The sequence below is a fragment of the Aphelocoma coerulescens genome, chromosome 4A (assembly GCF_041296385.1).
Source record: "Aphelocoma coerulescens isolate FSJ_1873_10779 chromosome 4A, UR_Acoe_1.0, whole genome shotgun sequence".
NCBI lineage: Eukaryota > Metazoa > Chordata > Aves > Passeriformes > Corvidae > Aphelocoma > Aphelocoma coerulescens.
This window is the reverse complement of record NC_091018.1, coordinates 16,145,875-16,217,963: the sequence shown is the minus strand read 5'-3', so window position 1 is coordinate 16,217,963 and position 72,089 is coordinate 16,145,875. Positions and strand designations below refer to the sequence as shown.

Sequence of the window (72,089 nt, the reverse complement as noted above, 5' to 3'; positions counted from 1 at the left end):
TGTCCAATTAGGGCACCTTCAGGCCACGAAGATGATTAAAGGGTTGGAGCAGCTCTGCCACAAGGAAAGACTGAGTGAATTTGAATTGGTCACCTTGGAGAAGAGAAGGCCTTTCAGTACCTAAAGGGAGCCTACAAGAAAGATGGAGAGAGACTTGTTACATGAGTATGTAGTGACAGGACGAGGGGAAATGGCCTCAAACTAACAGAGAGGAGTTTTAGATCAGATATTAGGAAGAAATTCTTCCCTGTGAGGGTAGTGAGGTCCTGGCTTATGTTGCCCAGAGCAGCTGTGGCTGCCCCATTCTGGAACTGTTCCAGTTCTGGTTGGATGGGGACTTGAAGTGGTTCAGGATTATTTTGCTCCAAAAACAGCATGGAAACATTCAGCAGCTTTGGAAACAGAAGATTATTTTAGGTTCCTCAAATTTATTACAGGCTTTATTTTTAAATGCTTTTATTTTACAAAGCTAATCTCTAGTTTTCTTGAATTCTTACCTTTAATGAGAGCCAGCAACCAGTGATTAATCCAAAATTACCCAGAAATTACTCTTTTCATCAAAAGAAAAATGTAAGCCATTTAAAACAGACACACAGTTTTGGCTTAAAAAAAAAAATCTGTTTACAAACCTACGTAAATACAAATCAACCAGTTTCCATTTATTTCATTAAGTCCAAATTTGAAAGAAAATACTCAGGTAACATAACAGAAAAAAAGAAGACGGAAAAAGAAAAGAAAAAAACCAACTCTTACCATGATTTTTTTTTTATTATTTTCATTTGTGAAAAACGTTGCACTTTTCTTCTAAATGTTTCAATTACAATATGACAGCAAACAACAAACCTGTACCCAAATTGTCGTGCTTTTTAGCTTGCTCTTTCTTCTATTTGATATTCAGGAAAGCTCAGCGCTTGAGAGCGAGTTGGCAGCCCTGCAGTCAGTCCGTTCTTGCTGCGCTGCTGTTCCAGCCCAGGAGCGGCTGTCCCAGGAGAGGGCAGAGCAGGAACACGCAAAAACACAGCGTGAGCCCATCACAGCCCAATCCTGCCGCCTTTGGGTCAGACTCTCCTGTAAAGAATAGAAACGTTCACTTATTTCCGAGTTTTGGAGTCGATTCTAAGTGACCGGCGTGCAGAGAGCCTCCCTGTGTTTTAGCGCGGACCTCCTGGAAAAGTTTGAGTTGCTAGTGATTCTCCGTGTTGGGTTGTTGCTAGTAAAACACTGGTTTGCTGTAGTTCCAAAGTGACTCGTTTGTGAGTAACTCGTGTTTTGGGGGCTCTTGCTAGGTTTCAGTATTTTTGTGAAATAGTGAATTCAATGAGCAAAGCAGTGAAGGAATTGCTGAAACTGAAAGCCCGTGGTTTAAAGGTGTGCTCTTCCTCTTATGTCTAAAACTGTGTCACATCACTGCTTCCTATGCTGCTCTACATAAATACCTATATATATTTATATAGATATAATCTGGACAGCTCTATAGGCTTGTCTGGGAATAATGAAGCCTCTCACTTGCAAGATTTTCTGTTTTCCAGCGTGAAACACTATGTCTTCCCCACAGAGCAGTGGTGTTTATGTTGGTCAGCATGGGCATAGATATAATGAAGGAAATTGGGACCGTGTATCCAAGCCAATGCTCACTGTGCTTCGTGGGTGGCAGAAAATGATAAACAGAAGATAAATCAGCAGATTTTGCAGAGCAAAAACAGAGTGTACAGAGTTTCTTGTATATCTGAGACCCCCTTACCTGTATATAGCACTTGGTGCAAACACACACAGACCTAGAAAGGCACTTTGGCACTCATTCAGTCAAGATACTTTAGCTTAAATTTCTCTCTCCTAATTTTTTTACAAGGAATAAAACCCTGTGAACCCAATGTATTTATTCTGTATCTACACCTGGTAGCAAAAGTAGTTGCCTGTAGCCTTTGAAATGATGCTTTACAAAGCAGCCAAGCATCAGAGATGAACAACTGAGGAGGTGGATGGGGTTAGTGCTACAATCTACCCCAAACCATGGACTTTGTTCATGTTCATTTGTCAAGGTCAATGTGCTGAGCTGGGAAAATGTGCTTTAAAAGAAATACAGCCTTTACTGATGAAACCCACATAATCAATAATGGTTCTTGGCTTATTTGTTTTGATTACTCTCTCCTTTGATGATTATCTAGTTTAAGCTTCACCAAGCCTGAGTTTCTGTGTTTAAATCTCAGACATATCTGCCCTACCCAGTGAAACACATCCCAGAATGTCCTGAGAGAGCACTGGAGGAGGAGTTCAAGTGAGAGAATGCATGTGCTCGTGGTAGAACTTGAGTGTTTCTGTGCTACTTCATTGAACCTTTCTGACATTTTTGTCTATTTCCTGTACGAACTAATGCATTAATGTATGAATTTTGTCTCATTCCTGTATTTATTCACACTTCAGCACAAATTTTTAAGTCCACTGTGCCTTTCCTAACATGCTTCTTATAAAATCTATCTGCTAGAACTGCTCTCTAATAACCTAAAGAATTTATGCATTAATTAATCAGTGTACAGTGAATAGCCCATTACTTGTTTGGCTGGTCTGAGCCCAGAGTGCTCAGTCACTTGCAGGATAAAACATTACTGATAAATGTCACCTTGTTATATATCTTGGTCTAATTTACAGGTATTTGCAGGCCATTTTTCTTACCAAGAGAGGTATTTTTCTTCTCGATACCAAACAAATAGGTTTTTAAAGCAACATCACTAAACTCTTGGGATGTTTTTAAATGAAACCTGCAGGTGATAAATAACATTAAAATATGATCTCAGAAATTAAATGATCAGAAATAACAGCTGAGAATTTTGTCTTCAGGAAAAAAAGTTAACCCCTAAAAAGCTTTAAAATGCATGATTTTAAATAAAAATTATTTAAAGATATAAAAATATTTTGTTTTTAGATGTTTGAAAAGCAAGACCCATGTTTTTTAATTTGAACTTATCTTTTATGTTGAACTGAGAAACAAGTATTGATAAGAGAAAACTGTTCATATTATAATGAAAGATTTCAGCTTTACAATATATGGCTCTTTCTAGTGTAATCTCTATATTAGGTTTCAGGGGTAGTTTTTTTTTTCATCTTTGAAAGTTTTGGAGCTTAAAAGTCCATTGTAATTTTACGGGTACTTTTACTGAAAAATAATCTCAAAAAGTTTGATCTCATAATAACACAGTTTTTGTTAAGATACATTTAAGTTCTTTTTTCCAAGAAAAGCGCTGTAGAATATAGAATATAACAGTATAGATAATGATTATGATAATTTAAAAGAATCTTTAACATTATAAAGATGGGAATAATTGTAGGATAAAATAAAGTAAATAGAAATATTTTGTAAATTGAAGCTCAAGGATTTTTAGAAAAACCTATTCCATTAATTTCATTATAATTTGCACTTTTTTCCACTAGATTTTTCTTCAAGATTTACGAATATGAAAATAATTTCAAACACATATCAACTCATCCCACAGAAGTATCAAAGTAACAGTCTTGCTTCATAGCCACAAAAATTGCCAGAGCCAAGGTTAACCCTTAAAATTGATCTTCTATAGCACAGCCCCACCATAAAGGCATCCATTAGGTAGTAAAAAGCACAATCAATAAACACATAACAAGGAAGGTCCTTCTTACTTGTCAGTATTTCTAAGTTTTATGTGCCATTCAGTGAAGAAAGTCAATTTGGGTTGTGCCTGTCCCTGATGCCTGAAGAGGCCTCCTAGAAACAGAGACTAGACAGGAGCAAGGGAATAAATGTTGGTATTTATTTGAGAGACCTTCAAAGGTACCCCTGGGAGCCAGAGGCCACTGCCAAGATGGACCCCAAGGTGGACAACAGGTCACGAGTTCTTCACACTTTTATAGGTTTGGTTTATTTGCATATCAGGGTTAATTCTCCAATTAAAACTTCAGTTTAATGATGTAATTCCCCCTCATCTTACCCCCACCTTTAGATGCTTTTTGGTTTATACTTTTCTGGCCTAGGATGGTCTGGGTGTCCTTGAAGAGCAGGCCCAGAGAGGCTTTGTTATGTCTATTTAGCACGAGAGAGCAGAAATTAACATTCTACAAGAAACTTTCCGAGTTACAGACTAAGCAGTACAGAATTTGAAAAATATAAAAGTTAAAACCTAAGGCATCACCCCTCTATTACATTTATTGCACAGATTTCACAGCACGAGGTTGGATCCTGCTCTCCATAAGGTAGGATTGCAGAGTGCCTCCACACAAGGGCCTGAAAGATGTGGCATCTTTTCAATGCACACATGGGCATCTTGTGTACTGTGTCTTGCTCAGCTGATGCAGCTGGGCAGCATCTTCTTCACAGGATTGTACTTTATGCTGTCAACCCATTCTATATTTGTATAGCTTTAGGCAGAAATTTTCAATTCTTGTTAACATTAATGGGAAAGAGGTTGGGTATATCTATGAAATATGTAAATATTTATTTTAAAATACACAAGAATAGTGGAAGGTATAGGAGAAAGGTTCATGAAGGATCTCTGGACTTCAGGCAGGTCTCTTGAAAGCTGTTTATTGCATAGGTGAAGTTACAGCAGCTCAGGGAGTGGGTATCCAGAGCCAGCCCTACAGCTGTCAGCTCCAGCTGTAGGCATACCTGAAGCTGCTTTCTGTTCAAGTTACAAAGCATTTTATACTTTTCTTTGCAGAGTATCTTAATACATAACAACCAATAAGCACCATACACAATACCTTTACATTTGCCTATAGCCTATCATAACTACTACCATCACCATATTATAGTCATTATTATCCAATCACAGTAAGTAAGTTACAATTTAAGCTTACAGTGGAAAATTCTCAGATCTCTCTTTTTCTTCCTACATTGACATTTCTTGTTTGCCTGTGATATCTCTCTTTTTGGTAAAGACATGTTTTCTATTTACTTATGCTCTTCTTGAGACTTATTTACTTGGTGAAAAACATGTCTTTGTTTGTAGTCACATACCTTTGTCCTACACCTAAAAATCTCCTTCCAACTCATCTCCAACCTTTGCTTTCTCAGTGATCAGTGTTTCAGCAAAACATCTTTTACTCTCTATCAAAACTTGCTTCCATTTCTATCTCATCCTCAGTTTCTACGTTCAGAGATCTTTCTGCCAAGCCTACATAGCTGTGAAACTTTCTTACCAAACTTTCATCCTCCCCAACAGGAAGGCAGAAGGTAGTTTCCAGTCAAAATTTAAAAATTACCTAATAATCTCTATACAGCAATAGGTTAGTCAGATTACACACAAAAAAAACCAAAAAAAAAGGTCACTCTCTCTATTTCAGGTTGAAATTTTACCTGTTTCCCAGGAGGACTAGCCAATTTCTGACTTGCTATCAATTTTTAAGAGTTCACTAGGAAGAAATAGAGTTTATAATGAGATTATGAAGTAACTTAATGATAGATTCCATAAAAAATGGGGATGGGAAGTTAGATGACAAACTGTTGAGGTCGAGCTCTAATCAATATGCACACAGTGAGCTTGAGGACATGACTTACATGGCTGTGATGCCTTTTCCTGGTCTTAAAATCAAGAGTCAGACACGGTTAGAAGGGGAAAAGGGATTTTACCTTGGTGTTTATTTTAAGGATCCTTAGGTGCACACGTCCAGGTCATGTGCACCAAAATGCACACCGCCAAGTCTCTCTGTCTCTCTCTCTCTCCCCAACATTGGGTATAACATTAGAGGTGTTACTAATTAGCAGATCTATCACAGATTCCCCAAGGAGAGGCTCAAGTGAGCCCCCCTCCCCAGGGAACCTTCCCCTGGATGGTTCTATCTTGGTTTACAGAATGTGTTCTGGAGAGGACCTTGGGCTCTGGGGCACACTGATCCCTGGCTACAAAGCTCCTAAAATGTTGAGTCTCTCAGCTTAACAAACAAGTCCAAGAATGTAGGGAAAAAGCACTAGGAATGCAGAAGTTGTAAAAAAGGTATAACAGGGGTATAAAAGAAAAGGCAAAAATCTTCATGGAATCAGCTGAGTACCTGGAGACTGCAATATCATGGATGGTGATGTGCTGATCTCTGATCACTGTCTTCAATAAACTTGGAACAAAGTCATGACAAATCCTCAGGGCTGATGCTCCCAAGGAGCCCATGCAAGAATCAATGCAGCTTCATGGGCAGAGTTCAATTTGCTGTAGCTGTGCTGCTGCTGCTCTATAAAAGCATCCACTGCATGGCCTTCAGCAGCTGCAAAGATCACCTTCCCTCTTCAAATTCCTCTTGACCTATAGATACATGGTATGAGGCAAAAATAATTATGGTCGGACTCTTCCCTTTCATTTGTGCATCTAATTGCTTCTCAGGATGTATGACTTCTCTGAAACTGCAGCCCTGGCTGCAAAACTAAGAATGAGTGACTGGTGACACAAATGAAACAGTAATTCTTATACAAGCAGTATTCTGGACAAAAAGTGAGTATTTGTATAGGCCAGTTTCAAGAAAGTCTGTCAGCACTCTGGTTTTTGTGCATCTGCCAAAATGTCTGTTCATGAAGTGCACATTTAAACCCTTTGCTGAGCTGGCATATCAACAACAAAATGTTTTTCTGAAGTTGCAAACCAAGGGGGTCAAACTTTCTTTAGAACACAAGCAAAATTCCATCTACCTGCCTTGTACAAGCCAGTAGAGCTGCCTGGTTTAGGGGTTCTGGCTTCCAGTTATGTGAGACTGGATGTTGTGCTGTAGAAGTTGCACTGCCATTGGGACAAACAAACGGCCCAAACTCTGAGTACTTTGCACACCTCAGAGCACTGGACAGTGAGCTGACTGTGGCCATATCATCTCTGATGGACAGATGAGTCGGTATGGGGCTGCAGCAGCTGTAATTAGCAGGATTATCTGTAATTACTAGGACTATCTGGTGTCAGCAGCAATTACCAGTCACATCTTCAAGGATCTCCCCCTGGCTCCATTACTGTTCCCCTGGCTTCCTTTCAGATCTACTAGATTAATTTCTTAGTCTGTCTCCTTTTATCTTTGGAGAAGTAAAACTTTGTCTTGCCCAGAGATCTGAGTTGCCTTGAGATGAATATGACCTGACAACTATTACTTGAATGTTGTAAAACCTAAATGAACAATGCCCAAGATGAGTGAGTATTATTAGCTGATAAGTAGTGTGTGCAAATGCTAATAATTGGGGTTGGTATTTTAAAATCATAACTAGGGAAGAAATACTGGATTCAGGAGCATAATTTACTGCTGAGTGAAACATCTTCTGGATTCCATTCTAATTAGCTGGATTAGACAACTGCAATTTACATGGCAAGGATGAAATACTGTTAATGACTCCTATGAAAACCTTCAGTACAATCAGCACTCATGAAAGTCAAACAAGTGGTCAATCAGTTGTTGGATTTATTTTTATGGTTTTTTGTGTGGTATTTTTAGTTTGTTTTTGGTTTTTTGTTTTTTGTTTTTTGGGGGGTTTTTTTGTGAGAAGAGGTGTGGGAAGGACTGCAAGTTGTAACTGTATTTTTAGAATCTTTTTACACCTATTCAGTCTCAACTATTGACCCCTGCCCTGATATTTACATTCCTGTGTGCCTTGCAGACTGAACCGCAGGGGCATACAAATGCACAGATATTTAAGAGGGCATTGCTCAAAATAAGTATAAATGGGTGATATAGTCCCTGCAATAGATGAACGAGACCCAGGAGCATTATTGCTAAGATTGTGTAATGAAAATAAAATCAGAATATCTGCTTAAATTCCCTGTTTATTCATGCTGGGCATTTATGCAGTAAAATGCAGATTCATTTCCACAGGTATAAGTAGCAGAAATAAGAAAGCACTCTGGTAGTCACTGCGTCATACACCTAAAGCAACTATCTAAAAATAAGGTAAAAGTCATAAAACTCTAAAACTGTGTAAGGGCAGTGAACTGTGAACTGTGCAAAGCCACTGGTACTGTCTTTATGGTAGGAAAACAACCATAACTATCAGCCTAAAATAAATATGTATAAGACAAGGAAAGTTTCTGACTGATTTCCTGCTGCTTATCTGCACACTTTCTCTGGCTCTGTCAAATACACCTTTAGGTTTGTGCATGTTTGGATGTTTCTGTGCTTTCTTTTCCAGAATCTTCACTCCCAATTTATGCTGCTTGTTCAGTTTTTCTTCTTCCTAAAACCCTCATCTAGCTTTATTTATTTTTTTTTTACTCTAAAGGTGTAAGTTTGATCTTTATCCCTTAAAGACTTGGATATCAAAGGAACTTCTATTCAGTTTGATATATATGAAAAAGACCAAGATGCCTTCCAGGCAAGTGGTCATATCAGAAAGCTATCAGAGCTCAGCTCTTGGTGGTGGGCAGGATATCTGAAAGAAAATCTTCCCCCATGGATTTCACTCAGCTTCTGTAAACCAAGCCAGTGCAAGTACAAAAAGAGAACAAGCTATGTGCTCAAATATGTCATTTCTGCAAGTTTCCATTGCAGAATGCAAATAACTGCATCCTTTTATATGCTGGTCAATAAACTTGTGATTTATTGAATAATCATAACTTCTTTTCTAGATTTCCTAGATGTCTTAGTTTTTATTGCAATTTATTTTAGACACTGAACTTTGCATAAGATTGGTGGAAAATTCAGAAAGTTATTAGGTCCCTAACATCAAGCTACAGACACTTTTTCTTACCATATATATCATGTTGGGATCCACAAAAAAAGGGAAAAAATCCAAATATGATTAAATTTTTTAGCATGGTAAAGGATTGGCATTTTCTTATGTATAATTTTATTACTAAATGCCTAATAGAGTTTTTTAGCGACCCTTCCAAGATAAAGGATTGACAAATCTGCAGTTTGTGTGATGAGCTTGCTTTGGACGGGGAGCATTCTGCTTATCTCACAGTCACTGAATTTCTACAGGTGTCAGTGTGATCAGAACTGGATCCCAATTAATATTGCCATTTTATCAGAGGGATGGTGTAAGAAGGACCAGCTGAGTCCTGTTGACTGTGCTTTGTTAAAATGGACAGAGATTTTTGCTGAATGAATGTTTCACACTCTATACTGCACATCACTAATTAATGGCTCAGCATGTGCTAAGACTGAGAATAACCTCTCTGCACTGGGTGCTCAGAAGACAAGATTTATTTTCAAGTACCTGAAGTAGCATTCAAACCACAGACCAAGAGAACAACAATTTCATCAGTACTCCACAAATAGGGTTTTTCCTGACAGCAGATTTAAACTATTAGGCATGTTCCATATAACCCTTTCCTGACCTATGGCCTCGTGTTCCAGTACAGAGCCCATGCACTTTGCCAAGGGATGACTGCCTTCCCTGTAAGAACCTGAACTCATATTCTTCAAAGATTCCCACTTTTCCAGCCATTCCTTGTGCTACATGAAACATGTCCCAATTGTTTTTATTGTAGTAAATTCAGCAGTAACTGCAGCCTATTTAAAATCATTTTAGCTAAACATATATTACTGCTTCTACAAGCAGAGCCTGAAATTTTCAGAAGTGCTCTCCTCTCTTTTCAGTGCCAGGGGGAACGGAAGGTAAAATATAGTGCTTTAAAAGTAAGCCTCTTCCATCTGGTTAGCTACCCTTAGACTTACTTCAGTCTGCCAGGAATATCCTAAAATTGTTTCTATTTTTCATCTGTAGTTAAAACACTAACAGGCATAATGAGAACAGGAGCTTTTATAAAATTACTGACTGCCAGGATGATGAATTTATTCTCTTCTGCTAAAATGAGGCTGTGTTTTAGGTTTGATATCATCCTATTCTGTTTGGCTATTACTCTGATTTTAAAGTAGATATATGAACTTTTTCTTAATATTCAAGAACACTACTCCTGCTGCTATATTTCTCAGGTTCTCACAGAATTTTCATTATAATACTTTATTTTCAAGAGTCTGTGACTTCACAGCAAAAAAATCCTCCAGGCAAAAAAAAAAATAGATCACAGAGTCTCAGCTTGGGAGTAAGTCAAGAGTGGCTTATTTAAGTTGATTAAAAAACCATAGTATGAATTTTCATGAATTTTTTTCATGATATATACACATTAAAAAGTATGTCTTCCAGAATTATTCTTTGTGACTAGATCAACTCTAGTCTTTAAGCAAGCATGAAAGATTTGATTTGAGTTTACAATCAAGTGCTATTAAATCTGTTTATGTTAAACCAGGAATTTTCTGAACTCATGATCTTTTAATGCTGAGGGGTCTGGGGATTTGGGATTCTTAGAGTTTTTTTGGTTTGATTCAGTTTTTGTTTATTTATTTATTTATTTAAGGTCTATTCAAATGTGTCTGTGTGATTATATACTTCACCATCTTGTTTCATAAACTGTAAGTCTATTTATATTTTACCAAATCAGAGCACATCAAATCCATGATCTCACAGCTAAAATCCCCATTAAAACCAGGATACCTAAGCAGGTTGCTGAACGTCACTCCAGAATCCCACTCAGATGCTGGGATCCTCCACCCTCCATCCCATTAGCAGTAGTTCCAGGAAGAGGCCCTACATCTCCTGTCCCCTCCTCCTCTTTCCAGGAATGGTGATGACAGGACACGTTAGGTACTCTGGTACTCATGGAGGAGGGATGATACTTTGCTTCAGAAAAAAAGGAGATTTCAGTGGTTATGGGGTAGCCAGACAGGAACAGCTTTGATGCCTTTTCCTGCACGGGTTTGGTTCATGATCTCTCCTTGAAAACATAATTTTTTCCATGTTTTTTTTCCCATCTCTGTACTAGTATGTGCTATGGGGAGGTCTCTGGCTAAATACTTAATAAGTGCTGTTTTTGATTGGAGCTCTGAGGATGCAGTGGTCTGTAGCCATGCCAGCAAAGATGCTGTGTGATCTTGCTGATCTGCAGCAGTTCACTGTCAGAGGACAGGATATAATTTGCTTGGGTTTCTCAGCCCTAGGGCCTTAAAGGGTCAGTGAAGATGAATGGAGTTGTCTTGCTAAACTGTTTGTTCCTTTTTCCTTCACTTAAGGGGTGAAACCATGTTTTCTAATGGAATACAATTGTTCTTTCCTTGAACTGTGAATATTCTATATGCTTACTTTTGTGTAGGACATGTTTGGTTTTACTGAGGTCCATGTGGGTAGTGTGGAATTTTGCTGGGTTAAATGCATTAGCACTCATATCATTCTTAGGTAAATTTGTTGGGCTTTTTAAAGGGTTGTGTCTGTTTACATGTGTGCCCTCATTTTAAAACCACACAGCCAGCAATTGCACATGCAGGCTGTGCAGGCTTCTATCAATGGCTCTGTGAAGGTCAGTGATGCATAACCTAAGGAATAATCATTCAATGTAATGCCTTTATAATGAAGCTTCACCACTGTTCATCATCCTTATGGCCAATCTGTTTATAGGTATTGAAGGCTGAAGTGGAGATTTTCAGGATTAATTTAGGCAGTGAAAATAAGTGCATTCATTTACATTGCTAAACAATATTCCAGCTCCGAAAACTGACAATAGATTAAATTAAGAAATTCCTTGTTATGGGTCAAATTCTACTTTTCTGTGCAGATCTGCATTTAACACTCCGGTGATAAGTCAGCTAAAAACCATTTTATTTAATGTGCTTTTTGGAGTTACAGAGTAGATGAAAATATCCATGTAAACACAGCAGTTCAGTGCTTCATAAAATTGTTCTGCTGATACACATCAAAGGACACAAGGCTGTCCACTATCTCTTTAGCACCAGGCATGTTGGAGGTATTTAATTCTGTCCCTATCCATCTTCACACTTTGGGGAAATTGGTTAATAAACAGAATATGTTCAAATATAATTCTTTCTTCCAGTCCACAGTGATATTTTGTTTTAAAGTCGTATCTGTAAGAATCAAACAGTTCAATGGTTGCAATTCATGTAACAATTTAATTCCACTAATATGAAAAGAAACTCACCCTATTTGTAGTCTTATTGCATAGGGAAAAAATGTGACAAAAGCAGAGCTCCTTACCTCCCTCTTACTACAAATTTCAAAGTACAGAAGTCTCAACAGTATTGGATGAAAATCTGGCTCTTGAATATCCTCAGCTTTTAATAAGACTGAGCACTTCTTACTATGGGCACAACAACCTTGTAATAATGACTTGTACTGTGAATAATACTGGGCAAATGAAAGGGACAAATGAAAGTGGAACTCCAGGATCACCAGCAGTGCTGCATCTACAAAATCACATGGATGCAGCCCCCCAGTACCTCAGCATCTTCCTGTTGAACTGTGAATCATGATTAATATTCCACAACTGTTTCATCTAAACCGACTGAGAAAGAGTTGATTAACTCTGCCCCATTTATCCATTGTGTTCTGTGAAGTTCTGGGTTTTTCTAGCTTAATACAGGCAGCATGGCCAACATATAAACATTTGGATATAATTTTATGTCTTCAATTAGAATTTTAGGAATGTCCTTTTATTTAATACAGAATAAGTATTAATTTTAGCAAGGAGATTTTTACTTTATAAAATATCATATGCAGACTATGTAACTCCTGTTTTGCATATTTAAGTGTTAAGAAAAGTTTAGATAGAAAATATGTAGAAGCCTGGTTGAAGGTAGATAATACAGTCAAAGAGAATGGAAATGGCCCAAGATTCAATCAAATTCAGGTAATTTTCACTGGAAATATTTTCTTCCTATTGATAAGGGACAGAGAGTTAACTGGGAGCATTTTCAAATCAGTAACATTGCACAATTCATGTTAGGAGAGAGTGATAAGCAAAGTGATATAATAAGTAAGGATATCTTTTGTTGGCCAAGACAAGATTTGCAGGGACTGGTGTAGGACTCAGGGACTCAAATCATTAGCAGAGTAAATTAAATAAGAAATAATGGGGATATGCTTCATGCAGTTGCAGCAGCAAGCTCAATTAAATTTAAAGTTTAAAATCAAAGTTTCAGTTTTCAGTGGCTAGATCTAATGGAAATGTAGGCTTCCTGAGTGACAGTCTTCCTTTGCTAGTGAAGGGCATTGTGATATAAGAATATTAGCCTTTAACATTTTTTCTCATTATTGTTATTTTAAAGCTTACAAGATAACTAGTTGGTACCATGCTTGGGGTACTTTTATCCAGATTGACAATATCTGAAGGAAATTAATTTCTGATGGTGTTGACATTGCTGGAGACTAGAAGGCAGATGAGAGGAAGAGGAAGGAGGGCATTTGAAATGTAACTGAGAACATAATTGTAGAGGACAGACCTAGAAGGTGCTAATCTAAAGGGATCATTATCACTATTGTTTTCTTACTGTGCTTTAGTTCTTATGCTTTGTTGTCTAAAGGATTTAGGATTCCTCAGTTTCAACGAACTTATATTTGCCTCAGTTTTTAAAATTTTGAAGTTTACCCATGGAAATTTTTGACATGTGTTTTGTTTAAGCATAATATTAGATTTTGAATTTTCCAGTAAATTGGAAAAATCAGTCTGAAAGAACTGAATAATTAAATATTATTTCCAATTTACTGGTTTTGAATATTTGTATTTGAACATTGTATTCAAGCATTTCGTTTTTAATATTGTATCCAAACATTGCATGATGAAAGGCTTTGCCCTGAAATATAATTTTACACAATTAATATAAGACAATATGGTTTTCTATTTGACAGTAATCTTACTGGAATAAAACCTGTGAACATTTAGATTTAATTTCTGCATGTCTGCTAAAACAGTCTTAAAGGAATATCTGACGGGCAACTGTGCAAGATCAGGTGCTAGCAATTATTGGCTGGGTTTTGTGAGCAAAGTAATTCACCTGGGTTTGTGTGGGAGAGGCCTCCAATTAAGTTCCTTAAAAGAGACCATTTCTTGTTATATTTTAAAGGGTAGGGCAGGTATAGCAGGTTGTCTTCTCCTTTTCCCCATAGCTGTGTACAGTGCATTTTGTCTCTGTTGGATGTGGTTCCCTTGGAATGAGTCCGTATTTCAAACACTAAACCTGTCTCCTGGAAAGAGGATATGCAGAAGAGATAAACTGTCTCAGGCCTATTTTATTGCAGGTTAAAGATAGTAATATGTGTGTATCCTCGGTCCTCAGTCTTCAAAGTACTCCCTCCTGGTGAGTAAAATATAAATGACTTGGAAGATATTATTTGATGTGTTTTGACACTGCCTGTTTAAGGCATCCTATGATGACTGATAAGTTAGGTAACACAAGACAGCACTTTTAAAGTAAATTTCTAGCCTTAATACTTTAAAGCTGTATTACACTGCTGGTATTTTCTAGGCTCTTTTTAGTACTCTTTAGCACAGTGCACAGGAGCTATTTCTTCCCTTAGGTTTAATGTGTGTACAAGAGGAAATATGCTAAAAAGATAAAAAAGTAACCTCTTGTGGATACCTGACTTACAGAGACTTAAATGCATGACACAAAAAACTCCAAAATGGCGATTTTATTACTTTAGAGGGTTTTTTTTCCCTCACTTTAAAGTGTTTGCTCTGAGATGAGTTAGCTGTGAAAAAGGCTGAGATATAATCAGTCCTGTGCAGATATAATCAATCCTGTACATGGCTTATCTGCATAAAAAAGTGTCCTTAATATTGTAATTTAGCATTATTTAAACTTCTCCTTATTGTCCTAACTTTGATTCAGACTCTACAATTATCATCCAAATCCACTTTAGACAAAAAAGGACCAAAACACCTAAAAATACAGATTTTTAGGTAAGGCAAGCTCATCGTGCTTTATGACAATATTCAGCATTCATGTGCTCATTATGACCCTCAAAGATATTTTTTAAGTGATGGAATTTCATTTGTCAAGTTCTGAAGTGTCTTTTTTTGTAGATTAAGTGGCCAATTCTTGCTTTTGCTGCTTCTTCTGTTGCCAGGTTTTGATTGCACCTACATCTTCCAGGGCTTTGCACCCAACTGGGTCTTTGGTTTCAATAAAGTAAACACTTCCAAAATCGAGTGGAAGGCAAAAGAATTATGCAAAAATATTTGTGTGGTCTTTTGTGGAACTACTACTTACAAAGCCTGGCTTGGATATTCTTTTAATTAGGAGAAAATAGAAAAGGAAATAGGTTAGGTTTTAAGTACATGTTTTTGCCATGTAACTGATAAACATTTCAAAACAAGACAGGGTCTCTATGTTTAGTTTGGGGAAACAAATGAGGGTCTTTGAGGGGTAGGAATTTGTACCTTAGTGCAAAGAGTTGGAGAATGCTATGAAGCAGACTAAATTACTGAAGCATATAAGAGGTAAATATTTTCTGATGGGAAACAATTGCTTGAAGTCTAAGAAGCAGATGGTACCACAAAAGAGTTATTTTTCCTAATATTTTTAAAATCAAATTAATCGTAATTGCTGCCATATAAAGAATGGTTCTTATTATAAGGTGTTCCTAATATTTCTTGATTATTAATCACACAATATCATTGCTAGGTAGCCCAAAGAATGTATTCTCCTTGAGAGTCTGCTTTGGAATTTTCAAAGCATTTACATTACTTTGCTGCTGGAGGCCTATCTGGCTTCCCACTGAGGTAGATTCTCTGTCAGGGGACATTTTTCTGATATATTCTTTTATTGGTACTGGTGACTTAAATGAGCCTTTGTGTCTGAAACTGGTATATTATGTGTTTAGAGAATTTTCATGTCAAAGGAAAAGCAAGTACCGAAGAAAAGATAATAGCTTCTATTTTTCTCTGCAAGGTCCTTTACTATTGATTGGGTGTTGGCATATTTTTGCACTCTGTGATCTAGTTTTGTGGTTGTCTATTCTTCCATGACTAGACAACTTTTCATCTATGAAGTCAATGTTAAGAAACATCATTAATAAGAAAAAGCAGGAGGATTTTTTTATTATTATTTCTTTTGGTAAGATGCTAGAACAAGTACTGAAAAAAGTCTTGTTCTCTTCCACAGAGAAGTGGAAGAACAGTTTCTCACTGACTTGCAACTGAACATGAGCTAAGGTGGAGCTGGTTAGGAGAAACTACATGAAATATTTGCAAGGAATGTATTCCTTTAGCTGTGTAATAAAGGCAGATGAGAGAGTAGAAAATGCCCTAAATACAGCAGTATATTAGATAATCAAACTTTGGGAAGCTAATCATTGTATTGGGAAGGGAAAGAAGCACCAGAGACAAACAAGTTATTGCAAAACTTAAGTTGTCTTAACCTGAGTTGCTTTTGTTTACACTAAGATATAATTTCATGTTAATGTTGATGAAATTTCAATATCTAAGTCAAATCTTATTTCTGTCAAATGCAGATTACATAATTGACTCAGAAAAGAGCCAGAAGGCAAGTATTATGTCAACGTAAAATCTTAATGGTAGGAAATTGATAATTTGGAATTGAATAAAAATGTTTTTTGTTTCTATTCATTTTATTGTCTTGCAAATGATCACTACAAATGCCACTGGCTAAAATTGTAAATTAATTGTGCTCTGGAACATTTAATGTTCTAATTCTTCTAACTTTGTAAGTAAAAGTACGCTTATGACTCGTGGGGAACTAAAAGCCTCATTTCCATTCTTAAATGAAATTAACTGAATCTATTTGAATTGTAAACTATTTACTGTGCTTATTTTGAAATGGCCACATTTCAGCATATTCAAATGGTAATAATTCACATTAACCAAAAATAATTAACATTTGACAAATGTTAAAGGCTTGCCAATGGTTCATCTTGTAAGAATGATTCTGCCAGTATTTCAAAATATTGCTTAGCCAAATCATGACAGTCAATTTTTGATTTCACATGTTGAAATTTATTGTCAATGTATTAAATTTTGAAATGTTTGCACATATAAGGAGAACAGAGCAGCTGCTCAGATAGTGCAGTCTGTCACTTGCTTGAGGTGTGTGGAACAATGGTGATTTATGGCAGCTTTGGATGTGACAGTATTTTATCTAAATGCATTAGAACCTGACTCCCCTGACCTTCTCTTACAGTCAGCCTGAAGGACAAATGGATTTGTCTGGTTTATATGCTTGCAGAAAATTATCTAGTTAAAACATAAATATTAGGGAGGATTTTTGTGGTAACGAGACTCCCATTTAGATTGCAGCATGAGCTTCAGGTCAAGTTGAATTCTTCTACCTCTTAGAGGGATATTAACATCTCTGGAGCTTAAGTTATTTTTCCTTTCTGTCTTTTATTCTCTGGCCAAGGTCCCTCCTCCTGCGGTGTGTGGCAGTGGTTCATATGCACAGGTTTCTAAAGGGAAGGGGGGATGTGGTATCTTGTTTATGAAAGCAGGTATCTCAAAGATGGGATTTGTAGAGAAAGCTTGAATAAAGATTTTCATCCTTTTTTCTTTTTTTCCCACCTTACAACAGATTTTATGGGAAGAGCTGTAAATTCTTGTGGTGATTAAGTCCTCTAGGATACTATTTTATGGAGTCTGCTCTTGAACAGTGTCAGCAGAGTTCTTCCTTTTTCTTAGAAGTAATGAGTGCAGACAATGGCTTCAGAAATTATGAATCATCTCAGTGTCATAAAAAGTCTCAGACTAGTTTGATGGAAGACAATTACCTGATTGCCTGTCTTCTGGTCTCCAAAGTCTGAAAAGTTTCTAAAGATTATACTTTTTAGATGGAAGTCAATAGAAGTGAACGTGGTACTTAGATTTTTTTTTTTCCCAATGAGAATTTCTGAAGGATTTCTGGAATGTATTTAATGTTTTGATTCCTGAAGGAGATGTGGAATTTAACAATCTGTGAATCTGTAAATAATGATGTAGTAATTATGAAGGAAAGCAATTCCAATCTCTCCAGCATTGTCTTAATAGAGGAAATGCTGCCTCAAATATCAGCTGCAAAAAGCTGAGTTAAGAATTTTGTTCTAAAAATAATTTGAAACAAATAATTCTTTTCAAATTTCAAGGCATTTTATAGTGATTCTTATGCTCAATCCCACATTTTGCTCGTGGTAGCATTTCATGTAGGAAAGAACTTGTCAAGCTTTGCTCATTCACAGCAGTGCATTACCAGTGATTCCTCTACAGCTCCTGATGTTGGTTACAATGCACAAGGCTCATCAGGGAGGGCTAATGCAGCTTCCCTTGGCCAGGGTATTCTGAAATCTGAATTGGGGGAGTTGATTAATCATAATGGATCATTTTCTAGGGATGCTAGCAATGTGCACAGTCTCAAATACTGCCTCTGTGTTAATAAAACCAGTCATTTTGTGAAGACCCTGTGTTGAAAAGAGGTATAGAGATTTAAGTGAAAAATTGCTGGTTTCCTAGCAAATAGTTCTAGCTCTTAGCAGTTATTTATGGGAGGGAGGGCTCCTTTGTGCCCCTTTCCTCCAGCAGAAACTGGAGAATAACTTTAGCATGAATTTTTTTGTGATGATTTATAATAGGACAATGTTAAGTGCTGTCATAAAATCTGCCTTCAGGCAGGCTGTAAATACTCTTACTTTCTGTAGATTTTTGTGAATCCTAATAACAGGGATCTCAGCCATAAAACTACTACTTCTCCTCTAGTTTTCTTTCAGTGCCATTCCCTCTAATTTTTGTAATACACACTGGGTAAAGTGTAATTAAGCACAGACATTTTGAAGATGTTCTAAACCTCTTTCTGCTACTTCAGTCTCTGATGCCTTGAATTTCACATAGGACCTGCAGACCCCAGTATTTACTACTTGGCCTTTCCAGATGCAAATTGGGATTGTGCTGGTGCTTTTAATCATTTGCTCAGTTCTTCTCATCTCCTACCAGAACCTGAATCTCTATTACCAATGTCAAAGGTCATATAGAAGATAACTAAGTAGACAAAGCTGCAAGTACTTCTGAGAAGTACTTGTTCTATTCTATTCTCTCAGATCACTCAGCATTAGGCAGGATCAAAAGAGATGGAAAAAAATATTTGAACTCATGAGCATAATTAGAGTTGAGCTTGAATTTCAAATTTAGTTGATATATTCTTACATTATTTTTTCATCCTGATTAAATGGCCACTTTTCCACATAGAATAAAAACCAAGTAGTGGAAGGTAATGTATTTAATTTACCTTCATAAGGCCTTCCTTTCAGGCCTTTCACTGAATACATCTTTTTCGAAAGGAATAAATTCTTCAGACTTGCAGTCTTTACGGATATTTTTCTTAGGCACATCTCTGTTAGTTCTGCCTTGTATTTCACTGAGCTCCAGAAGGAGAATTTGGTCTACAAGGAAATATGTAATTGTCCATATCAGCTGAGCAGCACAATTGCATTAAGTGGCTTTGGAAGCCTTTCCTTAGATAAGTGATGAAGTGTCAGGTGCTGGACAATAGTTCTCCCAGAGGTTTCAAATGGCATGCAATCAAATATTTAATGATGCTTGGAACTGAGCACACAAAGACACACAAACCAGTAGGAGAGTTGTTTAAAAATGATGCCAGTCACAGAATTATCTTTGTTGTACAGACATTCAAGACAGCTCCAGTGCGTACATTTTAATCATTTTTCTTCACTTAGCAAGCTGCAGATACTACAGGTGTAAACTAAGACAATGAAGTGTTCTGTGTCCTTGGAGGAGATACAAATTTATAAGGTCATAGGCAGAAGATGAATTCAAGGGGAGAACAGCTGCAGTGGGCCAAGAACAGGTAGCATGGGAGAGCTCCCTATGAGAATCTAATATATCCAATAAGTGCAGTGGTTTTGTGCTGGCTGACACAATGGTGAAAAAGTTGAGGATACCTGAAGACTTGAAAGCAAGCTTGTAATACATAAAACCTGATTAGTTCTAGTTTTGGGTGATAATCTGGCAAGATGATTTCAGTGTATATGTTTGCTTGAATATACTGTTCTCTTAAAGGTCAAATTATCTTTATGCAGTGTGGAATTACACAAAAAAATCAAAGGATAGAACTTTTGCTGCAGTTGCTTTGCTGGCATCACATTTTGATGTATTGTTCATCATAACACCATGCCTGATAAATGGTTTCATAGAAACCAAATAGGTTTTTTCTGTAGAGTGTCATGACTAATTTGTCCCTGACTAATTTGGCAGAACATATTATAAAATATTGATGCGAATAGCCTAGCTCCTTCCTCATAAATAGAGCAAGGTTTTACAGTGAATTATTTTGAATTAAAAAATGTTATTTTACCTATGAATTTTAAAGGTCAAAATATGTGTCAGGAAAGGTTGTGCTGATTGACAAAATGGAAGGACATGGAAGGCAGGGAAGTAAGAATGGAGATATATCCATCAAAGGAGGAGGAAGTGGGTAAGAAAAAGGTGGGTTGCCCATGCCCACCAAACCACACTGTCACTCTCCTTCCTCAGCTGAACAGGAGAGAGAAAATATGCTGAAAGGTATTTTGCTTTGTCCTTGTATTGTGCTTATGTGGCAAGGTTTTGTACTGGAGGGGCTGCAGTGCAGACATGAGCACAGCCTGGGGGAGGAACTCATTGGGAGCAGCCCTGAGGAGAAGGAGCTGGGGGTGCTGCTGGATGAGAGGCTGGACATGAGCCATCTGTGTGTGCTGGCAGCCCGGTGAACCAGCCTTTCCTGGGCTGCATCCAAATCAGGGGACAGCAGGTCATGAGAGGGGATTCTTCCCTCTCCTCTGCTCTGGTGAGGCCCCACCTGCAGTGCTGCCTCCAGCCCAGGGACCCCAAGCATAAGAAGGACATGAACCTGTTGTGGCCTCTGTTTCTGTTTTCCATTGGTGTTTCAGTGTAAACAAAGACAGCAAAGGAAGCAGAAGAGCTGTCTTTTTTTTTTTTTTTTTTCTTCAGTCAGAAGCTCTACCAGCAGAGGTAATGATGTGTGAGCTCTTCATCTCAGCATGGTCTCAGATTCCTCCTTACTTTGAGCTGCATTTTTCCTTTATCTATAGCCCGGTGTCTTGCTTTTCCACCACTCCCATTCAGCTCTATTGTGTGCTTTAAACACCCACAATGTGTGCTCGTTCACCTTTCCTCAGATGTAGCATCAGGTGAACACCAGAAAGCTCTACTCTACACCACGGGTACCAAAGCAATCAGGTAACACACACAAGTTTCCAGTTTTCCTGTGAGCAGTCTGGGTCATAATTTGAAGATTCCCTATTACATCTCCTAACTCCCCTGTGCTATTACAGATGTGGGTGAGGACTGGGTGGATAACATGGAGAGTGCTCTCAGAAACCATACACCAAAACACTACTGCTCTAGATACCCTTCAGGTTTGGGATGATATCTGAAAATGCAAAATCTGCGGGAGGAAATCAGAACAATTACATTCTGTACTGTGCATCTCCAAAGGGCATACAATTCCTTTCTTTTTTTTTTCATTCCTTTAGCAGCTGGTGAAGGCTCATATAAATACAGGCTGCACTGTAGCATTGGTATTTGCCTGCCAAATGTGAAGCCTATTTTGAGTCCTGAGCACCATGAACCCAAATTTTCCAATCACCTTTCCCGCACTTTTAAAGTGAAGGAAAATCAAGCAGCAGAGTTTGTGTCTTGTTGCAAAGCTGCAAGGGACTAAACAAGGAGTCAAACTGCAATGAGTTTGGGACCAATCTCTGAACTCCAAGTAATTCCATTTTATGACAAATAATCCGTGTGGTTAATTTTCAATTATGTAGTTTATTTGCTTTTTATGTAATGCAATCATAAACATGCAGTGTATTTTTCAAATCTGAATAAATTATTTCAAATGAGACACTAAAATCCATGATTAATTACATTATAATGTTCAAATCAGATTCTGCTTTGTGGCTGGTCAAGAATACAGTTTCATTATAAGATTACAAACCTTTTAAAATTAAGTAGCAACAGGCATCCATAGATGCACAAGCTAACACTAATGCAGTTAAGGATGTATGATTACTAAGCTATATCTTCAGAGGATTATACCTTGATCACAAGGCTCTATCTTGTTTTGTATTCCATAGAACTGAATCTTAGCCACAAGATGAACTTAGTTGGTTTGGTTTTGGTTTTGTTGTAAAATAACAAATAGATTTTCCAGGATTTTATCCTTTAGTCTGAAGAGTTGAATCTGCAAACATTTGGCTCGTGCTTTTTTGTTGAAATTTCTTAACTGTTAGTGATTAATGAGGAGATCCAAAATGAGCAGCTAGGACATAATGAAATCCTGTGCTGGATTCTTAACTTTGCATCTGTCTATTATTGTTTCAGATTAAGACTTTAGTATCATTCTCTTTTAGGAATATTGAAAAAAGTCTTCCTGTTGTCAATAGGAAATCAATGACATTCATGCAGAGATGTCTCCTAATTTTCCTTTTGTCTTTCCATTCATATTTTAATATTAAGGTGATTAAATAATACTAGGCCAAATCTTGGTGGTTTTTTTTCTTCTCCATTAAATCATATGATAACTGAACTGAACAAAAAGCTTGTATTCTCTACGGGCAATGACTTTGAAATAACATTTACCATGAATCTCCCAAGATGGTGCAATGGAATCTGGATTTGTTGCTCACAGTTGGTACTATTCTAACTCATTTTTAAATCATTGAAAATGTGAGCGTGGCTATTACTATATTCCTTTATAAATGTTTAAGTTGTATATATCAAGAAATGTGGTAATGTAGAAAGCAACCAAAGAACAATTGAAAATAAGCACAATGTCAGCAATAAAGGGCAGGAGTATTAAAAAAAGTAATAATCTTTCCTAGATGGAGTTGGGTGACTGGGAAATGGGATTAGTTGAATGAAGACATAATTTGACTAAAGAGAGAAAAGACTCCTAGATTGAATTAAAAAGCTTTTATTTTCTCTCAATAATCTTTTTAAGTTTTCAAGTGGTCTTGTGTGGTCTGCTGCATTCAGTAATCTCTGGCTTTGCTCACCCACAGTCTGTCATAGGTTATAAATGAGGTGCTGCTGGGTTATGGGAAGGTGATGCTGGGTTGTTCCCTCAATGAGATCCAGGGTCAGCAGAGCAAGATCACTGCTATGGGAAAACCACAGATGGTCAAAGGCTCTGCAGAGTTTGTCAGCATCCTGTGCTCTTCTCCTAAACACCCTGAGTCGTACAGGGAAGCCCAGTGGTACTCCTGCTTTTCTTGCCCATTTGCAGGTAGGTTGAGATTGTTTAGGGAATTTCCTGTGCTCTGCTTATGTTACTGACTACTTTGTACTGCCCAGGACTGACAGAGGAAAAGCTACAAAACTCAATTTCATTCAAGTAAAATCGTGCCTGCTCTTGAACGATTTAGGAAGGCAGTGCAAGGGTCATTGGCTAACCTCCTTCCCATTTTCCCCTAATAAAAGTGCCTGAGCAGTGATCTCTGCACAGACACTATTGCTGTTGTGTCACTTGGACTGTGACAAGAATTTTATCACATACCAACACTTTATTTTGCCTATTACTGATCAGATCCTCAAAAAAATAATTACTGACTCAATGAAGGGGATTAAACCAAAACAAAAAGAACATTTAAGCAGTGTTTCTGTGCTGCACTAACCTTCAGCTTCCCCAAATGAAACAAAACATCATCTGGTATGTCTGTGTTCCCTCCATGCTGCCAGTGGACTACTTTACTTTAACCCAAAGAGGAGATACATAATTCTGACTGCTTTAGAACCTGTTTGTTTCACCTCAGCCACAAGGAAATCTTAGTCCTTTTATGGGTACTTAAATTTCCCTGACAATAAACACTAGGAGATTACTTTGTTCTATGGCACAAATGTCCTTTCTTCTCCACAAAGTTTCTTAAAGTAACAGCTTAGCTTAAAATTTTCACTGGTTTGCTAAATTTTATTTATTTCCTGTGAGATGAAGTCAGGAAAACAGAATTTTTGGAGCTACCTAAAGAACTACTCCCTTAGAAGTGCAGTAGAATGTTTCTTCTAGATCTAATCATTGATTATTTCTCTCTACCCAACTGGAAAAAAAACAACTTGAAAGACATGACATATTCTAGGAGTGAGAGGAAAAAACAAATACACAATCTTAATTGATGTCAATCTAAAGAGCCCAGCTAGAGCAGTCTGTTGTCTATATCCTGGATAGCTTTAAATTTAATATAATACAATTTACAGGAATTGTCTTGCCTGCGATTTACTGAACATGTCACCCTTCCTAATGTATTTTTGATTGTTTTCAGATCTCTCCTTCTGATAGAGAAATCACATCTTCAACCTGTTTGATTTTGTTTTTTCTGAATTTCTCAACATTGGAAGAGCTGGTACAATCATATTATCTGTGGTTATGCTATTGTGGGGTTTTTTGTAACATTTAATAGATAAAGTGGAGTGCATAGAAGTAAAGTTCCTGTTTCTCTGACTATGGTTAATATTTTTATGCATGCATTAAAATTCAGACTTATAAATCAAGATGATTGCTGTTCGAAAAACAAACCAAAACCAACAGTCAAGTTAAAAAGAAGAAATGGCCTGGTGGTTGGGGCAAAGTGTCTGAATTCAGAGATATCTCCTGCTGCCTGAATCTATTTATTCTTGATGGTGTTTTAGATTTGCTTTTTGTTTTTTTAAATCAGTGAGATCATTTGAAGAGAGTTTTCACTGAGCATGAGTAGGAGAATGTGGCCATATGAACTGATGATGGGAAGTGTTCTCTCAGGCTTTTTATTTGTTTTTTAGATCTTTGAGTGTTTTTTCTAAGGTAAAGATTTGGAGTGACTGGTTTTTGTCCTGCTTTGAATTTAAAGACTCTGGGATGCATTTAGAGGATATACAGCTGTTAAGTGAGTGTAACAAACTTTTGAAACACAAAGAAAGTAAAGGAATAAAAGAAGGTAAGAGGAGGAAAATAAAAGACCTCACAGCAAAACTATCCAAGTTTGGGAAGACACTTCACTTTGAGAACTTCTTTAAAATCTTTCCTAGATCTTTGAAAAATTGAGCCTTCAATGACTGAGGAATATTGAATACAGTAATCAAGGGGGGGAAAACTTGCCAGGAGCCACTTGCTCTATATGTGGGTAAAAGGTGCTGATGGATATACCCTGCCTCAAGATATCTTATTGACTGTATGGAGAACAGAGAAATATTTTGGCTTGCATGTATTGCTGTGCTAGGTTTGGTTTAGCAAGCTGCAGCTTTCCCAGAGAGCTCAGTGGGGCTGCTTAGGGCAGGGCAGCCATTCTGTCCTCCCGCAGTCCTTTTTGGATGGCCCTGAGCTCTTACCCTGGCTAGCTGTCAGCTCAGCAACACAGGGATGGCAAAGGAGGCGAGAAGGGTCCTTCCATGAGGGCTTCAGAGGACCTTTAATGCTCACATCTTGTCCCAGGGACCCCCAGAGGCAGAGAGACCTCGTGATCCAGGCACAGGGGGATTTTCTCAGGGGCTCAGGGGCGGTCCATGGGCAGAGTTGGGGTACAGGAACCAGTAGGGAGGAGCTGAGGGAGTGGCCAGGGCTAAGGGCAGGGGAAAGTCGGGGGGGAACAATGTGAAAGGCATTTAATAAGTGAATCTGTGGGAAATACAACACCACATGGATGATCTTTGGTAATCCAGGTAGATCAAGACACTGAAGCAGTGGTCCTGATGGTCAGTGTAAGATCTGCTCCCAGGATGCTCCATCTTTGTGGTTCTGGTTATCCCAGCTGGCACAAAAACCCCAAAATCATGTAGCAGGTTATGGTGTAGGCAGATACTTAAGTTAACTTTTCCCAGTGCTCAGTAGGGTTTTTGGACATTTTTCTGTGCCTTTGAAAAAGGTCTTTCTCGTACACTCAAACTTCATTGTTTTGGGGGCTGAGGGTAGGGTGTTTGGGGTATGATTCTTGCCTTTGGCTTATCAAATCAATGTGCTGAAATCAGGATCCCTGAGGAAATTGCCAACCCCTGGAGGCTGAGGTGTAAATCAGGACAACTGTGTGGAGTGTACTGAAGTGATACTGAGCATGTATTTTACTGGTCTGGGCAGAACATCTTGTCATGACGGATGCACTGTTTTGAATCCAAGTTTATGTTCAAAGCTAGCTGGGGTACTTCTCAGTGACCTTGCATTTCATCAGAGAGCAAGTTTCAGAGAGCCATTTGCACATTGGGAGAAGGATCATTGTGTCTAACTTGGCACAGAATCTTTTATCCTTTCTGTTGTGTGCCTTCTGAGAGCACTGAAGAAACCAAAAAGCAATTTAATAGCTATTCATATTTTGATGTCAAGCAGGCCTCAGGGAAAGAAGTTCCTATTTTCCAAGCTAACCACCTTGCCACAGTGCCACTTTGCAGCACGTGTACAACGTGTCACATCACATTTCCAAACTCTTGGTGGCACGTCTAGCTGTGCTCCTCCTACAGTGTAGTCAGCCCTCCTGTCTGAATCCACACTGCATTTGGTGATAGCTGGGATGAGCCATTTTACAAAAAGTAATTTTCTTCCTGCTGAGATAACAAATTTGTAGGTCTGTGATAACCATCTACAGCACCTGAGATAACAATACCCCCCACCTGAACAAATTATCCGGCCTTCAAACCTTTACCTGTAACAAAAGACTTAGGTTGTGGCTTTTTTAGACCAGCTGTGTTGAGAGTAAGGGGATTCTACACGGTCCAACTCCTCTGAAAGCATCACAGAAAGAGCACTCTGTCAGCTGGCTTACAGTAAAGATCCTTCCATTAAGATTGGAGTGTACATACCTATGTCTGTGTGTGAAGAATAATGTGCTACAAAAGGAGAATGGTCTGGAACAACTGATGATCTGGTACCTGATTGAAAAGCCAGAAGACGGAACTGGGTGCTTCTTGCTGATCAGTGCCCTGTTCCAATATATATTCATTCCATGATTGCATTTAGCCCAGAAATTGAAAAAGGTTTTGTAACAAAAACTGGTGATGGACTTGAAAATTTGAGTTCCATTGTATTTTTCCAGGTCGTACAAGGAATGTGGCTAATGAACCTGTGACTCACTTGCCTTCATTGGAAGGTCACAGCAAAATTGAGGCTCCTGAACTGACGAGGTGGTAACACGTTATGTGAGACAAATTATTTTTCATTCCTTGAGTATGTATTAAACTACCATTAATCATGATAAAATCTTTATGTATTAATGGAGCTGTGCTGCATAATTTTAGAAGATTTTCAATTTATTCTAGCACCATTCAACATCCACCATGAAGGATCTAAGCTAACTTTAGTGACTTCTGTATACAGAAGATGCAGTAAGATTTCTGCTTTGATTATAAAATAAGCTCTTTTTACAAAATAAAATACTGTGTGTTATCTTAGAATAAAACTGTAGACAGTAGCATGAATAATATACCACTAAAAGATTGAGTTAACTCAGTACAGCCAAATGAATTTACATGGACAGTAATTTTCCATTTTTCTTTTAACTAGGAGGTTTTTTATTGTCAATACCCTGGAATATATTTTTTTATATATTTTTTTGAGAACCTTAAAATGTTTTACAGATAACTGCAAAGGTTGTAGATTAAATGTTCTTAATTAAAAGACAATTTAACCAGCCTTCTGAGAGAGGAAAAATCTACCATCTTGGGTTTGTTGCTATTAAAAGGTCAGAATGTATGCACATATCTTGCAGTAGATTATCAGGAGTGTTTCTGTTCTTTTGGATGCTAATTTCTTTTGAATACACAGTCAAATACTGTGTTATCATAGGATGCCACAGTGTGGTAGCTGCTGGTAAGTGCTGCAGGTTTAATAACTTTTTGAAATGTGTTTTAATATGTTTGTTTATCTTGAATTTTTAATTACTGACCTTTTCCCAAAATAGACCTTTTTTTTTCCCCCCCTGAGAGTGAGTTTTAAGACTTTTCATTATGCTTGTTCATTTCTTTTTTTCCTGAATATTGCTGGGCTGCCTTTCCATGGTCCTCATAATGTGTTATTCACAGATTCACAAGCTGAGCATAAAATCTTGCTCTTAGGCAGGAGTGCAGAGTTTATCTATATACTAAAGCAGACTCTTCCACACCACACTCAACAGATAATGGATTGCAATTCCTTGATTGTTTTTCAATCTGAATGATGTTTATGTCATCAATAAGGAGCCTGTCATAGTCACAGTGGATGTTACAGTGCTGGAGGAGCAGCTGAGGCACAGAAGGGACAGTACCAGGTACATCAGGCACTGTGCATCTGCTTTATAGGGAAAAATAGTATACAGCTATAAATGCAATATCCCCATATTCATCACTGTACTTGTGGAAATTAAAAATTGCAACAATTAGTGCTGGTAACTAGCAAGAAGCTTGCAAAAGTCTGGGATCTCCTTGTCTGTTTCCCCACAAAGATTTGCTGCTGTGGTTATGTTGATGCTGATATTTTTCTTCGGTTGCAGAGAGATTTAAAAAAAAAAAATTAGGGCAAGAAAAACTAAAGTAAGAAGGGTTTTTATATCCTGTTTGATAGAGGTTTAGGATATAGTGTTATGTTATTTATTAGCCTGTCAATCTGTTTTCTGTGTTTAGAACTCCTTACTTTCTGGTTATGGTCTGTTACCCTGACTGATCACTTTCATCTCAGGACATGGGTAGTGGAGAGAAATGAAACAGTGCTTTGTCAAGAGAATAATCTCCTGCTTCTTCAGGAGATGGAAAGCATGTGATAGGCTGTGACTCAAGTGCTGCAGATGAGAATGGCACTATCCCCATCATAACTGATGACAATAAGTCAGATTTATCCTTTCTTTTATTTCTCCCCTGAAACTAGTAGTAATACACTTGGAAAGAACCTTTTCCATTCCCTGAGGCTCTGGTGGGATAATAGAAACCAAATTCTGTCCTGCCTGTTAGGTATGAGTTTGGGGCAAAGATGAGTCCTGACTACTGCAGAGACATTATTTCTGGGACAGCACCTTAGAAAGTGAACTAGAAGTTTTATTAGGCTGCTCTTTGCAAGCAGAATTATTTCCCTTCCAGTGAAACGACAGTAGAGCCTCTGCTTGAATTAAATCTTGATATGAAACTCTATTTAACTGCTTTGTTTGCTTGACTAAGATGTCACAGGGAATCTCACCAAGACAGACCTGTTCCATTGCCCCCAAGATTTCAAGTCTAGGCAAAAATGTTGTCTACTTTGGGGGGTTGAGTTGTGAGTTTGGCTTTTTGTGGTGGGTTTTTGTTGTAGGCTTTTTTTCCCCTCCTTGTCTTGCTGCTGCTTCCCACACAACTTGTCAGCATTTTGCAAGGAGTGAGACAAAAGAGTGGAAGAATAAACTGAATGTCTTCTCATCACAATAAAAGTAAGAGAGTGACAGCCACTGACTGAGAATTAGAACTAAAAATACTCCTCTCTTTCCCGAAGGTGAATCTTTGAGATAAGACTAATTTTGCTAATAAAAACCCCCTGATATCTCATTTCAATAGACTCAATGCAGTATATTCTGGCAGGAGTTCCCACTCCCATGTAGGTTTTGCTTTTGCTTAGAAAAACATCAAGCATGGTTGAGCATTTGTGAGCAAAATAGTTCTGGCAGTTCAGTCTTTCTTTGGTGCCATTGCTTCAGCTAAGCTGGTAACACATGATAGAGGCAAACAACTATTTTAACAGCCCCAAAATGTGTTGTTTGTCTCGCTTCACGCTGAATAGTTTGTTCTACTGACTTACAGATGGGACAATTGACCCAACAGTAACCACAGGCAAAGACGAACATCAGTGCCTCCTCTGAAATGTCAGCTCTGAAGTCAGGTGTGCAGAGGGAACTGTACAACAAGGGTCCAACTGTTAATTTTAATAAACTTAGCTGTGATCTGGAAGGAAGTTACTTGATTATTTCTTATTCTCTTTTTATTTGGTACCCAAAAAAAGTCCTTCAGGATGCACTATAGTATTTTTTTTTTTTTCCTCCTGAGAAACTTTAATTTGATGCAAGAGATAGAAAAGTTGAGAAGAAATAACTTTGGAAAACAAAATGGGAATAGTAATTAAGAGCAGATTTCCAAAAATATTTAAACAATTAGAGATGCAGTTACACTTACAAAAGAAAATGTGACAGCTGCTTATGCTGGGATGTACACAGTTAGCTGAGAGAAGTGTGATGATTACTTTCAGGAGCTTAGGTTTTTTTGGGTTTTTGTTCTATTCAGTGCCTAAATACTTTTCTGTGGGGGAAAAAGAAATGTTGAGGGTTGGAGGGACTTCAGAACTTAATGCTGTTTATAGAGACTATCTTTGACCTGAGACACAGCAAGTCTTAGATTAGACCCAATGTAGCCACAAGGTCTAAGGTCCTGATATAGAGCAAAAATGAGAGTTCTTTGAAGTTCAAGCATGTTGGCTGGCATTTCTCAAACCAGGCAGAGCTCTGAATGCTTTAGAAGAGAGAATCAGCCCTGGCTCTAGAGTACAGAAATGGTACCATGACTATTCTTTCGCATTCAATGAGCCCCATCCACTCCTATTCTGCTTCCACAGCTTTCTTTGAGAATCTGAGCACCCTTAGACCTTTGATTACCAAATCACAGGTGAATATCAAGGCAAAAAGAAAATAAATCTTAAAATGCTGCACAAATGTAATGTGTGTAAGATGTGCTGCCAGCCACACTTCCACTGTTTGAGGCTATTGTTAGCAATTGTTTAATTACATATTCAAGTTTTTAGTATATTGTTTTATTTATGATGAATGGGCAAACGATAAAGACACCAGCTGGAAACATAATAAATTTCCAAGTGAGCTGAAATATTATTTTTTAAAATACCATTAAAAACCTACTGTCTTTTATTATTTAGGAACATAAATGAGAGAGAAATCCTAGGAACGTTTTTTCCTCGGAAACTTTCCATCAAGTAAAAGAACAAAATACTGTGACAGTCTTCCAAACTAATTACATTTCTATTTACCCCTTGGCCCCTAAAGACCCATAGCTCTTGATTTTGCTTTTGTATAAATTTTCAGCAGTAACTCTTACCAGTGTGATTGTGATAAAATATAACAGGATGTGCTTACTGACTTCATGCAGGTACCTGGCTTTTCTAGCCTTAATAAGGTCTCAGGAGACTGCTTTTTCAAAGTAAAGTGTTCTCATGTATGACTTTTCAATTATTTTATTTTATTGCACCAAGTTTTACAGGACTTTGTCTCACATAATCTTCTAAATGGTTTCAGATTTATTGTAGCAACAGAATGCTCTCAGTGATAAATGAGGCAAACATTTTCCTGTCATTTATTCTAATTGTCTTATGCTCAAAAGGCACATGGGAACACATTCTATAACTTGCCTTTGATTACATGTTTTGGATATTTTCACCTGGGTAACTAAGCTGCTGAAAAATGTCATACAATTATTAAATTACTCATAGTTAGAATTTTTTAGAAGGTCTTGGTTCTAGATTGATTTGGAGTGACTGTTGTTGAGTAATTTGCTTTTGAAATATTCCTAACAAAACAGGCTGTGCACTTGGTAATCTTCTACTGTTTTTTCTGATTGAGTGGAACACCACTGTCCAACACTTTTGGAGAATGGAATACTTAAAACCCAAACAAACCCAAAACTACTCTAATGTACTCTTCTCTCCAACATTGTGATCATACTCACTGCTTTTAGAGTTTTTATCTACACAGAAGGTCCAATTGACTTCATAAGCAGCAGTTTAATGAAGTTCAGATTTCATCAAAATTGTATGCAGTTCAGTATTTTTCCTTCTTTTAAAAGAAATATGGTGTACTCCTGTAATCCCAGGCCAACACTTGGGTGTAAAGACAATCCTATTCACCATTTTGAGACTTGGATGTGTTCCTAAATACAGTGACCCTGCTTGGGATGATCCAGAGTCTTTACCTCCCTATCATCCACCTTTTGAAATCTGAGGAGCATCCAGTGCAGATTTTTCATTTATCCACAGGTTGTCACCTGAAAAACTCTTAATTCTGATGTGTGAGACAATTTCATGTTAGAAGGTGAACCATGGCCTTTGAGAACCCTTGCTAAGGAACCAGAGCCTGAGAGCAGATGGATATAGATACCTTGTCAGCAAAAATCAGGAATATGCAGAGCTCCCTAAAAATTCTATGGGGATCATATCCTATTTTAAAATCAGCATATATATGTAGTGGAGCCTTTCAGCACACAGGGCAAATTGTCTCTGTGCCTTCATTAGCTGTTCCATGCTGTGCTCAGCGAATGTGAGTATCACAACACTGAGCTACCTCAGACACCTGCAGCTATGATAAATTAAAAAAAAAAAACTTCACCAATTTCATTCATCAATATGGAAAAGAAGATTTGAATGCTGAATTATGAGTGAAAATGTTCTGCAAAATATATTGAGGTTCAAACAACTTTTATAGCACTCAAATTTGCTTTAATACTTTGCTATTCCTTAACAAAGAATCACATTTTAAAAATGTTCTCAATTTATATTTGAGGAGCTCTGCTCAGAGCAATAATGTCAAGAAGATGATATATGTAACTGAGAGTAGACCTCATGATATAGTTTTAAAAATTACTTCTACTAAAGCATCTGTTCTGAAGGAACTGTAATAGATTTTACTGTGGCTGAAGTTCTCTGTCTATCCAAGCTGACAGAAATCTGTGGCTGTTTTTAATGAGGACCAGAATATTACCTCAAGTACATTTAGAGGTAATTTTACAAAAATATCTTCTTCTTGGAATTAAGAGATGTTCCTTCACTTGAAAACTCGGGTAACCTTTTCCCCCTGTCCTACTGGTGCATCTCTGCTCAGAAGAGTCTGAGAAGAGGGGGAGAACACACTGAAATGGGTGAAGCTGCTGCCAGCCCTGTATGGCACAGCAGTGGAGAGAGGTCCCTCCTTCTGGAGGCTGTGCAACCTGGCACTCTCCAGCCTCAGAGATGAAGTCTGGGATAATTTGCCATCACATCAAATGTATTTATTCTGTGATCATCGTTTTCTGCACTTCCAAGTTCAGTTTGAAAATATTAATCCAACAATTGCCCTGGTTTGGGGGTTGTCAGTAGAACATTGAGGGATCTTTTGAGCAAGAAAAAAGGAGTAGATTTTCCTTCAGTTTTTAATGAAATCTTGCTAAGGAAATGAGGATTCTTGTTGGGAAGGGAAGTGAGGAATCATTTATGTTTCCTTCATGGACAAGGTGTCAAGGAGCAGCAAAAGAGTCTATGCAAAGGGAGCCAAGGGTGGCAGCAGTGCCATCAGTGAACAGGGGTGCAGCTGGCAGACCCAAAAACGCTGGTAATGTCTGTCTGAATTCAGGTCAAGAAGCTAAAGAGAGAGAGAGAGGTAGCTGCCTACACTTAAGCATATTTATGTCATGGCAGAGGAGAAGGGCAGCTCCTGAGGTGTTAGAGAGAGGTTTGTGCCGTGGGGGGCCCCAGATGAGGCTTTTTATTGCTCTTTCTCACAATTTCACTCAGCTGATCTGCTCTGAAGTTACACAGCTGCTCTTCTGGAGCAGACTTTGAGCTGTTGAGCTTTTGGGGCCAGGACAGATGAGGATGCAGAGGCTTACACAGAAAGAGGGTTACAGGTTCTTTAGGGTGGTCAGTCTGCTGGTGAACTCCTGACATGAGGAACATGTGTCATACCCTTGCCTTACTGGCTGCAGCTCCATTAGTGAAAATTAGTTAAATAAGCTGGGCTGTTAATGTATATTCACCTGTCAGTGTGATTCTTACCTCTTGATGCAAGTCTGCTTCTTCAGAGCACTAGGACCCAAAAAAAAATAAAAAGGCACCTGTCACAAATCACAAAAACTGTTTAACTGTATTTTGGTGGATAATGAAAAAAGGTTTTATGCTTTAGTTGTTTAAACTTGAAAATCCCAAGAGTTTTCTGAGGAGGAAGTTTCTAAAAATGGTTTGTGAAGTTTGAGGTATAGGAATGCCAATCTTAAAAACAATCAAGGTGAAGATGTACAAGAGGATACAGTACAGGTTAGTACAATGAGATGGGTTAAATGCAATATAACTGAAAAGTCTCCCAATCATTAAACAGTGTCAGTTCCCCAGGGTGCAACAGTCCTCTTTGTAATCTCTATTTTCCTGAAGTACAGTACTGCCTTTAATAACATGTCAAAAATGGGTGTGCTTTTCAATCTTGACCAGAATTGGAAAAAAAAATTGACCTTTCTCAGATTAGCTTTTTTGGGATTTATTCTTTTGTTCAAGCTACTTTTTAATTTTTTTTTATCAGTCTGTAGATTGAGCAAAGTGGGAGAATAGTTAAATGCTTCTAGTATATGCACTCATTGGATAATAACTTTGTTCAGTCTCTATTTTTATATAAAAGTATTAAGTGTAACTATCTAAAGTTTCAAGTGGATGACAATAGAAATATTTCACAGGGGTCTTGCCAGAAATTTCTATTTTGGCATACAAATCTAAGTCAAACCTGATTTGCAAGCGACATCTGTGAGTGGCTCATTTTCAGCAGGTTGCTTTTAATCAGTCTCAGTATTTCCTTGAGCACATCAGACTTCTGTAAGCACTGAAGGAGAACAGTTACTAGCAAGAGGTGCAGTATATAGCCTTGTAAAGTCCTGGTACCATTGAAATAAAAAGCTGGGGTTTTTTGGGTTTTTTTTTAAGACTTAAAAGACTGAAAATAAAAATAAGTCTGACTTTAATACATCTTAAAATCATTGAGTTTAGCACTGGATGTAGTGAGCTGTAGTATCTTCTATTAGCAGAAGAGAAAAGATTCAGAAATTAAGTAGTCCTAATGGAAAGTAATACTCTTTGGGTTTTGTTTTGTGATGTAGGTATTGCTATTTACCATTTAACTTTTTAAAATTTAGATTAGAAAAAAGAGAAATATGTCAAAGAACAATTTGTTTTATCTGTGTAATTAGTGGGCACTAACAATGACAGTGAATCTGCTTGAATCTGCTGAGTCCTGACTGTGCATTGTATATATTTCCTCTGTGATCTTGTGTCCTGTGGGACAATCATTCCAAAATTGAAATAATGTAGTACAATAGTAATTTGATAGGTTCAGTTCTGATATAGCCATAGGGTGTCATTGATGATTTTTCCCAAACTACAAGTTTCACCTGATAAGTAATCAGATCATCAGAAAATAACATTCTGTGGACTTTGACTGTTACTGAGAAATGTTGCTTGTCTTTTTTCCTGCTTTTTTCCTTCCGAGACAAAGATGCAATTTTCAGACTACAACCCTTTCTTAATTTGATGGATCTTCCAGACAAGCATGATTCTCTTGAACTCCATGATGTTTATACTGGATTCAAATTGTTCTTACCCATGCATGATGCCTATCTGCCTGCTGTCCTCATCCATCATTTGTCTGCTGTGTCCACAAAGCAGGCACAGACTGTCAGCTGCACAAGCCGTGCCATTGCCTGGGAATGGGGCAGCATCACTTTATCCAAATGTGCTCAATCATTTGAGTGACTGCCACGGGGATCCTTACACTCCTCCTGGGGGTGAGGGGATGTGCTGCACAGCACGTTTGGCCTCTTGCTGAAGCACTCAGGGGAACTGTGACTGTCTTGGATCACATGAGCGCACTTGAACAGCACCTAGACACTTTCTGTTCAAAAACAAGGCCAGCAAGATGACATGACATGCTGCTGTCCCTGTAAACATCAGCCTGTCCTCAGAACAAGGACAGCAAAGCTGGCTCACCAGTCTGAATTAAGTGCTGTGAAAGGAAGGCTCACCCACTTTTTACAGAGCATGTAGTTGTTAGGGGTGATATCAGGCTCCTGGTATTACCAGGTAAAACAGAAAAGTCCAACCAGTTAGACTGTTTCCTTTTTTAAAATACCCAAAGGTGTTCCATATTATAGTCCAAATTTAGCCAATAAACACTCTGGCCAAAGACACCTTTATCTCACTTTATGATGGTAGAGGTCATAGCATGATATGATCCTGGTTCAGGCTCTGGCCATGGCTGTCACATCAGTGATGAAGTTCTCTGCTGGAGCTATTCAGATTACTCCTAAATGTTCACCATTGGCTCACCTAAATGAAATACGTCTCCAACTGACATTTTTTCCCCCCATTGTTCTACTTTAAAAAAGAGGATAGGCAGTAAGAAAGGACATAAACTTTGTTACTGATGCTTCAAGTTCTCTCTAACAGTGTCTAATAGAACCTCATCAATGTAAGTATTGTCCAATACTTCCAAACTAAAATTTGCAGTGAAAGGTACAGAGAGGAACCTGTAGGCTTCTTTCTCTATAAAACCTTGTTGACTCTAAGGAGAAGCTGCAAAATGAAGTGATTGTGTTATTTCATTAACCTTTGGTTGTAGCCAATTTTACATTAATGGCAATATGTAAATTTTCCTTCAATTTGGATGTCATTCTACTGGCATATGGAATATTGTTCATGGGATTCTTACTGGGTCAGGAGATGTTTCTTCTGCCAGGGGTATTTGCGAAAGCAGAATCTTACTGCCAATAAAAAGTGTGCTGTAACATCTTTAATATGCAAACATATGTTCATCTGAAAACTGCCCTTGTTGCTAATAGCTGCAAGCTGACATCTGCTGCTGTTAGTGAGTCTTGTCTAGGTCTCCAACAGCTATTTGAAGAGAACAGCCTGTGCCGAGTTGCAGAGTTCAAACTATGAAGGAATTTCTGCTATATAATCTAGAAATCTCTAAGAAAATATTTATTCAGAATATGAAATCTTTCTGGAAATAATTGAAGTAGTTTGAACCAGTCTAGCAATATGATAGACTAGGGAGCACTTTCCAAACTCATTGTGGAAGTGGTTCAGTTGAACATGATTAGTGAGTTTAATAACTGGATTGCCCAATAATTTGCTTTCCTAGCATGTCAGCGTTGTGTACAGCTGTATCTCATTTGCTCCCCTCAAATAAATATTAGTTAACTTCTAAGGGCACCCAGAGTGAAACCATCAATTCAAATATATCCTTGCTGGCACCCCTGTCAGTACAACTCCAGTGCCATTGGCTCCAAAGCCTTTCCCACACTGCTTTCTCAGTCATGCATTGCCTCAAAAGCCTGAATTAAAGTACAGTACAGCATAATAGACCAGACAAAAGCTTTCTGTTCTGCCTTTAAGGAATACCATTTTACTCTTCAACCTGCCCAGTTGAGGAAGAGGCAGGGTACAGAAAGGAGGAGAAGTGACAAAGTAAGGGTGATATAAAGGGTGTCTGTCTGGTAACAGACAACAGTACTTCTCATTTCCTTCAACATCTGCTGCTGAAGAAGTTCAGGCTAGAAATGCTGGTATGGAGATATGTTTTGGATTTGTGCTGAAAATCACTTTACTATTAAAGGGATGTTTCTGTTATCTCTGAGCAGAGCTTACCCAGAGCCAAGGCCTTTTCTGCTCCTCTCCCCACACACTGGGGAGGAGGCTGGGGATGCACAAGGAGCTGGGAAGGGACACAGCCAGGGCAGCTGACCCCAAGGGACCCAAGAGATATGCCAGACCATAGGGTATCATATTTAACAATAAAAAAACCCTGGGCAATAAGGTCTGAAGGAGGGGACACTTGGAGTGATGGTGTTTGGTGTTTCCTAAGTCACCATTATGCAGGATGGAGCCCAGATTTCCTGGGTAGGGCTGAGCACCTGCACCCTTATGGGAAGTGGGGAATGAATTCCTTGGCTTTCTTTGCTTATGCACAAGGCTTTTGCTTTACTTGTTAAACTGACTTTATCTCAGCCCGTGATTTTTCTCACTTTACCCTTCTTGTTCTCTTCTCCATCCCACTGCAGGGAGTGAGAGAGTGGCTGTGTGGGGCTGAGCTGCCTGTGGGGGTTAACCCATGACATTACCTTAGGGCTGGGAGGATTTCCCCTACTCATATTTCAGAGGCTTTTTTCAGTATCAGCATTTCAACTACTCTCCTGCTGTGACATCAGAGAAAAAAGATCCTGTCAACAGCTCAATTTAAAATTTTATTTTTCACACTTGTAAAGGAATACTGATAGTAATTTCCCTCTTTTCTATATTAAACTATTTAAAAGAGGTCTCTGTGGGTTCTATCTGCAAGCTGATGCACCTGAAATTTGGAGCAGCAATGCTGGAAAGAGGCTGGCTGTTCCTTACACTGAGCTGCATGTTTTCTGTGTGCAGACCCAAAATTCTTCCAGTTTCTTTATTTATTCTTAAAGCATATCTACTGCCATTGAGACAATCTACAGCCATTGAGGCTGTGTGTCCTGAACAGGAGCATGGCTGAGGGGCAGGGTTTGCTATCCTGTGCTAGACAGAGCCTTTTGGAAGAAACAGATTATTTGGGGGAAGAACAGACAAAATGATAAATGGACCAAGTATTAATTAGCAATTAATGACTCCAGAGGGAGAACAGACAGCTTGAAAGCAATTTGTAGGCTTAGTCTGGGAAATGGTTTCCCCTCAGAAGTGCTCCAAAGGAGAGCTGTGGCCTTGGAGAGGAGGAGGTGGGCAAGCTGCTCAGATGGGCATGACACCCTCTGAAGCTGAACTGCAGCTCATGAAATGTTTTCCCTGTGTTTGACTCCATTTGTTACACCAGATTAACGAGTGCTAAATCTATTCAGTGTTTTCCTGACTAATACTGAATTCCTAGAATTCACAGGAATCTGCTAGTTACTAATTGCATTTACTGCTCCATCTTGAAGTACACATTAGTACAAGTCAAGTTTGTGGTCCATAAAAGGAATTTACTGTAGGCTGAGTGAAGACAGCTGCATATATTCACACTACTTTTATTTGGAGAAATAATGATCTTTCAAGCATGTTCCTGGTGCTTTGGATTTTTGTCACCCTGATGTGTGATTAGAGGCAGAGGATGGTGTGCATGTTTCATAAAAGGGGGCCATGAGAGAGTCCAAATACCAAATGTAATGCTGGATTTTGCTACTACTATATTTGTCTTTCTTGCTCTATCAGGTATTTAAAAAAAAAATATTCATAAACTGAAAAAGTCACAGTATTTAAATGGCTAAATAAATTTAGAAGGACAGTTCTGACTATCAACAGTTTCTTCACACAGCAGTACAAAGTTACCACTGTTAGCTGTGGTGCCCTGCTTCAATGCAGCAAAACCACAACCTCTAGTGGGCTCACTTGTTCAGTACAGTGGAATATTATTTATATTCTATATTCCAATTTATTTCTTGTTTAAATCCTTTGGTTTTATATTCTAGTTCCTCTTCAAAATACCATGTGAATGTTTGGGTTTCTTCCTCCCACCCTTGCACAGATCACTGTGCTCAGATCTTTAAGCTGTTGTGGCTGGTTTGGGAATAAGACCAGTAATTTTATTGGATTGCAGCCCCTATTGGCAGCACCAAATTTTGCTGATACCCTAAGAAGGAATTTTAAGGAAGGAATAGGCGTACCTTAAAATGAAATTACTTATTAAACAAGATGAGATTTTCCTGGTTATTTTGTTTCCTCTGTAAAATAGACCCGCTGGCACTCCGAATCTCACCCACAAAGTACTCCATTGTAGGATTCAGGAATTATATAAGTAACTTCTGGAATATTTCCATCCTCCTTTTCAGCTCTGGATTACTTGATTAGACTGAGCCTTCCACCAGGAGTTTGGGCTTGCAGGACAAAGCCAATGTACCATGGGTATCCCTGACTGGAAGAGGGAACACACCAGTTTCTGGAAGACAAAATAAAACTGGAACCACAGTAATGCACAGTGACAGAAGTTCCAAAGCACCCCCAGGCTTTTGCAATGCCTCTTTTATTGAAAAAAAAAATTTTAAAACTCATTATTTTATCAAGAGCTTAGATGGGGGAAGAAAAACCCGTACAGTTTTGTGCATATGTCCAGTGGCAGAAATCAGGGAAAAATAAAGAAAACTTCTATTTCAAGAAGGGACTGAACTGCACAAGGTCTACCTGACTGCTTTCATTACCAACTCCTGAAATGCACTGTCACAGAGGGAAATTGATGTTGGTATTCTTTTATCGTAGAACATAACTAAGCAGGGGCTCAAAAAATTAATTCTCAAAGAGGTAATTAAAATTAATGTCTATGATGGATGGAGGAGAGGGGGGAAAGTATAACAGCTTGTAGTTAAGTACATCATAATCTTGGGAAAAAAGCCATGAGATTGTGCATGACCTGTAATTGGAGAATAGTGGAGGAGAGGGTTGCATTCTTCTGAAGAGACAGAAGCTCACCTTATGGCTGATGAGGGGCTTTAACTCTCTGCTCTGGAATCTAAATTAGATGGAAATATTCTGCTCTCAAGGTCTCCTGCCTTGGTTATTCCCTTGAGCACTGAAAGTACTATATATTCATCTACTGTACTGTGGTGACCCAATATGCTGCCCAGCTTCTTCTACTTATCTTTTGAAGGACAAAAGTGTGTTTTACCTCTCTCTTGTGATTTAGGGAAGTTTCTTGTTTGTCTTAAATGAATAAGACTTCCAGAAAGTCTCTGTATTAACTAGTATGAAGCAAGTCTTCAAAGCCTATGAGCAGAAGTATGGAATTTAATTGTTTTACTGTAATTAAGCATGTCTTAATTTTATGTATGTATTCAATAGCATTTATTTTATGTATACTCTATCTTCAGCAGTATTTTAGTGGGAAAATTAGCCTCTGTGAAGAAATTAACTTTCAGTCACAGGTACTCTTTAGTTCAGAAGCACTAGTAAGGTACCCTAGGCCAGATTTCAAGGGGAGCCTTCCTTCTGCAGGTTTGTGTTTTGCCTGAGCAGCAGGGCTGTACTAGTTTGAAGACAAACCAGTGGGAGGCACCAAGTCAGAATAACAATTTAATGGAAATTAAAGAAAAGGAACAGAAAGTAAAAGAAAGCACTGACAGAGTCAAGATACAACCTGAGTCCCTGTTTGGCAGGGTGGTGGTAGCAGTCTGGTGGAATGGTGGCTGCAGTCCTCTGAAGTGGTGATCCTGTAGTAGAAGGGGTCTGCTCTTCCTTAGAAAGTCCAGTGGTGGCTGTGTAGCTCCTGTCCTCTAGAAATCCAGTGGAAAGAGAGTCTCTGGTGTTCAGAGTCCCAGATTATATCCACGATGGGATGCTTGGTTCCTCCCTCTGGGTGGAGCATCTCACAATGGGGTAATGAGTCATGAGGCCAAGTGTTGATTAGGCTCGTTAACAGAAGATAGTCCGGAGGGAGTTATCTCTGAGTCATGGGGCAGGACAATGATGGGCCATGAACAGCAAGATAGTCTGGGGGGAGGAGGCAAGGAAACACTGCCCCACCTGATTTCCACAGCTCATGAGGATGGTAATAGAATACACCTCAACCCAGGACAAGGGCATCCTTCTTGCTTGATGCATGAGATTCTGAAGGACCAAGATCTCCTTTTCCTGCTTTTCTCTTTGCTCCCTTCAGGCCTGGTTTCTGTGATATTGCCAGTCACAAGTACTGACTGATCCCTTAGTTTCTTCCAGTGCAGCAGGCAAAACTCTTTTCATTTCCTAGAATCAGCAAGGTGAGCTTATTTATAAAACCTGAATCAGACAATTTAGGGGACAAGACTTCGAAATAAAGAAGCCTGGTTGTTTTGGGATTTTATAATTAATTTGAAATTCATAATTAGAATGTGGACCTATGGTAATATGAATTTAATCTCTTCAAATCCAACATCAATCTTTTTCTCAACAAAATGCTGCTTAAAGGCTCCTTTTTACTTTAATTTAAACCTCTTTATGAAGCTGATTTGTGAAAGTTCAGAATAATTCCCTTTTAAATTAAAAATAATACTTTATTCTCTTAGCCAGCAATTAATGTGTTTGTGGTCTTCTTCCAATAGTCTGGGAAATGGAAGAGTGCAAAATCCTTGCCTTTTTATGTAGATGGCATCATTTTTCTAAGAAGATGCCTGCAAAGCAACCTGTTGTTCCATAGAGGACATACACATGCTGGGTTTCAGTTAAAAAAGAGCTGCTATGAATGTCAAAACAAAACAATTAGGGAAAGATTAATTGCATTTTTCAGGTAACTAATCTTTGTTAAAAAAAAAAAAAACCCTGCAAGATTTTTGCTCTCTTAGTATTTTTTCTTGCTTAGTTTATGTATTGCTGTGAGGCCTTGGGTTTTAGGGTGGGTTTTTTTCTTATTAACTTCTGCCATCTCACTGGCAGAAAGTAGAAGATAGATTGTGCATGGAGTAGGAATTGCAGAAGAAAAAAAAGACAGTCCTATGATTAAGATAATAAAATTATATCGAGATTTTTCTTTTTCTTTCCTCTGCAGGTTTCCTTTTTATGCTAGGATGGCCTTGTTATGAGCAGTCCCTTATGTAGGCTCTCTGTAACTCTCATTTTCAGAACATATTAACGCTGTGCTGTGCCTGCTGCAGCATCTCCCTTGAAGAAGGCACTTCTTAGCACAGGCACAATGCTGCGCCAGAGCTGCTGACAGACACCAAAGCTTTTGCTCACCAGATGACCCTGGCTCTATCTGCATTTGCCTAAAACACAGAATAAAAAGCCCATCTTTCTCATTTTTTTCTGGCAAAGATGTCTTATGCAGCTCAAGCTATCGATTATTTCAAAGCCAATAAACACTTAACACTCCTTGCCTCAGTCTTGCATCCTTAAAATGTGCAAGTAACATCACACTTTATCTTTGCAATGTGTGAAATTAAAAAAGGGAAGGGAGATTTTCACCCTTGAGAAACTCAGAGGCTCTCCTTAACATTGAAATAAGTTCTGTGGCTACACCATGGGCAAAGAGGAGATCTTGAAAAAAAATTTAAAAAATGACCTAATTATTTCCACTACATGGACCTCGTCCTATTCCTGTGGTGACCAGTGCTAGGACACAAGAAAATGGAATGAGGTTTTGTCAGGAGAGGTTCAGATTCTGTATTAGGAAAAGGTTCTTCACCCAGAGAGTTGTTGGTCACTGGAACATGTTCTCCAGTGAAGTGGTTTTAGTAGTTTAGCTTTTAGGTAGTCCTGCAGGGACCAGAGACTTGGAGTTGATGATCCTTGTGGGTCCCTTCCAACTTGAGATACTCTTATGATTCAAAGCTGCAATTCAAATGTCAGATTTCAATATCTACACTGCGTGGAAATTCTCTTGTGATCCTTGGACTCATAGCCCCTGGCAGGATGTAAGACTGAGTAACTTCACTCTGGGAAGGAACAGGACCTTCCCCAGGCTTTCCAAGGTCATGATATTCAAAGTGTATATTCTATAGAGGGCAGGAAAATTATAAAGGGCTGGTTGTGGGTTTGTTTTGTTTTTCTTCTAGAAAAGGACAATTTAATTTAGGAAGGCAAAAAATTAGCATGCAAAAGGTGAAAAAACCTTCTTACAGCAGAGCAGGGAATTAGGGTGCATCTTCATTTTTCCTGTTCATTAAAAATTTCCCAACACTTCTTTATGGCAGAAATTCAAAGACATCCTTTTTACTTGGCTTAAACTGGATACAAAATTTCACAAATTATAGTGATTCAAACGTGTCCTGTTCATCAGTTCTTCTGATGGAGGCAGACAGACCCTCCACGCTACTCTGGTATCCTGTGGCAGTCAATTGAAACTATTTCAAAGTAACAGGATTCTCCAGAGGCACAGTCCTCCAATATCCTCCATCTAATTGCAGTATCCAGGGCTTGAGGATTTCTGTCCATCTAATGAATTTCCCTGTGATCTCATTTTGCAAAGCAGCAACAGTTTATTTCTCCTTGGCTCTCGCCAATAAGAACAGGGCTGCAGGAAAGTTACATGCAGGACTTTGAAGTATTGAGTCATTCATTTATTCACAGAAATAATTAACGGATGTAGTTTTACATCAACTGTTTTTCTGTTGCACTAGATAGCAATTTAATCTAGGTTTTAAATCCTCTGCAATCATTAACAACAACAAAAAAAGCCAACCAACCAAAAATAAAATAGTCTTTCTCCTTCACATTGAAAGATAATTTCTCTTTTGTGTTAGATGACTAAGTACCTACCATTAGAAATAAAATGGAGTGTGAAAGAGCTAAGCATAATAATACAGAATATATAGTTAAATATGGAAATGACCAAAAAACTCCAAAGAAAATCCCCCAAAACAAACAGGAAAACCCCCTAACAGGTGGGGTTACAGTTGAGACACTAGCCCAGGTGTTAGGAGACTTCTACAGCACCAGCCTGGTGCAGAGGTATTTGAAAGAATCCATAAATCTCTGTAATGTTCCTTTTAGCTTTGCCTTGATATAGGGGAAGGCAACAAACAGGAAATTCAATCATCTTTCTGTCCACAGCAGAAGGTTATTTTGCCCCGAGGTCTGCCTTCGAGTGATGATCCTTTCCTTCCCCCTCTAATAGGGGCTGGGTGAAGATGGTGAGACCCTAAAACAAATATTCCAGAGCCTTCAGGCTCTTGAAGAACATATTGAAAACGAGTTTTAATTTCACTGGTTCCACTGTTGAGCTTTATGGTGTTCAAGTTTTAAAAAGCTTTGACGAGTGTTATAAAATTTTTATAATAATTAAAAGATTGTTTCATGTTTTCAGGATGGATTGTAAAGTAGGCACACTAATGGAGAATTCTATCCTTAAATTGTAGCATTATTCTGGATATGTTAGAGATCTTGTACTCTCTATGTTAAACTACCCTCCCACTGATGGTTTCCTGTTGTTTTTTTGGGGGGGATTGGTGGTGGTTTGCGGGGGGTTTAGGGTTGGTTGTTTTTTGGGGAGGTGTTAGGGGGATTTTGTTGGGATTTTTTTGGTTGCTTTAGGTTTGTTTTGAAAGTAGTGGGGTTTGATTGATTTCAGAATGCAATTTAAAAAAATGTTTTATATAGCAGGTGCATAGTCTGGCTTATGCAGAGCTTAATGCCCAGGTCTCACTAAATTTCAGCTACACTGCACATGAATTAACTTTCATACTGACATTAGAAAAAGTCCCACACTGGTGTATAAAAATATTTCCTCCTCAGTAATGAGTGCAAGAGAAACTTATTACTTGAGAGTTTTAGATCAACTCTGTCTCTAATTGTCATTACTGCCAGTGATGCTTTGAAACTCAACTCCGAGTTTATCATATAACATTTGGTATCAGCTGTAAAATTCTCCAGTGTTTGATTGAATGGCAAATGTTATTATCCTCCCAAAAGGTTTTAATTAAGATGTTTGGAGGCCAAACAGCTGTGCATGGAAATGCTTACTTCAGCTGAAAAAAATCAAACTTTGGAACCGATAGTTTCAAATACTTAATTTATATGCCTTATCTTCTGCTTATTATAGAAATCCAAATTAATGGAACTTGTGGAAATTGCAGACACACTTCTGCTGGTACAAACTGGGGAGCTGGGAATGAAAATGAGCACAGGATTAATCTCTTTGTATTTGCAGAAGATCTGGTTGCTATACCTTGGCACAAGCGAGTCCCTACCAGAGAGGATTGTGCCTGGGGGGGATAAGGCTGAAAAAACAGGAAGACTTGAAGGAGTGCATGACTCTTGAGTGTTTCTCTAAATTAAAGATTGGAAATTCCTAGAAAATCAGTCTTATATCCATAGTATCCAAGTGTAGGGCATCTAGTGATCTCTTATGCAAAAATTTTTGAAATTATTTGTGGAGAATATTTTTTTTAGGGTTGTGTCTGTCCCTCACTCAGTTTTTATTTATGACTGAAGTTGATGAAGGTATTGGTACCAAGCTTTAGGAACTCATTTGCTTGTGGAAGGGTAGGGAGGGAGGCTGTTTTTTTGTGGTTTGTTGTGGTGTTTGTTTTTTTAAAAACCCAGTCAACAAATTCTACTGCCTTCCTCAAAAATGCGCTGTACAATGTGCATGTTATGGGGCTGTATTTTGTTTAGAATTCAGGTTTTCTGAGGGGTTTATGGTGGGTTTTTTGGTGAAAATTCCATAGTATAAAATCCTTGCAGGATAAAAATATAAATGAGAGAAAAATTTTCAAAGCAAAACAATCTTCTGCCTGCACTATGAACCACAGCACACTGGGGGGCTCCTAGAAAGCCCAGCAACTGTTGGACAAAATTGCTTTATTTTTTTCTACTTTACTGCCAAAATGGATTTGAAAATTGGGAGTAACCTTGAAGACTGAACAGAGAAATTTAGTATTCTAATCCCACTAAAGGAGATAGATGTGTCCAAGAGCCAAGGACTGAACCACCTTTTAGCTGATGCCTTGTTGCAAGGGCAGGTCCTTGTTGTAGATCCTGTTAGGGTGTGACAGGGAAAGCAGATACTGAAATAGTCATGAGCACCCCTTTCCCTGTGCCTTCATCCTCTCTGTGCCTGTCTCACCTCTTTCCAGGAACAAATTACCAGAATATATCCGAAGAACTGTGTATGCTACCTCTGTAAATTAAAAACATAATAGCTGGACTATTTTAGCAGCCTTTTTCAGGCACATCTCGTCTGTCATAGGAATCTAATTCAGAGGCACAGTAGGTTTCCAGCCATTAGCAGATGTTTAAGGTTACATTCCATTCACTACCCTTGAAAAAAGTACCCAGCACGTATTCTAACAAAGGACAACTGTGCCTCCTGGGAAGAGACAGTGCTATAGCACTCCTGCTTTAAAATGTTTTCCAAAAAAGAAGCGATGCAAGAAACCTTTGTACACTGGAAGGGCAAGAAAGCAAATGTTCACACTATATTCACTTTCCAATATGCAAGAGCAGCTACCCAAAGTAAAAGAAAAATGAAATCAGGACAGAACACCAGTGTCAATAAAATACAATCTTTGTTGTGCCAGTGTCTTTCAGCTGAATTTCAGGGTATGCTTGTTTTCTTCCCTGCTGTGCTCCCCTGCAACTCATACAGCACTGGCTGTTATCTTGGAGATAGAATAGAAATCAAATTCATGGGGGTATTCTCTCCTCATCTTTCTCTCTCCTGTCTCCTGTAGTGCTGATGTGATCTCTAGAAGATGGAGAGGATTTCCCCTTCAGTTCCCTTGAATTCAGGAGGTAATGATGGCATTTAGCACTGTGTTCAGAAAACAGCTAAATGGTAATACCCAGTCTGAAGGAGCACTGTCAGTCAAGAGAAGTGTCAGTCTTGCTCTTGTGCAGGGTGTAGCTGAGGGCAGCAGTGACCAGGGAGGGGACTGCACCGTGGCAAGAGACCAGCTCTGTTTGACAGTCCTCCCTAAGGGTGAGGAAGCCCCAAGCCACAGTAAAGCTGCCCTCACTTGCAGCATAGAGCTGAGGGTACACTTGCTGTTTAGCACCAAGAAAAGAAGGCTCAGGGGAGACATGTTCCTCTCTACAACTACCTGAAGGGTTGTGGCAAGGTGGGGGTTGGTCTTTTCTCTCAAGTATCCACTGACAGGACAAGAGGAAATGGCCTCAAGTTGTACCAGGGGAGGTTCAGCTTAGATATTAGGAAAAATTTCTTCCCTGAGAGAGTGGTTAAGCATTGGAATGGGCTTCCCAGGGAAGTGGATTCAACATCCCTGGAAGAGCTCAGAAAAACAAGTAGAAGTGGCATTGACAATATGGTTTAGTGGGCATGGTGGTATTTGGTTGAAGGTTGATGATCTTGGAGGTCTTTTCCAACCTCAATGATTCTGTTTTTCTGTAGCTACCTTTAGTTGGAGTTGCCAGTTCCCCCTGCACTATTGCACTGATTTCAGGCACAGAGAGGTGAGGTGAGAATAAAACCCTGCACACTGTAGGATCCATAGCTCTGGGAAGCTGTTGGGAATTGCTGGAGGGCATGCTGTACTGTTGGGAGTCCCAGAGGAGCCTCACTAAGGTATCAGAACCCATTATATGCAAGCTATATTTCCAAACACTTGCAGCAGAAATCTCAGTGTGGCAATAACTGCGAATTATGACCCTCGGGGTGGAAAGCAAAATGTTCTGTTGTTATGGGAGGAGGTAATGGATGTCATCTCAGCTGCTGCACTCCGTGATGCAGCCATCCTGTGCCTGGATCTCCAGAGTGCAGAGGAGCAGGGAGCCCTCCATGAGGGTGCTCTCACCGAAAGGGACAAAGTGTTCTCTCCCTTGCATCCCTTGGTAGCCCAGGCGTGGTGTTTGTGGAGCCCCTGGCAGAGAGCTGGGGGCAGTCTGATGTTCATTCTCTCACTGCCCTGTCGTAGCACGTGCTCTTGTTGTAGTTTTGCAGATTTAACAGTCTGGGCTTGATCTTAGGGCTTCACAGTGATGTGAGGAATGATTAGAAAATGATGTTTGTGTAAAATTAGGTGACCTGCTTTGTTAGTGTTATAGTTGCCACGCAATATCGGGCATTATGCAATGAGGCACTTAACAGAACAGATTGAATGGTCAGATATCCAGGTTTCTAAAGGCTTATTGATCAGCCAAGATAATGCAGCTAAAGTACTTGAAATTAAAAATCAGCCTCATATTTTCTTATACAAGCAAAAGTTAAAATGTAAATCAAAAATACACATAAAAAAGAAGGATTTTCAAACCCAGAGAAAGCCATGTTGATAAAAACCATTTTTATTTTGATTGTCTGGCAGGCTGAATAGGAACTGCAAGCTATTCTTTTCTGAAAGAGTTGGGACAAAAATATTGGAATAAACATGTCATTGTCCTCAAGTTTGTATGTGTGAGTGAACTACTCTTCCAACAGAAGATAAAGGCTGTTCATTTGTCTAAGTTGGTCATTTGAATTAAAAAAAAAAAAAAAAAAGAAGAAGAAATGGAAATATAGCCAAAACACCATAATTTACAATGAATGTGACTGTGTGATGTCCAGTGAGCAGATCATGACAGAACAGTTTGAGCCACAGATAGTAGGTTAAATAATATGTGTGGTATTCAGCTTTCTGTGCAACTTCTCAAATTTGAAACTGATGTGTGCAGATGAAAATCATGAGAGACCAAAATATCTTTTTTTTCTCCCTGTTTTAATGAAAATTGATTTGCAATATCCAAAATCAGCTGCACATATTAGATAGGGATGATTTCAGTTTCCCTACAGAATTAATGTGTTTTGTTTTATGAATATTTATTTTCTGAGCTTATTCAGAAGCAAAGACCTATTTTTGAGTGAGTAAAACCTTCTACTAAACATAGGAAATATCTTTTCTGTTCTTCATTTTATCTACAGGAAAGCTTACTATGGCAGTGGCCCAATTTAAGTAATAAGACATTTTGAGGTGGTCTGTATTTGGGATCATATGAAGTTTAAAATTAGAGCTTAGACAGTTTCCAAGTTTTTTTTTAGATACATTTTTAAGAAGAAAACTCAAATATAGAATACCTTAAGAGCTAATTTTATACAATAGTCTGTCATCTAGTTAGGCTTCTGTTCCCAATGAGAGGAAGTAGGCAAATATCCTCTGTATTACAGGACTGTGTCCCTTCTAGTTATACAGTTTCAGCCTCACCTCTACTTATGCACTGCTTCCTGTGAGGCTTGTGCACTGATAGCCCTGCCCTCTGTAGCTTTGTCTGCAGTGCTCTTAGAAAGAAATCGTGAATCCTCATAATGTGAAAGACACTTGAACTGGGGACAGACAGGAGGTAATGAAGGGAGGTGGGAGAGTGCTGGGGTGCCTGTGCTCTCTGCAGAGCCTTGGGGCAGCAAGGGGTCAGGAATGCTGGGCACAGTCAGTAGGTCCTTTCTGAGTGATCCCATTTCATTTGTGCCTTTGTGAAAGGGCTCAAACACGTGCACTTGCAACATCTTCGTGCTTCAGTACCAGCATCAGGATGGCTGTGGGTATAACAGAGGGGATCCTTGCTGATTCCATGGTATTGCTCCTGTTAGGGCTCTTACAATAAGAGATTTAAAGTAAATTGGCATGGAAGGAGCAAGAACTGAGATTTAACTTAGTCTGCCCAACCTATAATAATCATCATTCTGTGTCTGTTAAACAGTGTTATACAAAATTCTATTTGAAAAACAATAACGTCTGTTCCTGATAATGTCCACTTTTATTGGAAACTGTGAAGACGGACATGCAACAGGCTTGATTTGCTGAACAGCATTTTACTAATTTATTACCATTTAAGATAGAGCATATTTACATTTCAGAGGATATGCCTCTATTATTAGCTGCAATAAGAGGTACATTCTTGATGCAGTTAGTATAAGGATGACCATTTCTTGCTGTTGTGAGTACTTGCCTTCAGAATGTAATTGTTGCTCTTCCTCCTTGATGTGACATTTCTCTTGATGGGCAGAATGCTGCTGTGGATGCCAAAATAGCTCATAGCCAGACAAGACCCTACAGGTTTAATAATGAAAACATACTTTGAAAGCTGAAACACTGGGACAAGTGCTGCCAGCTGCAAGTGCTTCCATGCTCGTGTATTCTTAAGGTTAAACAAACCATATTCTCTGCTTTAGGCCCCTGATCATCTTGGCTGTGCTGCACTCACTGCATTGTGTCACTGTCTGACAAGCTCAGCTCTGGACAAAATATTCCAGCTGAAGTCTCTAGTGCCAATCAGGAGGTAATAACCCTCAATATATCAGCCACTTCCCCCATTTCTTTGCCATCTGCAAACTGGGTGTTCCCTTGCTCACCATTCAGGTTATTAATAAAACAACTTGAGAAATATTGGGCCTGGTATTGAAGTGTCAACCCCTGCGAGGTCCTGCCACAACTGGACACCAGCTAGACTTTGGCTTTTCACTGTCACCTTTCTTGTTTCTCTTCTTGTGATTAGAAATGGCTTTAAGGAAGACTTGCTGCATAATTTTCCCACAGATTGATGTTTCCCCATAACTTCCTCCTTTGTCTTAAAAATGGGTTAAATATCTTTCTCCAGTCTTTTCTGAGCACCATGCCCTATGAAAGTCTGCTTCCTTGGGATGTGCAGTTGCACCCCATCTGTTTGCATGGATTTGTATATTGTTCAGTCCTGCCAATGACCTTCTTCATTATAGAAACACAGGATTTACAGTGTGATGGAAATGCAGTGATCCAAAACATTGTTAAAGCTTCTGATGCTGCAAACTGGATTTTTTAATTTTTTTTTTTTTAAATCACTTGTGTTGCATCAGCATGTGCTTTGACAGATGGTTAAGCATCCCATAAGACTGAAATAGAATATTGGGAATATGTCTTTATCGATACCAAAGTGTAGTAAACAACCTTCTGTTGCCTGTATCCTCTGGAAAATGTCAGGCTTAGTTTACTTATATCTTGTAGTGCTGTTGCTGATAGAAATGTGTGAATGACTGCTCCTGTTAATGGATAAGATAAATAAGAATTACTGTGTGGCTAACTGACAGACATGAGAAAACTATCTCTGCTGAATCCTTGATCAATGCTTTTTCATAGGAAATATTTTCTGTTTGTTTTGAATGGAAGTTTGGCTGGCCCAGGGAGCTGGTAATGTTATTCCACATTTTTTCCTTAAATCACTACTTACAGGCCAGACTGGCAAAGCAGTAACTGTGAGGTTTTGCTCTCTAAAGACTGATTGATGGCCTGTGTGAAATAAGTTTGTTCTCTCAGTATAGTTACTAGCGGAAGAGATTCATGTCATAAAAACCAGCACCACAGTGAATTGTCTCTGTGGAAATTTGACAAGAAAGTGAGGACTGATAGAGCTTGGAAATGAGTTACCTTTCTGCACCTAGAGGGTCTTCTGTCAAAACATAAAATGGTGAAAAGGCATCAGTGGCACCTTAGTGATCGTCTTTGTATTTAAAACAGGATAACCATCAGAATATTTTTTACTATTTCTTCTGTTCTTCAAAACCATGCTAGTGATGATAAATTCATCCACATTTCAATATCAAAGGGAGGAGATTGTACCAGATGAAAAGGAAGTTAATGAACAAATGCCTCTATTCATTGCATGTGTTATTTTTAGAGCTGAGTAGAACGGGTGGTTGGGGGGTATTTGTTTGTTTCAGGGGATTTTTTTTCCTTTATTCCTATTGTCATCAGTAGACAGAAAATTAGATAAAGACAAGAGATGTATTATTCCTGTAACACTGCCTGATGTCCTTCCTCTATTCCCAACAGCTGCACCACTGCACACAAACTCCCAGCCCTTCCATGACTGTTGCAGCTGGTTTCAGATGAAAATGTCTGTATTCAAGTCCATTGTAGTGCACTGATGAAAGGTCCATGTTGCATTGCTGTTGAAAGAGAATTTGATTCACTGCTCTGCCTTCAGATATTACAAATGTGCTGCTGCATAAAGGAGAGATAGTTCTGAATTCTCCCTCTCTGCTGCAAGCCCTAGTGCACCATATGCTGAAGGATACTGCATTTTAAGTTGATAATGAGATACAGCATAATAAGGTCAAAGCAGTGACGATCAAACTGAACATATGCTGTGGCTTATTCATACTGAATGAAGACCTCCAACTATTGATGTTGTTGTTACCAAGGCAGAAATATTTTTTCCCAGGAGATATTCTTGATTTACTGTAGGAAAATCTGACATACAGACTCAGGAAAGCAGGTATCAAATGATCTGTAAATGCCTTCAGTATTACTTAATATTTTCATCAATAAACTGTAGAAGAGGTACAACAGCAGCCTAATGGAGTTCAATGACCTTTTGAGAGAGTTTTATAAATATATCTGGGAAAAATGCAACTTAGTGGGGGAATGGGTAACATAAAAAGAAATCCAGGAGAGAAAAAAAAGGAGAAAAATATGCCAAGAACTTATTGGTAGAGACCAGATTTTCCCCTCCTCTTTTAAATTGCATGGAATACAACATTGCCTCTTCAATCACTGGCTTGCCATGTATTCAGGGGTTAAATGAAAGAACCAGCAAAGCGGGAATTTTACCCAACAGCATAATTTCAGCTGTATTTAGTTGTTTGAGGGCCCACCATATTAGAATAATTTTGATTCAGCAAAGCCCTGCTCCTAAAATGTTACCATGAATGTTGCAAAGCAGTTTGGCTCCATCAGTGCTGTGTGATAGGGATACAGTGTGGATAGAACCCCTCTTCACAGAGCAGTTTCCTCAGGCAAGACTTCACTGCTTGCTGCCTGTGTTCAGTCAGGTGTCTTTTCACCAGATGTTTCTAATTTTATTCATGCTAGTGCATTAAACACAGAGCTTTCCCTGTAACCTCTTCAGTCAGAGCACAGACTATCACAGAAGACTACATAAAAGCAAGCAAAGATAAAAACCTCATACAAATTCAATGTTGACTTATAGCTAAATCAATTGCATTCCTTATGTAAGTAAAACTTGTTGGTTGGGATTCTCTAGTTAAAGTTGAAGGACAGGGCAGTTACAGAGATTTGACTTAAAAATAAATAGGAATTACTTCTAAATTACTAGACTTTTTAAGGATCTGGTCAATTTTAAAATGATTGTGGGAAACTGCATGACTAAGACCAGCAATGAAAAACTATTTGTACAAGTCTGTTAGGTGCACAGAACATTCACTTTTAAATGTATTTTATTTTCAGTGGAACTGATATTTACACGTCAGTTGACACTAATTTCTTTTATGTACTTATTTCCTTTCAGTCAAAGTCAACATCTGCAATCAGGTTCCTTTTAGTTATCCAGATTTCTGCCTGGAAATACATTGCTTTACATCTGAGGTAGTTAGATGGTGGTAGGTAGGTGTGAAAGATAAATTAACTACAAATTTTTGAAGTCCAGCACAGGGCCTGGAACTGGTTCTTCTCATGTGAGGTTATGCTACATTCCTTTGTGTCAGGAGAGCAGGGCTGTGGGGCAGCAGAGCTGGTGAGTGATGAACAGCCCTGCTGTCCTGGGAGTGCCATTGGTACCTCCACGTGTGGTGAGTAATGAGCAGGTTAAGTACCTGCACAACAGTGGTTCCCATAAAGAGGTTCTCTTTGATTTCCTTGCTTTGTTTCTCTCCTGTATCTCATAGTCTGGGATTTAAAAGATGCTTCCCATTCTGTCTGCATGTACTGTTTTAGACATTGTCTTATTCAAGCATATTTTAGAACAGTGCATAGAGCAGTGCAACCAAAGGCATGAATGTGTGCATGGACAAGTGATTGTATTGGAATATTAATATTCATTAGCTTGAGCCACAGCTGTTTCACTGTTTTCATCTCTTTCCAATTCCAAAATAAAACATCAAGATGGAAAATATATGTTTCCACCAGTTTTAAAGGCCCAGATGCTTAGAAAGTGCATTAAGACATGAGTACTCAATGGCTATTAGTTGTCCCTGTATCACACTCAGTATATATCCACTGTTTTTCTCACATTCACTCAGGGCTGGGCAGAATTCATGCACATGCCTATTTATGCTGTTAAAAACAAGATGTTTCTAGGAAGTTTTCTAATGTTTGCTACACTTAATTTTTCCTACGATATGGGGGACAAGCCACTTCTGCCTTATTTCTGTCTAATCTTGTTGCATCATGAATATCAGACATTTTGGATAATATGACCTAAAATCACAAACTGTACATTTCATTTTTAAATTCTGCCACACGTGTTTGAATGCAGCAGATGGTTAAAACTGTGGGACATACTATACAACAAGAACCTAATTGCATATCTGTTTTCATTTCAGTGCATTGATTGATATAATTTCATCAGGTTAATAGGGCAGCACAATACCCTTGTCCCTGCTTGATGTAAATAGCAATGTTGTGGGCAGATTTCCTAACTTTTCTGAAACCATAGGTAGAGCAAGAGCTCAAGTGATGGTATCTTTCATTTTGAACTATCTACAGGTTTTTTCTGCAAGTATAAGTAGAAATTTACTGCTTCCTTCTCTCTGGGAGAATGATCTCCAAAACCAGTAGATGCTGATGCTCTCTGTTGATGCACTTTCCATGCAATTAGGGCAGAAGCAGGAGGAGTTGCTGATTCAGCTTTCATAGCTCATCTCAAGGCACCTATCAGAGATCGTTGCCCTTAAGACACCTCATGCTCCCATTTGTATTGATCAGTTGGCTCCATGAAGATGACTGAAATTTGTAATTTTTTCATATAGGCTTGCCTTTCAAAAACTGGAAATTAAAAGAACAAACAAAACAAAAACAAACACCCAAAGAAAGTATTAGTGGGCAAATTACAAAAAAAAAAAAAAAAATCAGATTCAAGGCACTTATGTACAAAATAGAAAGAAAAGGGCTACAAAACTATAAATTCAATTCTAAACCATATTTAACTACTCCTAGATATTTTAATGAAGAATAACAATGAACTTAACCCATCAAAACTGACACTAAAACTTTAATGATGCACTGAAGGTGGACTGTACTCATCATTTCAATTTTACCCTCCTACATGGATCTGAAACCAGATGTGGGAGCTGCTGACTCTGCTAATCCTGTTGAGGGCAGCCCTTTGTGAGTTCGATTAAATCCCTTCCCAAACATGTCTGAGCTGCCAGGACTTGCAGCATAGAACAGGAGGGTATCTGAAATAAATTCTGATTTTCCTTAAAGTCCTTAGCTATAAATTCTGCCGTTCAGCAGCTGCTCTACAGAGCTGAGCTCCAACAGAGAGGGTGGGGAGGGAACTTCCAAGAGAAGAAGAGAGCAAGAAGCACTTCAAGGCAGCAGCTGCCACAGATATCCAAAGGGATTTCCACTAAACAGAGCCTCTACTTTAGCTGTGCTCAAGCTCTGCATTCAACAGCATTAGGAATTCCTCCCAATTCCCTCCACCAGCCCGACTGAATGCTCTGTCTGACCTGCATCAACTACTGCTTGCCTTGCATTCTTTGAGAGCTACACTTGACAACACCTCTGTCACATTTTCAGAATACATTGTGGTTCTTGAGGAATCCATTCAGTGCAGCTGGGTCGGTCGGGGTGCAGCTGCAGGGTGAGCTCTGGGAGGGGGCTGAGACAAGAGGCCGTGAATTGCCACCCTTTGGATGACAAAGGGTGCCTGGGGCTCAGCCAGGTGAAGACACTCAGAGACAGGGCAGGAGCTGAGAACGCCAGACTTTCCTGGAGCTAGGACAGTGAGGGGATAAAAGCCCAGGAGTTCTGAGTCCCTCCTCAGAGGCACCAGCTCGGGCTGGTATTTTTTTATTTGGTTATTGCACCAGAATTAAATTGGTTGATGGATCTGGACATCTGAGACTCTGCTACAGGAAACCTGGTAAGGAAACCTGGTCTGGCTGTGAGTGGGGTGTGCAGGGAGCCAGGTGAGGACTTGTCAGGTCACTGGAGCCACCACTGTGACTTTTGTCCCAGCAGTGACAGCCTGGGGTGGTGCAAGGGTGGCTGCCAGAGTGGCTCCTGGCTTCCTGGTGGCACAGGAAAGTGTCCTTAACAGTGACATTGCCCTGTATCCAAGAGTCCATGAAATGTGAGGTAAGGAGGTGCTTCAGTATGATGTGCTTTGCCATGACTGAGACAAATTATGAGCTGTTGTGGAAATCTAGAGAATGTTATCAGTCATTATCTGTATCTGAACCCAAAATCAAAGCCACTGCCTTTTTTATACAAGACAATCACATTTGAGACTTGCTTAGTGGTTTCAGGTGTTGAGGGGGTTTTTTTGTTTCCTTCTCCCCTCCTTCCCCCTTTCATTACTGAAGAATAATTTCTGTAGCTTAACACCTTGTACATTATATTTCAAAATAACAGCCTTGAATGATTTTTCTTTTTTTTCTTTCCCATGGTCAAGAAATAAGACTTTGAAAGCAAAGGTCAACAATGTAGAAGCAAATTCCTGTAACATAGCTTCAGCAGCAATTTGAGCCATAAGTGACCTTCAATTTAACTTCTATTGACATCAAATTCTTCTTCTAGAGAACAATGACAGTACATGGCCTTGTAAATATTAGTCTGAAATAAATTCACCTTTACTGCAAGTTTTGATATACTAACACTCAGAGTAAACAAGTGTTATTGCTTTGAGGAGTACAAGGTTTTAGGAAGGTGTGTTTGATAAAGTATGCAGTGAAAAAATAATACATTTCTTGGATTTTTTCCTTTTTGATTTCTTCTTTTCTTGGTGACAAATTATGAAAGAAGGATTTCAGATTAAGAATTGTATTTGATCTTTATATATTTACTTTATTCCAGAAAACAGTTACCGGACTGGTGCCTCTCCTTGTTCTACATACATGTGCAAAATAATTCCCTGTGAATTGTTGCCTGCTTATATGTTTAAATATAATTATGTTTTCTCTTTGCATCCTCAGTGGAAGTAATAAAATTCTAGCTTTTCTTTTTAGTCTGAGGATGCACAATTGTTGTGTTCAGATATGGGAGAGATTTTGAAGTGGGAAGCTGTGTTGTTACTGAACACTGGTTTTGATAATTCAATGAAATGGAGTTCTGACAGACTCTTGAACATTTTAAGATGTGTTTCTGAAGTTGCAGTGATAGAGTCAGAGATGGGAGGGATGCAGTACTTCACCCACTGTGGGAAAACAAATAGAGCTGTCTGAATCACCTGGTTGTTCCTTTACTAGGCTTATTACTTTGTATAGGACTAAAGCACAAATACAAAATAGAGCCCATCTTGATTTTAAAGTGCCCAAGAAAGAATTTATAGCTTTTACTAAAAGACAGTTTCAAATTTGAAGACAGCACATTTGAACTTTTATACTAATCCAATTTAAATTTATCAAGATTCAACTTCCAAGTCTCACTTCTTGATTTACTGTTTTCCAAATTCAGTCCATGTTACATGGATTGCTTTCCCTTATTTTCCACTGTATACCATTCCCTCTAACAAAATTAAAATGGTCACAGCCTAACCACTGATCCAAACCAGTCTACGCAACAGTTTTGTTATTGCTCTTCACAATCCTGCTGCCATCAAAGATATTAAATAGCACAAAATAGACATGGGTCACTCCCAGAACCCCAATATACCCATCTTCAATTGCTTGTTTGGTAATTTATTCTGCTCTTTCTGTTCATCCAGTGTTAAGTGAATTTTAAAATCAATAGACACTATAAACCAACACCAAACCAAAACAATTGTGTGAGTATTCAATCTATGGGAACAATAAGCACCTGGGATAAAATTTGCTGTTCTTTTTTTCTCAGAGGCAGAGTAGTTAGCACTTTTCTTGCCAAGCATCAGTTGCTTGAGATTCAAGAGGTTAAAACAACCTTGAATAAGCATCCAGGTTTGTTTTTTGGGAATCTGTTAAGCAGACACCACTTGAGCCACATGGATTGTTCCATACAGGGTTTTGAGTCTTCTGTGTACAGTACCTTCAGTTCTTTATGTAGCTGTTCTGTGGGTGACTTTTTCTCTTGTGGTTTTCAGAGAACAAACTGGAACTGCAGAAGTTCTTGCCCCAGTTACAGCTCAGGTGTTTCCATCCTTTCACAACTCTACCAAACTACTTCTGCTTTGGTTAAGGAGTCGAGTGCATGCATTGCAGAGAGGAAAAGGCCTCAGGTTGTGGCAAGGGAGGTTTAGATTGTGTATCAGGGAAAATATCTTCTCAAATACTGAATATACTGTCCAGGGAAGTGGTTGAGTCACCATCTCTGGAAATATTTAAAGAACATGTGGATGTGGCAACACATGGTTTAGCAGTGACTTGACAGTGCTTGGTGAATGGTTAAACTCAATGTTCTTAAAGGGCCTTTTCCAACAGAAGAGATTCTATTTCTAAATTTATTCTGATTTCTAATGGAAACTGCCTGGTCTGGAAAAGTATTTGGTTTGAATATGCAGAAGGAGACATTCTTTTCTGGGGTATCAGCAGAGATTTCTGTGACTCTTAATTAACTTCAGCATTTAAGTGGTAGGTTTTAATTTAACTGAAGTGTTTCAATGCTTCCAAAACTTATTTTTATTACTAACCTTGCTTTTGAATGTAATTCATACAAACTTAGTAAAATCTTCACAAGGGACTGAAGCTATTTCAGGGTTCACAGACAGGACAACATTTAGTAGAGTTCTCTTGCCTCAGCATTTGCTATATGAATACCAATGAGAAAAAGACAACATTTTGTTTTCTCCTTGAACTCTGACTGCTATCTAGATGTGGATTATTTTGATACCAGGATCTTCCTTTTTTAATACATACACAGGTATGGGGAGTGTATGAAAATAATAATAAAAAAATTACTATGTTGTCCTGATCCATGGTCATGTCTCCTGGCACTTCATGATTCACTACTTGTGGAATAAATTATCTGCAGTGAACTGACTTAGTTGCTGAAGAATGTGACTTATTTGCTGAAGAATGTGTAGGAGGGGGGAGAAATTAGCATATATTGTTACTTTATACAGTGCTAAGCCTGAATTTCAAATAGATGATGGTGTATTCATTTTTTCCCCCCTTAAATTGGTATTCATTCTAGACAGCAATGCCATTGTTTGTAAATGATGTCACCTAACAAATCATGTGGGTGCTTCATTCAGTAAAAGAGCAGTCTAGGAGCCATGGACATATTATTAGGATGGGCTTAAATGCTTAGCATATAGTTATTGCCAGGAGAACATACAGATCTGAGCATGGTACTGATGAGATGATTAGTCATGTTGTGCAGACCAGATATTTTTACAGCTAAATCACTGCCTGTTCAAAGGAGTTTTTTTTTTTTCTTTTTAATATGAGAAGCACCAAAAGATGGTGTTTAGAATCAATGTTGTCTTTCCCACATGAATTCATTTATCTGTCCTTCTTTATTTCTTTCCTCAGCCACTGTTTTACAGTTTAATTTGTCTTGTTCTGTTATTTGGACACCAATGAGGCAGAGATGCAATGAAAACATGATTTATTGCTGAGAATAAACATGAGCTAAGAAAAGCTTTTAGGTCATCATGAAAGGGAAAACTTAGAGATAAAAAGGGTGAGGTGCCCCTGCTATTATTCATGTTAGGGCAGTAGCTCAGCATAGATGGGCCTTTTGCAATTTTGGTTTGTTTTCATTTTTTTTTTTTTTTTAGCAAAGTAAGAGATAATGCCCTTTCTGAAGAACTTTTGCTCTAATTGAAATAAGAATGGGTAAGAAAATGGGATAGCCCCATCTCATACATCAGGAACTGAGAACAAAGAGAAATCAGTGCTTGATTCAATGTCTCCATGAGCATGTGTTTGCTTTCAGACTGACTAGCTGCATTTCAATTCACTACTGTATTCAGAGTGATTTTTTACCAGCTGAGGATCCAGCCCAAGAAGTTCTCCTTGTATCAGTTTGTCTAGTCCATGAAAAATAGCACCCTGCTTCAGCTGCTTTTTTGCTATGCTAATGAAATACTGTAGATTTTAAACATAGAACTGAGTTTTTATCAGTCTGCCATATGTTTTCCATAGATAACTACAAGGTCTAATTGGTTTGATTCAAACTACTGACATCAATATGCAAATCCAGTTGAATGGAATGTGTTTATACTGCAGCTTCCTTCTGAACCATTGATTGAAATATGAGTGCTTAAAATAGATCTGTGGGGAATATTTAAGTAGTTTGCAATTGTACACATTCTGTCTTGCCCATGCTGAGTCCTGTGAAACAAATAAGGAAAAAGTACTGGTCAACTTCTCTTCCCTAACCTAACCCAATGTGTTTTAGAGCATCTTCATGCTTGCAAGATTTTTAAAATTGAGTTAGAGCAGAAGTGGCATATTTAGAAAGGTGTATATATATGCTTATGTGAGGCTAAAGCTATATTGTGCTAGCTCTGCAGAGATATTACTGGAGCACAGACCTTTCTGACACTTTGAAAGTATTAGTTACCTTTCCTTTTAATATTGCATGGTTATGGTGTTGTAATGGATGTCTCTGTCTGGTTTTGTCTCTGTACTCTTTGCCTCTGTCCTTTCTTTCAGTGTCCTTCCCCAGTCTGTTAAGGCCAGATACCAGGTGGGCCATGCCATCATACCAATTATTTCCACTGGAAGGGCTGCCAGGACAATCTTTTACTGTTCATTTTTCATTACCACAAAAAATCACATTTCTGTGCAGGAGTCAAAAAATGTTTATGCTTGCATCTCTGGATTGCTACAGAAATATGCAGGCTCAGTATGTAATCATAAGTGACTACAAAATTTCCAGTCTTACTGGAAGGTGCCTGAATTTAAACAAAATCATTTTGTAGGGAAGCAAAAATATGCACATGCTAAGCAAAATTTTAAATACATTAACTCAATTTTCAGAAGTTTCCTTGGCAGGTTTGTCTGATTTGGTAACAAAACAGCTGCACTCTGATTTCTGACTTTATTCAAGCAACAGTCATTATAAACAAGAAAAAGAATTTCTTGTATACAATAAAATATAGATTTTGTTTATCACCTTTAGTATTTCACATCATATAACCATGTTTTGTGATAGCAATTCAGTATCATTGTATTAAATAGATTGGTACTTGTATGACTCCTATATTGATTTCTTGACTTGGTTCTTTTGATTAAGTGAAGAAGCTCATGCCTTCAAGAGCCACATTATTGCAATAATAAGTATCTTTCATATCCTCACCAAATTAAAAATTGACAATACACAAAGTAGTGAGCACACCTGTAGCTATTTCAAGCCCCTTAAAAGCTGCTGGTATTTTTAAGTATCGATTTTAAAGAATAAGCTTTTGGAGGAGAATCTCAGCTGCTTTTTCAAGAAAAGGAAGGGGACTTGAATAGTGAAAAAGACTTGCAAAACATAATTCCTAAAGACCAAGTAATCAAATCATAGACAAAGCCAATCAAATAGGATTGTAGAACCTTGCCTAAATACCCTCTATAAAGGTGTCTTCTGCTTGGAGCTGGTTCAGGCACTCCTTTTCACAGCTGCCAGAGACAGGGGGATGGATCACCTTCTTAAATTGTGAAAAATCATGTGATATTGAGTTATGTCTTTTATTGCAGCTTTACAATGTTGGGGTTTTATGCTAATCATGAAAATAGAAGGAAAAAACGGCCGTAGCTTCATGAAAGTCACTGAGAAGGCAACCAGTGACTTCCTAGGGAGACAGGATTTTATTCCTGCAAATTTCATTCTTTCTTCATATTCCTGTTTTTCAGATTGAGTCACTGGTGAAGAGTAGGTTCCATGAGAAGGGGCACTGATGCTGCTGGGACTTAGTCTGAACAAACTGACCAGCACGGGTGTTCTGGAGGGCAGAAGTCTCTCTGATACAAACAGCAAACTCGTTCTTCCATCTGGCTTTCACTGCCAGCTCCAGGGTGAATTCCAGGAGCTGAATTGCTTTCCCAGTGGGAATACTGAGCTATCTTCATTCAGCAAGGCATACGTGCCCTTAGCTCTTAAACTGCAAATAGCACTGTTCAGCTGGATTACTCCTTCACCTCCCGTAAATACCGCAATGGAAAAAGAAAATTAGATTGAAAATTCCATGCAACTATGCCAGAAGTTAAGAAGTGGTACAAAGGAAAAATGAATAGCAAATACCTTATTAGACCTTCCTGTGCTTCAGACAAGGTAAAACTACTTCCTGTATTTGGTACAAAGTTTGGAACTATTTGCTTATGCAGCTGCTTCTCTGTGGGTGGATCCACTGGCGCGCAGTCACTTAATTGGGGACAACTCCTAAGATTATTGTTCAGAGAGAGCTCTCTGAAATCTGAGGGGAAATGAAGATGAATCTACAGGAAATAGCATAGCAGCAAATTGAATTTTAGAAAAGTTTTATAGACCTACTACAAAATGCTTTTTGGCTGAAAGACTTTATAATGAGATTAACATTTACAATTCTCCTCCAGACTGTTCCTGAATGAAAATGTGCAGCTGTGGTTCAAGATGTTTACAGAAATAAGCACCATTTTCAGGGGTACAAATGTGTAGTAAAAATTATTCACACAGGAAAAAAAATTAGATTTAAACATACACATATACAGAAAGTTGTATCAATACCAAATTTCTAATGCATTTTTGTCCCCCTGGTGTAAAAGTGAGTAGGACTTAATCTAGTGAGCATGTATTCACTTGCTTACATTTGTTCCTTTGAGTCACTGTGCTGGATTTGAATGTGTTGCCTTAAACTGCAGCTTTCTCTGATGACAACATCCTGGCTTATAAAGGATAAAAACCCTATTGATCTCTTACAGCATCAAGTGGAAAAGAGCAATATTATGAGACTTAGGATAAAAGAGTGATTTCATCACCAAAGTAGCTGTTTGAAAATTTTTTTAAAAATTGAAATTGGGAGGAATAAATTGACCTGTGTGATAGTGGGTAAAAGGACAAAAATCTTCAAGACATTTACCAGTTCTTTGGAGGAAAGGACATACAGCTTTATGACTGCCTTCAACTTCCTAATTTGTAAGCTGCTGATTACCACCCTACTTCTGCACTTGATCTGTTTGCACTGGCAAATGGTTCATGGGCAGGCTTGTTGGAGGATCTCAATGTGGGTATAAGACAAAAGACAAACATCTATAAGAATTGGCTTCCTCATATTACTTTCCAAACACTTGATATCTTTCAGCAATGGAACTTCCTACTCCAGAGACAAGGCACAGCTCTCTAGAGCACCCAGCAATCTCCTTTAAATTTAGCTTTGTTTCTATGAAGTTTGGAATCTGATTGTCAGCAATAATTGTGCATTCATTAGTAACCTTACTGAGGAAATATGCTTCAACTCATGCGGTGAGAAACTTCTTTAAATTGAAAAGCACAGCAAATTTGCAGATAGATTATAAATCTGAGAATGGGTTTTAGATTCAGAATTAACATTTTAAGGTTGCATGCACAGTAATCCTTCAGATAACATCCAAAGCTGCTACATAACTAGCATGTCAAAGCTAATGTGTTTCTTCATTACTATATAGCCCTTGCTATGAATTTATGTGTGTTAGGAATTCAGTTCTGAAGAGAAAAACTGGTTTGCTTTAATTTGCACTTGCAAAAATGTCTGTGTATGTATATGTGTGTGTCTATATACATGTATCTAAAACCATTTCCTGCATTGCCTCTTTGCTAACATCTATGTTCATGCTTCTACATAAAGAACAGTACTATGAGTTGGGTCACAAGGCTAATTAACCAGTGAAAGCAGCTAAGTTTTCAGAACTGTATTTACAAATCTAGATTTGCAGGCTGAGTTGCTATGTTGCAGCTGATTGCAACATGTCCTTATACATATTTGTATGAAATTCTGACAGTGTATATTTTCTGGATAAAAATAGTTGTTTGTGTTCTATAACTGATCCATGAGGGTCAGCAGTAAGATAGAAAGTTGGGAAAAAAAAAAGAGTATATGAGGGACTGAAAATGAAATTGGAATAATGTTGGTTTTGGTGGGGACACCCTTCTGGGAGGACTGTGCAGATGTCTGGAGTAGATTTTAAGGGCCTGCTTTAGGAAAACACTTGCAGTCAGTTTTGCTTCTGAGTGCATGTGTCTCTCATATACTGCACTCTGAATTACATGATTGGGAACAAGCATCTGGGTGAAATCTGGTTATTCATCTACCCCAGCATTTCTGAACACAACATTTATTAAAAAAGGCAAAACAAAATATATAAATTAGGGCCTTGAAAAGCAGTGTAAACAGAGATACAAAGAGACTTTTGAACACACTCAAATTCCTGGCATGACTCTGATAAGAAGCAAGCCATTAGGGACCAGAATTGTAATTTAACAAGTTTTTGTAGCGTGGCCAAGGAAAATGCTGCATAACCATCCTTACAGATTCTTTAACAAAGTCCAGATCAACGAGTTAATGGTGCTCTAATACTTAAAAGACAGTAGAATAATGAATATATTTTGCCTGTCCAGTACAGGTGGACACATAACAACAGTATAATGATATTAACTGGGCCCAAAGATGGGAGGTTTTGTTAAAAGTTCTTGGTATGCATTGACCAGACTGACCACTGTAAGAAACACTGAGCCAGTAAACCAAGTCTCACATGCTAAACCAAATAAAGACTTGTTTTTATAGTCAGGATATTTTTTTTCATCTGAGGAAAAATTTTATTTATTTTATTTCCACATACAATAAATATTTATTTACTTAGAAATAGATATTTATTTTATATATTAAAAAAATAAGATTGTGGGGGAACTTATGCTGGTGTGGCATTTCACATAAAAATGTTTTATTAATGTCATTTACCGAAGGTGCTGACATACTATCAAATTTTTTCTATCAAACTATCAAATTGATTGAATTACTCTGTATGCACTTGAGAGATGTTTAACCCATTGTTGACCCAAAACATGGCTGAACCTGGCCTACATACTTTTTAAAATGTAAAATATATTTAGAAGGTTTGGGCTTCTTCAGTGGGAGTTTATCTAACTTTGGCACTACAGATTGCTTAAACTTTCATATTTTTTTTCAAAAGGCCTTTTTGTATTGTTCCATGATTCTAGAGTACTGCTAAATACATGGGAAGAGGAATGGAAATTTTACTGCAGCTGTTATTAGAGGCATTATTAGAGAAAACACTTGCCTGATGGGCACGTGCAGTGTTTACCTTTGCTATTTGATGTAATAGGATTCCAAAAGCAAACAGGAGGCAGAACTGTTCACTTGAGTAGAAGGAGGAGGAGGAAAGAGGGATTTGGAGGTTTTTGGGACCCAAAGCCTTGGCTCCATGTTTAACCGTAATGAATTCACCACACACTGTTGTGGAGATCAGATTCAGCTGCAGCTGTTACAGCTGACAAACACTTCACTTTAACTTTCATGGTGCTGCTTTTGAGTTTTTCTGTCTGCATCAGAACATTATAAACAAACAGTTCTGGAGTGCCACACACCCATGTCTAGGAACAGAGTATCATTTTAAAACCAAAACTCGGTCTGAACATGCAAATGTGAAAGGTAATTAAGCCAGTTGTAAATGTAACTGGCTTCCAAACAGTTAATTAAAGAGATCAGACATTCATTACCAGACCACTTATAACTAAAGGTGAAAACACTGCCACCTGTTAGTCAGTAAAAATGCCTCTTCAAAGCAATGCTTTATGTGCTGTTATGTCCCTGACAAACATATTTTTATGAGCCTGATCATATTAACAAAAAAATTAATTGATTTCTGGTAAAATCTCTCTATTTGCCATTGCATGTTCAGTTTTTCATTTACAAGAATTAATAATTAAAAGAATTAATAGCTATAAGAATTAATTTCTCAAGCAAATCTATAATTATTACAATTCCTGACCTGAGAAGAAAGCTGCAAAGTATTAACATCAGTTAATCAGTTTACAGTCAGTAAACAGTAAGTGGTTTCAATTTATGATGATATTCTTAGCTCCTATGAAGCTAAGAAAGGAGAAAAAAATGAATCCTTTGCATGAGGCTTCCTTCAGAGTTATCACTGTACCTCTTTATATAATGCTATCAGATCAAAATAATTACTTGAAGTAAATTTGTTTCACACCTTTTGTCAAAGCAGAAAATAAGGGAAAAAAATACTGAGGGCTCTATGAAGCCATGATACATTTTCTCTCAGATATCCCCAGCACTGTGAACTTTATAGGCAATATTACTCATAAAAATTTCTTTTTCCTGGTATAGTTGCATTGAATTTTGATTCTGTGATCCTGCACTGATTTGTCTGAGTTATTTTTCCTTGTAGTTTCCTTACTTTGTTTGAAATTTGTAATGCTTCACTCTTCTCCCTGCCAACAAATTATAATTTCCATGTGGAAAGGGAATTTTTCATTTCTGTAGCGCCAACTTCCTGTACACACAGAGTTGTGGCTTTCTAGGAACTGGAAATGACTTCATATAATCTTCTTATCCTTTCCTGACCCTTCTTCCAAAACTGAAGCACTGAATCTCCTGCCTGGTCTGACTTCAAAATTAGTGTTCTTAAACTAGAATTTCACGAGGGTCTATAAAAGTGAGATTAAATGGGAAAGGAACTAAAAACTCTTTTGTTCCACTGATGGAGGGAGAATGGGGTTTTTTGTTAGTTTGTTCATTCTCATCACTGCTGCACAAACATGAATTGTGAGTCAAAAAGTTTCAGGGCTGTGTATTTTTTGTATGTGTGTTAGAAAATGAAAGTTTCATAAAATTGTCTGCAAAAATGTTCTAGGGCTCTGTTTGGGAGAGACAGGATGGGATGGATTAGAAGTGCATCTCAGTTGCACGCACAGGAAGGAAACATCGACCACCAAAGCACAAAACCAAAAACCCCAAACAGCTTTTATGATAATAGTAAATTTTCAGTAAACTGCAAAACCTTTCATATTAATACATGGCATTATGCAAATCACCTGCCTCTTCTTTGAGCAACTAACATGGTCTGCTCTGCTGGGAAAGGCTGAAAAGACTCCCAAGGCAATGGTAAACATTACCAGAATGATATTACAGAAGATCTAGGACTTAAAATCATGTCTTCTGTGCTCCTGTGAAGTGTTATCTCTGACTGTGCTTCAAGCCAGAGCTGCATTAAAGATGCAACAGGGAGATGCAGCAGACTTCAATGAATTCTGTAAGGAAAGTGAATAGGGAACAGAGTTGTCACATACAGTGATTTAATTGGTTGCCTCTAAAATTTTCAGACAGGAGATACTTCACACAACACTTAACTTTCATATGGAAAGCATTGCCATGGGAAGCCTTAGAAGCCAAAATTATAATTACAAAGCAAGAGATGAGACAGATGAGTGGAGGCTAAATCATTTAGAAACTAAAAACTGAGGTAGCCCAGCTACAACCTCCAGTTGCAGATGTCCCTAAAATTTTTGTCAGCTGAGACATCATCTGAAATTAAGGCCCACTTTACTCATGCATCTTTTGAGTTTCCCTGAACTGACATTGTGTTAGACACAAAGCTGAACTAAAATTCTCCTCTTCTAGCACAGTTGTGCTCTTAAATTTATATATTTCCATGCTGTTTCTATACTATTCATAGACTTGAAAAGGCTTAAGTTGAAAAAGACCTTTGAGTTCCTCAAGTCCAGCCTCTAACCCAGCAGGGCCGAGTCCACCACTAGGACGTGTCACCAAGCACCATTTTTGTAATGCTGAGAAAGCCAAATTATTGCAGTGCCCTAATAAAATGCATTCAAAAATATGTAGTTAGATTAAGGCAAGTAATTGAACATTTTCTTTGGATACCAAAGGGAAGCAGCACTTTAGAAGTTTAATTAATCAAAATAGAAATCCATTTTTATTACAGTGCCTGGAAGTTTTTCCAGATATTGACATATGTACTTCAGATGTAAGTTTTCAAGCCTGCCATGACCTGTTGTGTAGGTTAGTGGTGTTCACTTTATTGTCCTAGAGCAAAGCCATTCTGTACTGGCTTCAGTTGCCATTGGGAATGTAATCACCTTTTTCAGTCGTTTCATTGCTTCGACTCAGATACTCAGAGATTAAGGGGTTTCCTTCTCCCCAGATGTTTTGAAGACTAATTAGTGTTTGCAAAGCTATTTAAAGACAAGAACTGCTGTTTCCATGGTAGTAAATAGGGTCAATTAATGTTTGTGTTGCATTTACTTTGCAATTTTTGAATTAGAAATAAGGCATCAAGACATATCACTGGTCAGTGTTCCCATGAGCTGTGGCTTTCAGCTTTGAGAACCTATCCTGACTTCTTGCACTTTACTATATAAGGATAAAAGCTTTTTAATTTTATTCATTATTTTAATGTCTAATACCTTTATATAAATTTTAATTTTGACCAACCAGAAAATTGTGATTTACTTGGAAAGGAAATATTAACTGAGTCAGAGCTGAAATTAGCATTTTTCTTTAGGGCCACTAACCCTCTGAACACTGTCTAGTGATGCAACAAGTCAGAGGGAACACTGACTGCACTCACACATTGTTATCATCATAGGAGACACTAACAGATTCTCCCTGCTAATGGCAATAGAGATTGTGATTTTCTGTTATAAAGCACAAATCCAGAGTTTGAAACCATGGAGTGGAAAGGTGCAGGAGGAGAAGGAGGAATAAGGAAAGGAAGACTTTTTCCTGGTTCTCCACATGTCCAAATAGGGAAGGCTTGGTCTAGTTGCAATAAAGATAAATAGGTATGTTTTAATTTCAACACTTAGCTGCGTGCTGCAGCTGTGATTGTATCAGTAATATGAAAAGAGCATAAATTGGCATGCACTTTTCCAAAATAATTTAAAGTACAGAGAACCTGGTCTGTCACCTGCCAGTCTCAGTGTGAATCTAATTTGTAATGATAGACCATATCCATCCCCACTGACTATGTCATTTTTTTTAATTGCTGTCTTTGTTCAGTCTCAGCATTTGGCTGTCACATCTTTAAGAAAAATGGTCCAACTGTTTTGCCATTTGCTCTAAGAAATAAGTTACTCTCAGCATATGGAGGCTTTCACAAACAATATGCTTCCAGTTTACTGTGCTTTGGATTTCTCCACGGAAAATTGGTAAAGCTAGTGTGAGATTAACTAAAAATGCTGCTGTCCATATCAGCAAAGCCTGCAAAAACTTCTTCTGCACAGGAGTTTGCTAAGGAGAAGGATTTAATGTGCATCCTTCTTCAACTGAACTTACTATAATGAAACAGCACAGAAATAAGAATGACTGTACAGAAAAGCAATACATGATAATGAAGAGATGGCACCTCCCAAACCTGTCCAGTGCCCCTGGATGGCATCCCTTCCCTCCAGTGGGACTGCATCACACAGCTGGGTGGTGTTGGCAAACGTGCTGAGGGTGCCCTCAATCCCACTGCCCATGGCACCAACAAAGGTGTTAAACAGTGCCAGTCCCAAATTCATGGTCACTGCTGCCAAGGCTGCATCTAAAATATTCTGAAGAGTTTCACAGTGTAAGAGTCTGTAAAGGAATATCTTCCTGTTACTCAAAGCTCCACACTGACTTCATCCAATGCACTTTAGTCCTGTGTTAGAAGTGTCACTAAATTTTCTGTGTCTGTAAATCTGTACTTGAACGTTTTTCAAGTCTGTTCCTCCTTAAGGGAAAAAGCATTGAAAAGGAGAAAATAGGAACAGTTTGTTTTAATAATTTTAGGCTCATTTTGCCACCTAATCACTAATATCTTTCCATCAAACTCAAAATATTATTTAGTAGGAATTGCTTTGATTTTAAGTGCTTCTGGTCTTTCTTGACATGTGACATTCTTCAGTGTGACGTGCTGCTTTGCTTGAAGAACATCAGTAACAGTATTGGTTCTCCAAGCTGATAGGTTTTCTTCACAAATGTCAGATCAGTTGTTTTCATGTTATGTAATTTATCAGCTTTTAATTTCCTCTGGTTTGGTAAATTTTTTTGTAACTTTTTTGCTGTATATTTCTATTTATAATTTTATTTATGTTCAAATACTATTGTCTGAGAACAATGATAGTAGAACATAAGTTTGTGTAAGCTTCACACAATCCAATTTTTTGACAACTTAAATTTGCCATTTTGCAATTCTGAGCAAACATTAATTTTTATATAGCAGGGTTTAGAAGTTTATTTTACACAGTCATATTAAGTTTCATTTTAATTTTAACAAGCCAGAAAAAGAATAGGCTGGAAAACAGATGTGTTTCTTAGAGCATTCCTCTTGGAGAGCGTTTTATCTTAGGTAATAAGTCTGACATTTCAAGGCATAGTGTGACATTTTTCATATAAGTATAGGAGCAAAGGGCCATGATTTGCTACCCTTCTGCTGCTTTTTCATTCAGTATTAATTTCAAAGGGGACATTTCTTGACTATGTTTCAACCAAAAAAATGTCTAATAAGGAAGGCTGAAAATGATGATAAAATGGTGATACAGGCAAATATATTATTTTAAGAAGGTACATTTCTTGTCAATTCAATGTTCAGTGAATATCTTCACGTTCCTCTAGAAATTCATAGAAGCTGAATCAGAGAGAAACTGGATCTCATCTGAGAGGAACTCATCAGTGTTTAAAGTAAATTGGATAAAAAAATAAACAGAGTTCATACTAAAGCCTCATGTTTCTGTGTTTAAATCAGTCCATATGTGGCAGGGAACTGAACTCTCTGAGAATGGATGAGTTTCCCATGTTTTCCTGTGGTGTGGTTCTGGTGCCTGTTTCTGACATATTTACTTCCAATCCATATGAAGGAAAATATCTGATCTGAGATGTTATGTAAAGGTGAAAACTTGAGAGCGTTCTTTGACTAAGGTAAGCAGTCCTTAGGCATTAAATTCATCAGTTGTGGAACTGATTTTAACAAGAATGACCTGAGGAAAAAATCATTGTGGCAGGAAGTTAAGTGGAAACCAGTTAGTGGTAGAAGTGAAAGGAGTTTTTCTGATAGCAGGGCGTGACAGGATGACTGACAGTGGTGTGAAATGCAGTGCCACCTTCAGGGTATCACTGGCTGGACAGTCTTTTCCATCAGCAGCTGTAAAGAACATAATCAATCGGGAGGAAGGGAAGTATTTTTGTGTTTGAACTGAATCACTGTGTAAAATGGCTGTAGGGAACAAAGAATGTAATGACATGTCTGGGTTATAGAAGAGCATCTAGTAAAGCAAGAGTACAACAGCCCTCACCCAAAAGCTTTTAAAGCACAAAACCAATCAAGTTAAAAGAATAATGTTTCAGCCTTAGTACACTGGGCCTGCTTTCATTCTTGTTCCAGAAGAGATTTACGACTGATTTCAGCCTCCTTGCTTAGTCATTCTCATGAAATATATTGTAAGCCTTGTCTCCCCCACTATAAGTCAGAGAAAACTCTTTTAGTCAGCAGGGCTTAGGTAAGAAAAAGTTGACTGCACCAGGATTTTCTAATTGAAACTTGATGTTGCTCTTCCTCCTCCATCTTTGATTGAACAATAGTATTTGCTCCATGGTTCTGAAAAAGATTTAAAAGGAGGGCAGTGGTAATAATACTGGTCTTGCTTTAGCCTCAGACTCGTGAGAATTGAGAACAAAAGTGGGCAGGCATCAATCAAGTTTAGGGAAGATGAGTTCTGCAGAGGCTCCCACGATGGTAAGCAGGCATCCTGAGCATGCTTCAGAAGAGGAAAAATCCAGTTGGAGTGGAATGCAAAAGGGTAAGTGAGTATGAAAAAAATATCCAAACTTCTGAGGATGCATGCTCAATGTTTGTTTTAATAGGAAATTTGAGAGTCAGTCATTATTTCAACAACAAGTTCAGGTGAATGAGCTCCCTCATACAATCAAGGGCAGAGTGGGATTCCTACTGTGCTGTGTAAAACATAACTTTATTTTGCTCTTAGACACACTACATTCTTAATTTCTTTGAATTTCCTTGTAGAATTGCTCTCTGATGGGAAATGGGCTCAATCCCTGTGCTCCTTGCATTGCATTTCTTCAGCTCATACCCTGAGTTTTTCAGGCATAGAGGATGAATGGGGAGGATGTGTGGGGTGTTCTGGGGGGGGTTAATCATGGGAGGAATTCCCAGCAGTCAGAGAAGAACCATTTGGTATTTTGGCCATGCCTGTTCCAAAATATGCATTATTTGAGTTTGTAATGCCACATATATATTTTTACATAGGAAAAGGCCAAATTTGAAGACCTATTTCAGCTCTTGCCAGGAACTCAAGATGGTCTGAGTGAATTTAACCTCACAGACAGTTTGATCTAAATTTGTCTCAATTCAAGCTTTATCACATGTTTAATTTCTTTGCCTTTGCTGATCAAAGCAGGAAGTTTGGTCTGTG

The 72,089-nt window shown here is 38.3% G+C and overlaps 2 long non-coding RNA genes across 6 annotated transcripts in view; both read left to right on the top strand.

Moving 5' to 3' along the window:
- The first annotated feature begins 13,841 nt into the window (after positions 1 to 13,841).
- On the top strand, positions 13,842 to 42,262 carry LOC138110496 (uncharacterized). Of its 5 annotated transcripts, XR_011150955.1 has the most exons (4): positions 13,842 to 14,070; positions 16,229 to 16,260; positions 22,772 to 22,995; positions 24,026 to 24,702. It is a non-coding gene; the product is annotated as an uncharacterized lncRNA (long non-coding RNA). The 5 variants fall into 5 exon arrangements; XR_011150956.1 differs by lacking the exons at positions 16,229 to 16,260; positions 22,772 to 22,995; positions 24,026 to 24,702 and adding exons at positions 26,759 to 26,846; positions 41,966 to 42,262; XR_011150954.1 differs by lacking the exons at positions 16,229 to 16,260; positions 22,772 to 22,995; positions 24,026 to 24,702 and adding exons at positions 26,759 to 26,889; positions 41,966 to 42,262.
- A 29,050-nt stretch (positions 42,263 to 71,312) lies between these two features.
- Positions 71,313 to 72,089, top strand: part of LOC138110497 (uncharacterized) — a 13,586-nt gene continuing 12,809 nt past the window's right edge. The window contains exon 1 of the long non-coding RNA XR_011150958.1: positions 71,313 to 71,456. This is a non-coding gene — a long non-coding RNA (uncharacterized lncRNA). The remainder of the gene's footprint in view (positions 71,457 to 72,089) is intronic.